The following is a 60948-nucleotide window of genomic DNA, read 5'->3' on the forward strand; positions in this document are numbered from 1 at the left end:
CCACTTTTACGATTGTTGGGTTGTCATTTTGGCGAGTTACACAATGTGCTGCTTTGCAGAGCTGCTTCACCGAGCATGCAGAGACATCAGTTATATTGGTCAGTGGTTTAATAGACTGGTCCATTAGTTTTTAAAAGAACTTCAAATTGAGTCTTGTGATCCACTCATTTCCAACAGATAGAGTCCTTACGAAAATGCGGAAAAACCACAAGTCTCTGAACACACGTGTTGTCAAAATCCAAAATTCAAAACCTGGGCTCTGTACATTTTTGCACAGAACGTTGTTGTTTTATTCCTGATTTTCAATGATATTCAATCAAAATGGCATTGAATTTGATCTTTGACTTGGTGCAAAAAATCCTCCTCAGAATGTAAAGACCCATTTGGTGTCGTCGTTCGATCACACATCATTATCAAAATATCACATAAAATGATATGTTACACAATTTTAACATGAGGTTAGAGACTGGTAACTTTTGCGGACACTTATGAGGAATCTATCCAGCATGGAAAATGGATGCATCACAAAACTTAATTTGACCTTACAGCTCTTTTTTTAGTCGTTCCAGACAGTTATTTACATAAAACATACACTGCATGACATAGGCTGAAATAAGAGAACTTGTCTACCATTTAACAGTGCATAATAGTTACATACACTAGCCATTTCACATTCTTTACTGAAGTTAGAAATACATAAAAGGTCACTCAACTAAACCTATGGTATGTACAGTTTTTAAAGGGAAAGTATTTCTTTGGTTTTTGGAACTGTTTGATTGTTTTTATCTCTTGGATAATGAATCTAACCTGTGAAAAGCTCATTTCAAAAGGTGGCTGCGTTTTTTGAGATATCACCTTAGAAGCTGGAGCAGGAAGAATAATCCACAAATGCAAAGAACAATCTGAGAGAATTTACTGTCAGTAAAGCTTCTCTGACTCAAATTTTGGGGCATAAACCTATATATTTTTCCTTAAAGGCAGTGGACACTATTGGTAATTGTCAAAGACTAGCCTTCACAGTTGGTGTATCTCAACATATGCATAAAATAACAAACCTGTGAAAATTTGAGCTCAATCGGTCATCGAATTGCGAGATAATAATGAAAGAAAAAAACACCCTGTCACGGGAAGTTGTGCGCGTTTAGATGGTTGATTTCGAGACCTCAAGTTCTAAATCTGAGGTCTCGAAATCAAATTCATGGAAAATTACAATGTTTTATACCATCAACCTCTCCCCATTACTCGCCACCAAAAAAGGTTTTATGCTAATAATTATCTTGAGTAATTACCAATAGTGTCCACTGCCTTTATCCACGTTACTTCAAAGTGAGATTATTCTCAACCCACTTTATATAATCAACAGCCGCTGTAGATCTAACCAAGAAACTTTTTTAAAGCTATTGATTTCCAGAGTAATTACCAAACATACTTTCCCTTTAACAGAAATCACTTGATGGTACCATTTACAGGAGCTGCTGGGTGTGGGTGAAATAAGGGTGGAGCAAATCACTTCCAGGGGCTAGGCTCAAGGTAAAATGTCTGGGTCAAAATCCTGAACGATAACTGTACACCAACTGGACCAACTTTCATAGAAAATATTGCTTGACAATTGTCTGCTAAGCAGGAGTGGGCAGGATAGGATACCGGTCGCAAATTGTACACGAGAGATATTTGTGTGGCTAGTAACCATATTCAGGTAAGTATGATGTTGTTGTGCTTAGCTACTTTTTGTGCTTAGGGAAACTCTAGATGGGCACAATTTCATTAAGCCCGTACGCACCAAAAAATACCTAAGCACAACAACCTATGCTTATAAAAAATATGTAGGTTTACCAGCCAAAAATACCATACAGTTACCATTGCTGTGACTTGTACCATTGTCATTTCTTGCAAATTATAAATTGAGCCCTGGTCTTTGAAGGAAGGTATGTCCGCAAAGTATGTGCACTGCCTCAGTCATGAGTAAACTTGACATCTAGACAAGATTCTCAAGATCTTGTAAACGACAACCTAATGCAGTTTCCTGTTCATGCTTTCATTAATAACTTTGAACTAAATGTTATCTGTCCTTTCCTCCCAATTGCTTCCTAAACAACAAAACATTTAAAGTTTGCACAGCTTTGTATTGTTTCTCAAACATCTCTTTTAAAAATAGTTGCCGTTTCTACTTATTTACAAAAGGTTTTTATTTTTCATTTAAAAATGCACTTTTTTGCTAATGCACCATCAAATTATATTGTGGTGGATTGCTTTTGACATTGTTTTTTATTAATATCCAAGGCAGTGTTCAGGTAGGTTTGTACAATGTAGAAATAAATCGGCAAATACCTTCTTCATTGTGAGTAGGATTTTAAACTTTGCATGGTACTTGGAAGAATAACTAAGAGAGGTTTGCGGTAACGCCATGTAAAAAGTTTTGGTTCTGAAAATAACCGATGGTTAACGACTCAACGTTTTGATCGTCTTCGAGAGAATGCTGCATTATGCTAGAGCAAGTAGAATGCAACTTTTTAGATAACTGTAAATTTAGTTTATTGGTAAAAACAGTGATTTCTCACAAATGGATGAAGAGAAAAACATTGCAAACCTTGTGTAAATGTGTTTCTTCAGAACAAACTTCATACTGTACCATTCTACATGAACTAAACTACATGCATAATACATAAGCATGCCCTTACAATGATACAAGATGGATATTGACAAAATCTTGAAAAAATCTTGACTGAACTGGCTCATCTGAATTGCTCTAATGTCTACTTGTGTAGCTCCATCTACTGCTGGTCTGCATCATTGATTGCTGTTTCATTGTTGTTTTCCTGACTTTTGTACGAGTAGATGAGGAGTGCATCTTCTGTGGATCCGCCCTCTTTCTTTGGTGGAAGCTGAAAATACATGAAAAGCACATACAAATATGAGATTTTTACATTTTATCTAAAAATGCAATCTTTTCAAGCTAGGAAAGTTCAGTTTTAGAAAAAACCTGAAGAGAAGTATTCACGGTAAAACACAAGCAATCAGGTAGGGACTGAAATGCTAGAATCGTGTATTTCTTCAGGAACATTTCAAGGAACACCAGGGTAATATACAGTCTCCATGTTGCTACTGTGGACAGTCAGTCCAGGACCAAATCATAAAGCTCTTCAGCAGGAAATACTGCTCAGCACATTTCTTTGCTAAGCAAAAAAGAAAATTAATGCAGCACCAGTGGAAACATCGTAATCTTGGTTGCATTTTGGCTGGTTACAAACAAGTTTCTGCTGCGCAACTTTTGTATGTGTTTAGTAAATTGGTGGTGCTGGCAAGCTTTGTGAAATTGGGTCTGAAAGTTTTGTGTTTGGGAAAAAAACTTTAGACTGAAGACGTGCCCTTTTTTTGATACTACCAACCCAGTGTTTAAAGACTAGATTCTGACTGGCAGTGGTTCAGTCAGCCTGCATATGACAGATAAAGAGAAGCAGACAACCAGTTATAGTTGGTAACCCACTTCACAGCTCCAGCTGGCGTCTCGGATTGTAACCCACAAACCCACTGCGATGAAATGACTACTCTGTTAAATATTGTCAAGTTGTCTGTGTCAGTCTGAACTCAACACAAAGAATTCCACCTATGGGTTAAAGATTACAATTGACACGAACCTGTGAAATTCAATTCGCAGTTCAAGTATAGGAGAACGGGGACAAACACCCATAGAGAATTAGAATTAGCACATGAACCCCTCTCTGCATGTTAATATTACACCATTCAACCAAGACCTCATAATACGATTTTAATAGTCGACACCTGTCTGCCAAATTATATATTTGGTTTGGATGATTATCATTTAGAAATGTTATATCTGCAGATGTGCAACTTTGGTACTGTAACATAGAGGTGCAACTGGCTCGGATATTGAAACATTTAACACTGGTTTTCTATGGCAGTCAAAAGGACACAGACTCTCCTGTCACACAGGCCTGCAGTCCAGTGTTAATTTCGAGCCCTGCGATATTTGTACAGAATAAAAGAAAAAAGGTTGTTCTCTTTAATTCAAGACCCCAACCTCCTCCAAGCATCTAATAAATGTCTTTTTTTTCTCACAAGAAGAAAAACCAAGGGAAAGCTTTTGTTGATTTATTGGGTTGACTCCATGTATACAGACAGGTGCACAGAGGCTCATAAATTACCATAGGCCTTTTTTGAAATACAGAGTGTGATCCATATTCAGACTGTCAATATAATGCAATATGTGTATTATTTGGAATCTCAAAGGAGCGGGAGAAAAAACTGGGATGGCGTGGCTAGCCACCAGGTGGTATGGAGGTGTTGGTGAATTAGCCAACCTGACATTCCGTCTAGGGCGGTGATTGCTTTTTTCCCCCCATAAATTCACCTCTGCTTGGTTTGGAGGTAATAGAAAATCAGAAGAGAAAAAACCTGTGTGGAGAGTTGAGTGGGGGTCGATTTTTAGAGCAATTTTTGTTGTTGTTGCCGAGTCCTTTTGTTGAAGGAGTAAGCCACTCTCGAATGACTCTAGAGGTAAAGTACAAGTACCGGGTACATCTCAGTTAAATAAATTGTTGATATTTTAACATTTTGCTACAAATCAAAATGTCAGTACAAATGTTCTTCTACAGTTCAAATGTGAAGACCTTCTTTGGGTTTAGCTGCTTTGGAAAACCCTGGTGCCAAACATGTCAATGGGAGAAGCTACCTAAAAGTCTGCAAAAGGACTGTCTCATGATTGCATGCAATCCCATCCGATGAAAAATGTAGCTCTGTTTTTGATTTTGAAAAAGTCATGTTTGACCTCAATTTTTATATGCCCTGTTCTGCTTCGGTCTGATCAAGCAATATACATTATGTGAAAAAAAAAAAAATCCTTCATGTTTCTTAATTCTGAAACATCATCTCTCAACATTTCGTGTTTAGAAAGAGTTAAAATATAAGTTTTGGTCTTTGTAAAAGTCAGGTGTAAAAGTACAAAATAAATTCAGTTGTAAATTAACGTTAAAAACAAAGGGGTTCATGCAATGCAGTGTCCAACCAGGTAAGACCAGTTTAGGATGCAATTTTTGTGTGTATGAGTGATGCCTAATTAGTTCATATTTAGCTGCTGCAACAGAAGGCTGATGACAATGGCCTTGGTTCGGCGCAGTCATTTGTTATGCGAGAGATGAGAGGTACTAGATTATCATTTTATATTTCAGTATTTTACCAGCATCAATAGATTTATCCCCTCTCCACAGTTGCCATTCACAAATAAACACCACGGAAACTCAAATTTTCAGTAAAACCTCAGAAATCTGATTAACAATTCATGGATAAATACATTTTCAGATTCAAATTTTTTCGGGTGAAAACATTATCCAAATTAAATTTTCTTTTAAGAAAATCATTTCTCAAAATATTGTTTTACTATTAACAGCTGCAGTGCCAATTTTTAACAAGTAAATGATCACGGCCACAATTTTGTTAAGTTTAGTATTTATGTATTACCTACCTTTAAACAAATATATGCAGCGTTAAAAAAGTGCAAAGTACAGTAGACAGTCCCCAAAGTGGCCACAAGTGAAAACAAACTTCATGTCATTCTGTTTGGTTCAATTACATGCGAGTTGCCGGAGGCTGAATGTAACAGCTGTACAGCTATAGACAAGCTGTAAGGGCTGCTGAGAATTACACCACGGCACTGACGCAATGTTTTACCAGCCATTGTCTCACTATTTCATGACAAGAAAAACACCTTTGCATATAAAATTATCAGAACAAAGGGTTAACCGATCCGCTTCCTAAATTCAAACGACAATAAATAATGCGTGGATGACAGCTTCTTGCATTGGTACTAATTTATTATAAAACAAAACAAATCCAGCACCAATCAATCTATATGAATACTTGCGCATTTACCATGGCTAACCACAACCATGGCCAATTGGGTCCTGCTACCAAGCCTTTCATGAATAATTACACAAAGTTAAAAATAACTTTAATTTATGCAGTATCTCTGAAGGAAAGGAATGAATATTCATAACACATCCAGGCATTTGCATTTTTCTGTGACAGCATACATCATGTTAAATGTTTTATTGGTTATGTTAATTTGCTAATTACCCTTTGCCAGTACATGTGAAATGGTACATGTAGTTACCTTACACTGGTAAGCATAATTTGTGCAACTTTTTGCATCGCTATGAAATTGGGCTCAGAAAAAGCCTATTGCCACTGTGGCCGTTGGACACTGCTGTAGCCAATGTCGTTTAATTTTCGGACACGACTTGGAATTATGCTTAAGTTCAGATGCAACTCGCTCTTATACGGAATTAACAATACGCAACTCTCTCGCCTTCAACGATTACAGAATATTGCAGCAAGGATGATCACTCACACCAAGAAAACGGAACACATCACACCAGTGCTAGCCGGCTTGCACTGGCTCCCCATCCAACAAAGGGTTAAATATAAACTGTGCCTCATTATTTTCAAGATTTGCAAGGTGATGCCCCAGCATATTTAAGTGATCTTGTGCAGATATACACCCCAGGACATCGTGGCTTACGGTCTACAAAACACAAACTCCTCAAGGAAAAAACAACTAAACATGTATGGGGGGAGAGAAGTTTTCAAAGCGCAGCACCAAAGCTTTGGAACTCCCTCCCGGACACTGTAAACTCTCCAAATCACTCAACACATTCAAGAACAGTTTAAAAACTCATTTTCATAGAGAAGCTTTTCATTAAGTTTATTTTCTTATTTTGTTGTTTGCTACTTTCAGTGCTTGTTGTTCCTTTGTAGAGTAGCGCCATGAGCGCCGCTTGCGGCGAATACCGGCGCTTTATTAAGTGTCCATTATTATTATTATTATTTTATAATGAGCTTTGAAATGATGAAAAAGCGTGAGAAGTTTTAATCAGATGAGTTTGGTGAAATCCCGACTTGACGCTTTGGTTCACCTTGAATGTTCTCCATCTTCGTCGCCAAGACGGTACTGACAAATCTGAATTCAGTGTCTTCTCTAAGATCAGGCCCAGGGCCATCTCATATGTCTTGGCATCCATAACACCACTGCTCCTTTGCTCCATGATTAAACCACAGCGCACTGGACAGATTGATGGAACATGTCAAACAGCAAAACGCTGACAGCAGACATGGCAAGTAATACATCTTCAAAATTAACTCCCAGAAATACTCTGAATGTTTGAGTTATGCAAACCTTTTTTAGTAATATTTTCCACGAGAAAAAAACAGCGTTATATACTTCTGATACTACAGATTCCTGACATGCTAATATCCAAATACTACACATTGTTAACTCCTGAACTTCATTATTAACAGTGCAATCGCTCCTTTTTCCCACTCATTAAATTTGTCCCCCTTATGCGAATCACCAGAACCACCACAACTTAGAACCAGAATCAACACAGAACCACCCAACTCAGAACCAGAATCAACACAGAACCACCCAACTCAGAACCAGAATCAACACAGAACCACCACAACTTAGAACCAGAATCAACACAGAACCACCCAACTCAGAACCAGAATCAACACAGAACCACCCAACTCAGCACCAGAATCAACACAGAACCACCCAACTCAGCACCAGAATCAACACAGAACCACCCAACTCAGAACCAGAACCAACACAGAACCACCCAACTCAGAACCAGAATCAACACAGAACCACCCAACTCAGCACCAGAATCAACACAGAACCACCCAACTCAGAACCAGAACCAACACAGAACCACCCAACTCAGAACCAGAATCAACACAGAACCACCCAACTCAGCACCAGAATCAACACAGAACCACCCAACTCAGAACCAGAACCACCACAACTAAGAATCATATCGAAAACAGAACCACCCAACTCAAAACCATCACAACTCATAACCAGAACCACCAGTGTTGATGCTGTCTCCACACTCCTGATAAAATTATTCCAGAATATAAATTGCTTGCTTAATTTTGACTGTATTAAAAGTAACTAATTATAATAATCTCTGTCAACCCTTCCTAATTCCCACATCCACCGCTCGTCAAAGTAAGCCTTTCCCCTCCACTGAATCTCTCTTTGAGTTTATAATTACCTCAATCCAAATATTGAAAAAATCAACAACCCTTTACAATGCGGATGACTCGTGGGACTTTTTAGAGTTTATGCATGGCTGAAATCACAGATGTAATATTATTGCCCAATTCAAGTGCAGCAGCTGCTGTGAATTCTCCCGTTTCTCTTTCCTTTTTGTGGGATGAATCCACAGTGTATGAAAAGGCCATTGAGGAAAGCTTTGAGGAGAGTCAAAATTGTCAAGCGGGGAGTAGATCCAATAATAAAGCAATGAGAGAAATATTGATCCGTTTATCGCCTCGTGACAACATCTGTGTTAAAAATAAATCCTGGACCACCGCGACTATGGCTACTGTACTTCAAATTAACATTTGACGTTTAAATGCGGAGTTAACTTGATTTTGTGTTGATTATTTTGTTAAAGGGGGGCGGGACAAATCCAATTTTGGTTTCCAAACGAGTATACTAACTGCGATTATAATTTACAAGAGGCATCAGTACCTAAATGTCAGACTGTATCCAAATCTGCCAACTCTGAACAATATTGTAAATAATTTGAAAAGTTTCCTGCCCGACTGGCTGCATGAATATAAGCCCGACAACGAGATAATATATTTTAATATTTTATCCAGTTATATCCGTCTTGCTTGTTGCTCACTAATATTTTGTTGGTGTGTGTAAATATTTTGTTAAAATTCCTAAAATAGATTGTCTTTCTTACCTACTGAAAATCTTTCTTTTTTCAAAAATGTGGAACCCCGTTCAAGCTTTGCATAAAGATCAGTTTTTCTATCCCTACCTTATGGTGATGCTTTCCCCCTTTTTTGAGTTTTCCTCCCACATCGCAAACTAAACATGTCATCTTCTTTTTCTCTACAGTAAATGCTTTTGAAGGTATTACAAAGAAACCACCGAGAAGTGTTTAAACGGCTACCAGAATTATGTCTTAAATTTCCCCTGGCACAATATTGTTAGATCCAAACTGTATGATTTAGAGCAACTTCAGCCCTAAAAAAATTTCTGGTTTTTTCTAACGGGTTCTTTTGTTCACTTTGTAATCCTGATTGACTGTTACACCTTGATTTGACCTCCAATGGGTTTGAGAAGGTTACAAACTTAGTTAAAGGCAAAGTTACCTTTGACATTTTTTGAACTAGTTGATTGTTTAATTTCGTTCCAAAAGGTGGTGTGTTAATGAGATATCACCGAAAATCCAGAGTAAACAATGGCCACACAGGAAGAATAATTCCTAATAGGAATACACACTTCTTAATTTCATTTTTTTTTTTTTTTTTTGGGGGGGGGGGGGGAAATGATATTTTTTTGCATAACCACGTTACTTCAATGTGAAATGTTTCTCAAAATGCTTATCAAAAGCTACTGCAGGCCTCTAAACAACAGTGTTTTATTGCCATTTATTTTAAGAGTCATTACCAGTTGTATACCTTCCCTTTAAAAAGTGTGAATTGAAATAGGAAAAGCATAAACAACATTTTGACACATGTGTGATTGCGGAGACTAAGTCGCTCCCTCCCGAAGGGTACCTGCCACATAACTATGAACTTTGACCTCAGCCTCAAGGTCAGTATGAATAAGCGCATGTAGAGGTTTTGTACCTGGAGCTAGGTGGAGCTATGGCTGAATAAAGCCGTACATTTATATATTATGTAGGCCTCGTATAATAATCTTATCCACTGACTATTGTATTTTGTAAAAAATCATTAAATAGGCCTACAATATTCTGTTGACAGCACAACCATAACACACACCCCAAAAAACGTGTCGATAAAAAGCTATAATTTGGATAGTATACAAAAAAGGAATTCTTTTCCACATGTTTTTTTATATTATAAAACGCCCCAGAAAGACTCCATAGGCCTACATGACGCAGGTCCTTTAGGTTGGTAAGCAGAACTACACACATACTACCCCCTTCTCTTAAAATGGTATTTGACAAGGCTCATAAATGCAGCAGTTATATTTCATTACACCTTGTCCAGCTCATACCAAGTTAACAGAAAATCTACCCAAGATGAATGTCCATATTCTAAAATTTGCATCGACTGCTTTGATCAAAGATGGCATTATGTCACTACACGTTTGAGTGTCCCTATCCAGATTCCAATCAAGCATGCGATCATTATTGTCAACGTTACGGCGTCTGGGCGTAGCGTGTACTCTGTAGATGTTAGCAGCGGTCATGCTGTCTGTCTTGGTCAAGTTGCGGAAAAATAACACGCTACATGCATCATTAATAACTACACCCAATGGCTTTTCTATCACAGTGAATGAGTACGACGCTTTACGAGTTTGTCTGATCTTGTCGGAGACATGGCAGTTTTGAAAGGTTTAAATGAGCATAACTAATAATTTTGCTCTTTGTTGATTAACAAAAAATGTAAATACCTAATAAATTTTAAAAATACCCAAGATAACTTTTTTGAAAATTATTATTCAAAAAGGTACATTTCAGTACTATAAATGTTGAGAAATGGATCAATAATGTCACAATACTTTATAGTTATGGAGAACTTGTAACCAGCCAATTTTGAAAATGCTCAATATACATAAATACCACAAGTTCCCAAGTCAGAGTAAAAACCAATTGTGTGCAAATCTACATCTAGGACAAAGGTGGATAACAAAATATCCACATAAATGCAGGATTTTCTCTAAAGCTGTACAAATAACCAAAGAGTATTGAGGCTACAGGCTACAGGTACAGCCTGGGGTGTGACGTAAATATTGTCAATGCTGCCTGCAGCATAAATAGGTCACGTACACAAATCAAGGGGATCTCGCGCAGACAAATTTATTTGCTTAACGTCAACATGATAAAGGTTGTGATACGTGCTTGGAAACTTTACTTTGTTGTGTCGTGATTTCAATTAAAGTTCCAGAAACTTCTGAGGGTATGGCAGGTGTCACCGGGATGGAATGTCATCTTTGAGAGGGCAAGGCCATGTTTCATTTTTCTGAGGGCACCTCCATTCGAAAATCATGAAGTGGGAAACTTCTGAAGGGGCACCAAGGCCAAGACCAGCGGGCAACAGAGGCCATGGCCTCCGTATAATTTCAGGCCTTGTGTCAAACAAAAACTTTGGTTTGGTCGAGGGTTATATCATACAGGAAGTTCTGTGAATTCAGTATTTTGGTGCAATCTTTGGCAAACTGTGTTTCCTGCTGAAGAGGATTTCATGAAAAATTAACAGGAAGAGATAAACTTGTAGATTACACCACCTTTAGTTATGTTGGTTTCCTTTTCCTGAATACCAAATATTTATTGAATATTCTGCTCTGAAAGAAAGAGATATCTAAGCTATTGGAAGTCCTCGTGCACCCTCTAAATCAGAAAATTATTTCATCAGCCTCAACATCTTTTGGTTGAGCCATTTAAAGTGCACTCCTAGAAGTAGAGTTTGAAGAAACAAGCACTGTATACAACACATTCTTTAAAATTTTATTTTGAGTGTGTGAATGTAACTTCATTTGCTCGTTTATGTGGCTGTGATTGCTAATACCAATTACACATCAGAAAGACTACTAAAACTCCACGGGGCAAGTAAAAATGCACAGTTCACTAGCCTGGTGGGCTACTTTACAGATTGCTAAAGCCCAAGACATGAATATCAGACCTGAAACAAAACCAATGTTTGTTCTTTTCTTCCTTCATGATTTTACCTATAAATTCTAGACATTGTCAATATTTATCCTCCATATAAAGACTCACTAAAGCAAAAGAAAACTTGTTTACTCAAATTATCATCATAGTAAATTCATCCACACAAAATCAAAATAATTACCCAGTGCACAAATCAATTTAACTGCATGCCTACACTCCCAAGATCTACTCATGCAAGAGAGTTGCAATACTTCCTACAGTATTATAAAGGCCACTTCCATTAGAAAAATCAAAATTATCTAGGAAAATTACAAGAGGGCAACGTGGCAATAGATATAGGCATCCAATTTTGCCAGAGTGCTTACCGTGAAATTCAAACCCCCTGTCTACTGACGACGATGACTTTATTAGATCTGGCATCCGAGGGATATACTGTAAGCTGGACCCTGATTTGAAAGTCCATGCATCTGATTTGCTTGCACAGGTGAACTTAAGTAAAGGTTTGCACTGTTCCGTTTTTTCTTTCCTTTCTTACTTTTTGAACTGCGCACATCAATTCCAATCAAGATTTGTTTTTTTTTGTGCAAAATCCTTACCCATGGGAAATTATTGTCTAGTATGGATGCTCATTTGGCAGAGAAAATAGGAGTTTTTCCAATAAGTATTTAAATTCAATGTCTGCGTGGGAATTTAATATCAGTCGTAATTTTTTTCCGGTAGAGACAAAGACAAAACAGAAAGAAAATCAACATAGAACAAGGTGGCTGCCTTGGTTGAGCAATAGTATAACACCAGAGGTTGCAGGTTCAAATCCTGCAACAGTCACTTTTCAAAGTTCACCCCAGAATTTCATTGTTTTAATTTCCCTGTACAATTAATTTACCCCATTAACTTAGTCCTTAAAAAAAACAATTTTTTTGTGAGAACAGCGCCCAATTTCTTGAATCTGCTCAACTTAGAACTCTGCACTTGCATAAGAATAACACATAGATTGCTGAGGTCAAGAACAAGAAATTGGGCCCTGGTCAAGTGTTTCTCAAAAATAAGATAAAAACCTAACAACATACATAAACACTTCAAACAGAAACCACTGTTGCACCGCCTCCCTCTCAAATGCTAATTGAGCTTGAGTAATTTGAGTTTGGCCATTTCTTCTATCCACTTAGTGAATGTGTAGAATGTATCCATGATTACAAGGGGGATATTTACATAATGTTTCAAGTAGGTATACATACAGAAGACCTTGATGTAACATTGATTAAGTGTACCAAGTACTCAAGATGCATGGAATGACATACAAATTAATATTAGTACCTCAAGGCCGTGATACAGTTGAATATCAATTTCCTAGGCTGGATGTATTTAGGTTAAGGTTAGGGGAATACAAGTAATTGGTAACGCAGCGAATGTCGTGCAGAATTATTTATGAGAGGATTTTCGTTGTTGGTACGATATTGCTATTTTTTCTATCGAAGTAATTATCACATGTACAGCCTTTGTTATGTTGTATCATGGAGGTTCCACCTCCATGGATGTATTACATCTCAGGCATTCGTATTATGCCTGGATGACAGAAGGACGTAAAGCAGCTATTAGGTGTAAAATTGTGGTTGGAGAGTTTAATCATTCCAGAGAGTTTAAAATGCCAACTGTTTTCGATACAAGAGCAATTTTTTTCAAAATCTAAAAATGCTGGATAAAATTAATGTTTTTTTTTTTTTTAACAGCAGTTCACACCTTCACCTGTTCTAGGCTCTCAACTAATTTGATGGAAACATTTCAACTGTTAAAAGATATCAGTTTGCCCAGAGTTATACCTGAGGGGCTGAGAGGACCTGGACAGGACACACATCAGATCATCAATGACTGCAGATCTTGTGACTAAACAGCCGCCAGCACAAGCTTCTCCCTTCAGTCTTTGGTTTCAAATGCTACATTTCATAATCCATCTCCTCATCCTGCCCATCGTGACAAGCGTTCAGTTTGATTGCGAAGGTTACTACCCATGCAGACAAACTGGGCCCATTCATAGAGCTGCTAAGCACAAAAATTTGCTTAGCATGACATTTCTGCCTTGATAAAAACAGGTTTTACATTCAAATTTTCATTTGTTACATATGGCTTGCTACTGATTCTTGTTAATTTACCTCGACTTTGTCTCGGTAAAATTATCAAGTCCAGGCCTCGGCGCGGGTTTAAACCACTAGTTGAAAACCTCTTCACCACACATTGATTCCCTTATTGACACATAGAATGGGAATGAATTTATTCTTTACTCCTAAAACCACAGATAAATCTTTAACAATCAATACTTAGTTGATAATGAGGAACTTGAACTAACTCTATTTATGTTAGCAGCAGGTACCGCAATGATTTTAATATATGTTATTATTAATACTATTAATATGGGATGCTTATTTAAACTAGAGGACGATAAACAATTTACTCTTCCGAAAACCAGTGATAAACCTTTAACAAACATTACTTAATTGATCATGATATGCAATCTTGAACTTTGACCATGACTGTATTGAACGATTACACCATAGGAAAGGAATACAGGAATATGGATTTGACGCTGTCATTGACTAGGTAATTTCAGACGTGTGTGAAAGAAATGGCCTTGTGTACAATGTTGTAGCCACATAATCTGTTTAACTGCTAGTTAACTTATTGTATTAAAAGTCAGATTCAATTCACAACAAAATTGTTTCTTTTTTTGGTAGGCCAAACAGAAATATTTTATTCTTTTAAATATTGTATTTAGCCATTGTCCCGGAATGCAAAACTACAGTTAAAATATATTCAACTGCAGTTTGTACCCCCCCCCTCCACCTTAACAAGACTTTGTACTGTTAAATTTCAAATTTGGATAAAACCAAACTTGAAGAAACACAGAGCTCTGATAAGCTAAAAATGTGCATGTAGATAAAACATTAGATTATTAACATAATAGACATTGATAACAATTTTCCCATGTAGATTGGTAGTCTAAATAATAATACAATATTTTAAGTACTAAATTCCTTAGGCCTATTACACAATGTGCTAAATGCACTGGTACAAGAACATCAATTGATAGTCACATACAAAGTGTACATGTAGGCTACCCATCTAGTTTCTCCAAATGAATCAAACATCCTGGTGGGGGAAATATTGAATTGAGTTGTGGGTGGGAGGAGAGAGGCCAGGAGGGTGGCTGGCTGGTGGGGAGGGGAAGGACAGTAACTGTGTTTGGTTGAAAACACCATACTGTCTGTCTGATAATTTTTAGCTGTGTATGCAGGCCTGTATGCTTCGTTTTTGAAAGGGAAAGGGCACCAAGGCATTTTCTCCTTGATAAAGGGCACCCTATGAGAAAAATGTTAACTTCTACTGTCAGTATTTCAAGGGCACCAAGGCAACGTCCAGGGGGCAACTAGTTCAGGCCTGGTGTATGTTACTGTAACTGTTACAGGGTGTCAAACTCTCAAGGACTTGATTCCTCATTGGGAGAAGAAGGTTCCAATCTTGGTAGAGGTATATCCTGATTGGGGTAGTTTTGATCCAAAAGGTTTCCTGATTAGGGACATTGATATCCTCATCGGGGAAAAATGGATTTAACCGTGGGATAGTTCTGATGACAGTGACCCTTTGAGTATTGACATTGCGCCCTCCCCTTTCAGATCAAATAGTAAAAACCTTCCAACATCCAGTTATCCTTTAATGCAGTTAAATGCCCAGGGCCTTGCTGGCACAAACAGGGTGGTTCGTGGACTGTTCGTGGACCGTCTAGAATTGTAAGAAGGTAAATCCGCCCGGTGACTGAAAGGACTTTGCCTTCCAAGGGGCGTCACAATGAGCAGGATATTCAGAAAGCATGAAAGTGCTGGATGGAAATCTTAAAGGGGTGGTAGAACATTTTGTAAGGGTGGTTTTCTAGAAATGTGGGGTCTATACCATTAAATTTAAACTATTTTTGGATTATGGGTAGTAAGTAGTGAGTACTCACTTTAGTTTCATTTCATAGTCTAATTCCATTTATTATTACGGTTGTGATTCCAAGGAATCCCGGAATAAGCAACCTATAGCTTAAGAAACCATGGAGAGAAGACAAGGCAGGAAGTTTAAGTTTTACATGTAGAAGTGGAAGGAAAAACCCAAGCAATCAGGGACTTACTGAAAACCTAATCCACATACCATGGGGATCATTTTAAAGAGATTAGCATATCTAGGATTTACAGTTGTGTTTGGTAAGAGGGGCCGGCCGTTTTAGGCCTGGTCACTGTAAACTGATCCATGAAGATTTTTATATAGTTACTGTTTTATACTGAAGTGAATTTTATGGATGGTGTAGGGTGTACAGCAGGGCTTTGCCTGCTCATCCCAATGTGAGGCAGCATGTCTCGCTACCTTTAGTGACCACCTTACTCATTTTTTTTGCAAATTTTGCCACCCCACTATGAAGAATTATATAATCATGATAAAGGAAATACTAATCAAAAATAATTATTTTATAAACTTATGAGCTCTTTTCTTGACCTCTCATCAAGAACTACAAATTAGAATTGGTGGATGGAACTATATTGAGCGCATATGCACTCAAACACATGATCATCATGATTCATGAAATGTTCAGCAGATAGAAAATACACAAATATCATCCATCCCTTTAAAGGCAGTGGACACTATTGGTAACTGTCAAAGACTAGTCTTCACAGTTGGTGTATCTCAACATATGCATAAAATAACAAACCTGTGAAAATTTGAGCACAATCGGTCATCAAACTTGCGAGATAATAATGAAAGAAAAACCATCCTTGTCACACAAAGTTGTGTGCGTTTAGATGGTTGATTTTGAGACCTCAAGTTCTAAATCTGAGGTCTCGAAATAAAATTTGTGGAAAACTATGGCACTTCAGAGGGAGCCGTTCTTCACAATGTTTTATACCATGAACCTCTCCCCATTACTCGTCACCAAGAAAGGTTTTATGCTAATAAATATTTTGAGTAATTACCAATAGTGTCCACTGCCTTTAAGTCAAGGGTGTGTGCCACCAATTTGAATGGAGTTGGGGCAGAGAATTTCTAAGCCAGTGATCCTATTCAAACATGGAGGACAAACAGCTGAGGACTGGGAGGAAAATGTTCTTCCTCCATGGGTCAACACTCTCCACACGAAACCTTTTAAACAACAAGATTTCACCACAAATACTCTGGTCAGTCTTCCACAACAACCTTTCTTCTTCAGAAGTCTGTTGAGTATGACGGGTTTACAGTGAGTCTCTTAAAACTAATACAATTTACTATGGAAATCAAAGGTATCTGACCTTAGAAAAAGCTCCGGACAGAAAAAGAAATCCCCCACCCACCACTTTATAAATCCACAAACTCAAACACTCCCATGGAATCTGCTTTACAAACTACCTGATTAGAGCCATGCTTGCACTGTACTTAGAAAGACTCGGGTGAGGTCAACAATTTACTGTTGTGTACAATTTACTATGGAAATCAAAGAGATATGACCTTAGAAAAAGCTACGGACAGAAAGAAAAATCCCCCACCCACCACTTAATATAAGTCCACAAACTCAAACACTTCTATGAAATCTGCTGACAAACAACCTGATTAGAGCCATACTCGCACTGTATACTTTTAGAAAGACTCAGGTGAGGTTGTGTACAATTTACAAATGGAAATCCAAGGTATCTGACCTTAGATAAAGCTACGGACTAAGCTTGGGCGATATCACGATATTATCGAATATCGCGATATTAATTTGGAAACGATTTCGATATCGGATGGATTTGGTTTTAATCGAATTATCGATAATCGCGATATATCGCAATATCGATTAAATATCGCGATGTATTTGCTAGCTGAGACATCTTGCACCCCATAGGTTTGGAGTAAAACCAGAAGAATAGGTCATTAGAACACCTCTCTTAAGCTATGACTGTCTCTTCTACAACTTTCACTTGGAGTTTGAAGACTGATGATGTCAAATTTCATTAATCGCGATTATATCGAATATCGCAATATATTGTCGGCGATATATCGTGAATAAAATAAATCGATATCGCCCAAGCTTACTATGAACAGAAAGAAAAATCCCCCACCCACCACTGTAAATCCACAAACTCTGACACTCCAATGAAATCTGCTGACAAACTACCTGATTAGAGCCATACTCGCACTGAATACTCTAGAAAGACTCGGGTGAGGTTGTGTACAATTTACTATTGAAATCAAAGGTATCTGACCTTAGAAAAAGCTACGGACAGAAAGAAAAATCCCCCACCCACCACTATAAATCCACAAACTCTAACACTCCAATGAAATCTGCTTACAAACAACCTGATTAGTGCCATGCTTGCACTGCACTTTTTAAGAAAGACTTGAGGTCAATAGGGTCATTCATTGATTGTTCTTATTGACAATGCAGCTCTTGACCAGATAGCTATGGATTGGATTTAAACTATTGTAAAGATAACAATGGTTGGAATTCCATTCTGGGGTGTTGGGCTTACATACATTTTGTAAAGATGTACAGTTGTTGGAAGGAACTTAAATAACTGTAAGTTTTTGTGTATTCAGTGATTTGTTAAGAGGGGAAGTGAATTATTAATGAACCATGTTATTATGAATAGTCCAATTGGTTATTGATAATAATTTGTTTACTCCATTCATAGTATCTATCCCATATGACAGTAGCTTAATTCTACTCCATGCTTACACTATGCAGTGCATCTGGTTAAATGGCTGATTGGTTGAGTAGTAATGCTGCTGATCAGGTCTTGAAATAAACCACTGATGCTGGGGTGCCATGTGCTTTTGCTGTGGTGCCCTTTGCAAAATTACAATACAATTTAAATTGTCCTTAACAAAAGTAGTTACCAAGTGCCCGTTACCAGAGCAGATTACTGTTTCCCCCATCAAGAGCCAAGTTCAGACCTGGGCCCAATCTTACAGAGCTGGAATAATTAAACAGAAAGTAGCACAGAAAAGTAGCTGCTGATTATAACAAAATTGTGCTTACCCAACAAGAGGTTACCAGCCAAACTGCTGGTACAATTTGTAAATGGTATCCTGCTTATTTCTGCTAAGCAGAAAATTCTTAAGCAATATTTTCAGTTTTAAAAAAGCAGCTCTATGAAATTCAGCCCTGTTGAATTGTTTAATGTAATAGATGAAAGAAAAAATTCAAACTAAAGAAAAAAGATCAGTAGAACTCCCTGAAGCAATTAAACAGACTGGCCAACTTCCATGTAGTCACTCAGTCAATAATGTAATTAATGAAATGCACTGGCCATGTTGGATATTTGTTGAATGTGATTTAATTACGCCCACTTCAATTCATGCCACGCCCACTTCAATTCAGGCATCTTTCTGCTGAAAGTCCCTGTAATGCCTTCCTCCATGCTGTACCTCTTCAAGCAGCAAGGAACACAATGTATGCACAAAATGTCTGGTCATTTGGGGGGGGGGGGCTGTCAGTGGTGTGAGGTTGGGTAGAATGGGGTGATTTGGGGTGAGGGGCGTGGCAAGTGAGAGTTTAATATCATCATGGGGTAGATAGAAAGTATCCATGCTTTGATGATAGGACATGCTGTGAACAAGTGAGGATGATTTTCTCAAGCATATTTTTTATTTGTGTGTTTTTGAATAGGAATTTTTATCATATAAAAAGATGTTCACTGTACTGTAGGCCATAGTATCACATGCAGTGTGCAACACTTGATTGTGTGGTACTTCACAAAAAATGTTACACTACTATTTACTATAGGCCTATTATAAACTTCTACAAGGTTAAAACACTATGGTTAAATTGTGCAATTTATAGCCAGACTTTTTGAAAAGAAAGATAAGACATCCTACAGATAAAGGCCTTGTATAGTTTATGGAAAATCATTAAAGAAACACATAATTGTCCTTTGAATGTTTACATCATTTCAGATCTTTTCCTTACCTTTTCCATTGAGTACTAGCAAGCAAAACCAGTAGCTAACTTGTCATTTCACTAGCCCCTAGCTTTTTCACTTGTCCATACTTCAAAAAATAGGATGTTTTTCATGTCTGGACCAGCTAGCTGGACCACTTGCTGGAGTGAATTTTGACTATCCTCGGGTGTTTTTAACCAGAGGATAGTCAATTTGGCAAGAGGACCCATGTTAGAAGAACGCTGATTGTGACAATATTTGTAACAATTTCCGTATCCTGCCACCACTTTTCACTTGTTTTAACCAAACAGAATATCTCATTTGAGTATATACTAATTTATTTCATAACGAATGAGTGGTGGCAGAATCCGGAAATTTGTCCTGATGTTTTTGTAAAATCTTACCGATATTCTACTGCATCTGAACACTTCCAACTGAGCGGGAATCTGCAGTTTCTCCACTGCCTTGGGGAAAGCCAAAACAGCAGCAATATCAAGCACTTCATCCGGTTCGTCAAACAGGTCAGTGTTCAGAGGTCTGTTGGGTGCTGGGTGTAGCTTCGCTGCAGCCCAACTCACTGGGAGAGCGAGCAAGGGGTGTAGGGTCAGGTAACCCACGTTGAAGACTTCATGGAGCTCAACGACGAAGGACTCTTCCTCTGCAATGTTCTTCTTGGTGAGGATAAGACCCGATTGCTCCATAGAACGCTCCAAGGCCTCGAGGGTGGGTGGGCCGGAGGTCGTCATTATTTCAGCTTGGGATGGCGGTGTCGTTGTTATGGTGATATACATCAACAATTGATTTCACCAACACTAGTGAGTGTAGTGGCTTTAATTTCCAAAAAAAGTCAGACCATTTGCAGAGAACTTTGCACAAAACGAACTACCTCAATTCAGTAAAGGTAAAGGGTAGATTAGAGGTGACATTCACAATCCATAAAAATAATGTGGTCTGTTAATTTCTATGCTGCTGTAAAATGACTAACCTTAATTTGCTCGTCCAGCTTTTTCTTGGACAGGGCGTGGATGGTATGCAGGATGGATTTATTTAGTTCATGTAGTTATAAATTGCTTCAACAGCCCAACCCTTCATCAACGTTAATCAAGGCCAGACCCACACATCAGCACATGTCACAAACAAGTGGTTTTTACATGCGAGTACTGTCAGTGTAGAGACTTTGTGTTTGAAACCTTGACACCGGTGTACGTGTCAATCTCGGAGTGCCGTGGTGTTTACGCGGCCAAACATTCAACGGTACACAGGGCGCATTGTACGGCGGAGGTCGTTGGTGTCAATCCACTCTTGCATTTGCGGACTCCACAAAGAAACTACTGATGGATGTTCGTTGAATATCCCAACAAGTGGTTAAATTATGAAGCGATGGAAAACTGCTGGAATGAATAATATTGCCGTGAATCACTAACCTGAGATCGTGGTATTCTCACCTCGATTTATAGAGCTGCATGTATGAAAATGACTGCCTGTCTACCTACAAATCGAAACACAACACAACTACTACACACAGTCAGCACCACCAACAGTTAGTCGCACAGTGCATGCAGTGTGTGCGTAAACACAGTAATGTAACACACGCACTATGTAAGGAACACCCCTGTACCAAAATGACACAGTCCGCTAGACGTTCTCACCAGCCGTAGCCAGCATATACTATGGGCCGTATCCAGATTTGTGGCTACAGCTATGGCTACGGCTGTTGCTAAATGTGTTGTCAAAGACGTCCTATACTCTAACGCCCGACGACCCAGAAAGCTAGCCGTAGCCGTAGATGTAGCCGCTAATTTGGACACGGCTTAAAGATAAATCCAAGCCACCCTAAAACTAAGTGCGTTCTCCCAGGCACCAGTTAAAGTGGTTGTTCCTGTCTCTGAAACATACCACAAACTCTATGCACTAAACAAATACAAATTTATCGGCTCTACTTAACTTTTCCCCGCACAATTAGACACCTCATTTTTAAAATGTCATCTTCTAAATTCAACATTATATAATTGTTTGAAGCTTTGTATTGTTGGCAAGGATAAAGTTATTATTTTGCCAATTTTATAAACATTGGTAAGAATAAAAAATACAAGAACGAATCCTTTTGTGTCCTTTATATGGTAAAAATCTGTAGCAAAATACTTACCAATCAAAAGGACCTTGACGTGCTTTATGAAACTTAGCAAGGAAGAAGTTTTCTTTATCAGAGTGTTTCAGCTATTCACAAAATGGACCAATAGAGGGCAGTGTACAAAATCATTGGGTTTTTGATTGAGTAGGGCAATTCAATGGGTTGGGAAAATTGTTTCATTGCTGAACTGTTTTAATAATAAATTTATCATAAATATGTTTTCTTGCCCATTGGCAGCTTGGTGTTTTGTTGCTCCGTGGGGTTCAAACAGCTCAAAGAATTATTATAATAGTTCTGTTGACTATAATTGTTGATAACAATTCAATTTTCATAAAATAAGATCACAATAAATTTAAGTAATGTTGTACTCTGAAAACTGTTTAATTTGTTTCAGTTGCAGTAAACAAATTTAACCCTACACCAATGTGTGATGATGGGCACTGTGTTACATTTTCACAAATCCTAGGAAGGGTAATTAAATTCACAACCAAACTTTGGGTAGGATTCGAACCCTTCCTTTGCATAATGCATTGTGAGAAACACAAACACCAACACACTTTTAGAGACCAATGAACAGAAGAATAACATGTACATGTGTGTAACTATTATATTTATTTAAAATATCTTGTATTTTTATCTACAAAACTATAATGATTAATACAAATCTATGTGTTTATATATATTCAGTGGAAACTAAACTATACATTATCTTAAAACTATACTGATGGTCTACTATATACTATAAAGTATCATTAAATCTATAGGAAGACAAGTTCATTTTAACTAAAACAAATTATTTATAAAATATTACAGTTGGATTTGTTATAAACTGCATAATATCATTGAAAAAGTCAACATGAAATTTTTTTAACCTTATACTTTTGTTTCTTGAATAAAACTCATTTTAATCAGAGGCACATAGTTAGGGGAAAATTAACACTTCTTGGAAAACAATTATTTCTACATTTTACAATCATCTCATCACTTGTCCATTTCGGTGGCTGAAAAGCAATAACTATAATCCCCTATAATTTTATACAAAATAATATATATTTCACTATAGTTGCCTTTAACTTAAAGCATTTTGGGGAACTTGTAAGTGTCATAACAAAGTTCTACGACAGAAACGTTAGGAAATTTAGAGCACATTTAGGAAATTAAATTTGGTTACTTGGAAGCCCTCTGTTCTTAGGGGTAGGTTTTAAGTAGAACTTACACTCAAAAGCATTGAATGGTGTTTACTTCTGTGGAAGGCAGAACTTAATTGTTGGTTTCCTTTATAGGCAGTGGACACTATTGGTAATTGTCAAAGACAAGCCTTCACAGTTGGTGTATCTCAACATATGCATAAAATAACAAACCTGTGAAAATTTGAGCTCAATCGGTCATCGAACTTGCGAGATAATAATGAAAGAAAAAAACACCCTTGTAACACGAAGTTGTGTGCATTCAGATGGTTGATTTCGAGACCTCAAGTTCTAAATCTGAAGTCTCAAAATCAAATTCGTGGAAAATTACTTCTGTCTGGAAAACTATGGCACTTCAGAGGGAGCCGTTTTTCACAATGTTTTATACCATCAACCTCTCCACATTACACGTCACCAAGAAAGGTTTTATGCTAAAAATTATTTTGAGTAACTACCAATGGTGTCCAGTGCTATAAGGAATGAAAACAACTTTTAAACACGATTTGATATTGAATACAATGAACTGTGGAGGAAGGTTTTTTTTAAATGTCTAATTTTACAGTAGCACCATGAATCGTTGATCTGTCAAATTTTCAAGTTTTAAACCCAAAATAAAATAACTAAATCGTCTCAAAAACTTGGGGAAAGGCAAAAACTATCGTCAACTGTCATACATTTCTAAGCAAATAATTGTACAAACCCTGCATTTTAAGTTAACAAATATAAGGTGGGTTTTAAAGGGATAAACTATTTTCTAAATAAATAAATCTTTTAATTATTTTAACAAACTAACTTTGCTGCAGTACCAGTGGGCCATCAGAAGGTTAAAGCCATTGGAAACTTTCTGAACAGAACAAAAATTAAAAGCTCACAGATTTACAAATAACTTACGGGGTTTACAGAAGGTAACGGTGAAAGGCTTCCCTTGAAATAATATTCCATGAAATGCTTTACTTTTTGAGAAAAACATTAAAACAATTATCAATTCTCGATATCGAGAATAACAGATTTATTTTAAACACATGTCATGACACGGCGAAACGTGCAGAAACAAGGGTGGGTTTCATAGCATTTCAGTCAAAAATATTTTTAGGAAATTGTTTCTACAATGATCATCTTTAAATCATGTTAGGTATGTGTATATCTGTAAACAGTTGTACTTTCAATCTTACATACCTCATGTACACCCTTTTAAGTCAAAGTACACATTTAGTTTTTGAACTGTTAAATTGTTTTAATTCTATAAAAATGTAGATTAATATACAATAAAACTAACCTATGTAAATTTCATTTAGAGACAAAATTAATTTTTGTGACTTACTCATTTTTCAAAAACTACAGTAGGCCTAATCTTTTAAGGGAAAATTTCTACCATCATTATTGTCAAATTGTGTGATGTTAATGTAGAACTGTGGACATTGTGTTTTGTGTCCTACAACAGTACCCAGACCATTTTAAAGGTGGAAGCATTTTTTATACATGAACATTTTTTCAAACTAGAACGGTTATGTCCATGTTGGAAGAAAAATTATTTATTGGAATAATACAAAATCTGAGAAACAATTCATGCATGAAACCTTTCTTAGATAGAAATGTTTTTGAATCCCCCACATGTGACATTCCTTTGAAGGGAATTGTTTCGAAACATGTAACACATTATCAAAACCTGCATTGCTTCTTAACCAAGTAGATTTTTATGGTAATTACCCAGGGTATATTCTCCCTCTAAATTGTGTAGGTTACAAACACATGCTTGCTACATTTCAAACGTCTGTACAATAGTTTAAAGACACTAGACACTGTTGGTAATTGTCAAAGACCAGTCTTCTCACTTGCTGTATCTCAACATATGCATAAAATAACAAACCTGTGAAAATTTGAGCTCGATTGGTCGTCGGAATTGCGAGATAACTATGAAAGAAAAAACACCCTTGTCAAACGAAGTTGTGTGCTTTCAGATGCTTGATTTCGAGACCTCAAATTCTAAATCTGAGGTCTCAAAATCAAATTCGTGGAAAATTACTTCTTTCTCAAAAACTACGTCATTTCAGAGGGAGCCGTTTCTCACAATGTTTTACACTATCAACCTCTCCCCGTTTATCTTTACCAAGTGAGGTTTTATGCTAATAATTATTTTGAGTAACAACCAATAGTGTCCACTGCTTTTAATAGGTATTGATCATAACTTAAAATTTAATTCTGATGAGTATTTTTAATACAACTCTGTAACATGTCTTTATTTTTAAAAGTACAATTTTGGGGTGAGAAAAAGCTAAGTGGGGTTACATCTTTTAAAACCGTTGAGACCTGCTCCAATAAAAAGAGGGTAAACATTATTGCATTGTTTAATTCTTATAGGACCGTAATTTGATCTATTTGGTGGAGCCCAATACCCGAGGATGCAAATATCTCAAAAGTTGAGTGAAATTTGAGAAAAGTGCCACATTCCGTTGATAAACTTTGACTTTGTCATTAAAGCAAAGGTAGCTTTTCAGATAACATGTATCGCAGTTACAATCTTTCTCATAGTCCAAACCTTTATTAGCAAAATGAGGCCATTCACAATTTTTGCGCCTAACACAGTTTAGTTTTTTAGGAAGCTGAGCAAAAGATTTCTTTCGCCTTTTTTTAAATTTGTTAGATATTTTGCTTTTTCATTTTCCTACACTACATCACAGACTATACACTTAAAAAGCAGTTAAAAATACATTTTTGGCACGATCCGGTGGGATGTAATAATTGTTTTCACAAGAGACGACTTTGGGATTTTGGAACTGTTTCGAATATAGATCTTTGTCTACTATCAAAACTACCCTAATTGGGATATAATTATTCTCTTATTGGAGCCCCCATCTCCCGATAAGGTTTGTTCTAAATCAAGAAAATTTAAGCTGAATATCATTTTCCTGAATGTGAATCTCCTGTTCAGTTAACACTGATACTATAAGTGATCATTTTCCCCTTATCCCAAGCATAAATCAACTGTTTCCGTGGATTGAATGACATCATAGTGGATTGTGACTGTGAGTTCTCGTAGGGAATATCCGTATCAAGCAAAACTTCCCCTGTGAATAAATTCACTGCAAAGTCCACAGTGGAGTGCCGGTTCTTGGAGCTTTTCGTGGTGTAGAGTATCCCGCATATAATGAAGGCGTCCCCTGCCGAGCTTTGAGGATGCTCGGAAACGATCGTTTCAAAAACCGAAAGATTCTCAAGATTGAGTCTGGACACGACAAGATTCTCATTATGCTCAACTGTCTTGTATATTACCCACAATCCATTGTCGTCGATGGCGAGGTCCAGATAGGTGTAGTCCGAGTCGTACAGGTACCCGACCCCGTTCTGCGGCTGGTAAACGGCGGCTGGGATGGAGTTACGCGCTGTGATGGTCTCGGTGGTGAAATCAAAGCGTACGAGTTCCGCTGAGCCGCCAGTGTGGAAGTATAGGGCGTGGTTGTAGACGACGTGGCCGGTGCCAGCCCAAAAGTAGGAAAGCCGATAGTACCTTGAGTATCTATTTGACTTCATGGAACCCATGTTACTGTACTCTGTGTAAAAACAAAAGAGATATATGGATTTGAAATTAATTTAGCTTTAAGAACTATTAACTACATTGTACACGCTAAAATAAGTTTTGTCTCCTGGGACGAAAATTATTCCTGTGGAATTGTTTCACTTAAAAACTACAGCACCTCAGCAAGTTATCTTCAAACCGTGCAAGTTTAATATAAATCTGTGGACAATATGTTTTGTGTTACAAAAAGTACCCAAACCCTTTAAGATTGAGTGCCTCAGCCATGAGCCTCCTCCCAGGGAACAGAAGCCACCAGAAAAAAAACCCCAGAAAAGAGCTGATGAATGTGGAAGACGTACACAATTATTCCCTTAACAAAAATATTTGCTATTTTTGGGGGGTGATGTCACTACTAGTGCTGTTTGGCACTTTGATGATGCAGTGATAGCACGAAATGTTTGTCTGACAGCCGGATGTTTTGAACAAAGTTGATGTAATTAGTGTGGAACTTTCCCAAAACTAAAATAAGAAAATGAAAAAAGGGGAAATATACCATGAGATGTAAAGAAACAGAATGGTATCCTGTGACAATGCTTACCGTAAACCACATCTCCAACTATGTGTTTAGTGACCCATATCATGTCAGGGTGCGGTGGGTCTGGAGCTGTATCCTGCATCCATGATCCCCAGAATGTGTTGCCATAGTGATGGTCAACAGGATCTCCTATGCTCATGAGTGAACACTCTATCAACAAAATATATTTTTAAAATCTGAGAATTAATATTGTAGCACTCTTTCTAGTCACAACATTTCGGTTAGAGCGACAAAAATTACAGTATTATTTTACTATAAGTAGGGTTTAAAACTTTGCATGCTGGGAGTATAATTATGCGAGGTTCGCGGCATGCAGCACCATTAGCCTAGTAAATCTCTTTTGAGTAGTGTTGGTTTTGAAAAGAACCAGTGGTTGCGACTCTTTTACTTGACTATAAACATTCAAGGGTGGACTGTTTTGTGCAATACCTTTAAGTGAAAGCTTGTAACTTTCTCAAATCTTTAAAAATTGCTATACTTTATAAAATCTAAATCTCACATTTTAGGTCAAATCTATACAAATCTGACATATGGATTAGTTATACATAGCTTACCAGACATTGGTGTTTTTCTGAGAGGAGGTGGTAATTTGGGTGTGTGAACGGGAGGTGGAGCGGTCACCTTTACTGTAAAAGCAAACAAAAATTTGTAAAATAATAAAACATTAATGTTTAGTTTTTTTTATAAATCTTCATGGTTTTATTAGTCCTTATTATATAACACCCAAGCAGATCCTTGCCATTTGATTGGAGGATTGTCCGTCACGTGATAGCAAATAAAAGTACCATTGCACGCTGAGTCACTCACCGTGCTTTTTCATTCCATCCGAAAAGTACCATTGCACGCTGCCAGCGTGCAATGGTACTTTTCGGATGGAACGAAAAAGCTGAGTAAAAACATCACTGCGTGCGCGTTGTCTTCGGTAACGCAGCAAGGCATATTAGTAAAATTACTAGCATTCGTCTTCTACAATTAAAAATTGGAGGCCTACGCTTTGTTTGTTTTGAAAGTTGTATCTTTCAATCAAAATGACAAAGATCTACTTGGATGTTATATAAAACAAATAATGAATGTTTTTCATTCGTGCAATGGTGCGAATATGTTCATTCGTTGAAAGCTGGAATGTTCCATTCAACTCGGCTCCGCCTCGTTGAATAGAACATTCCATCTTTCAACTCATGAACATATTTGCACCATTGCACTCATAAACATTCATTATGTGTATACCAGTACATTTTTAAAGCCTTTAAAGTCATAACTCTTGTGGTTTTTTATGGTTAGTAAGCTGGATATAAACTAGATTAAACAAAATATATTGTAATCAAAGAGAGTTACATGATTACAAAAATTACGCGTCAGGATAAGCCAAATTTAAGAAGGTTAGCTAAAAAAGCAAATGAGTCAAAAATAGTCAAAATCAATTTTGAATTACAATGTTAAAGAAAACTGTATGAATCATTGGTTAGAAAGACTTTAATGTGAACACAATTGTAGTTTTCCGTAACCTGAAGAAAATATTTAAATGGGTTTCAATAAAATTTTATGGTATCCTAACTTGAAATACTCTCTTTTTAAAATACGTTTTCAATTCTAACCTTGTTTTTCAAGCTCTCCATCATTTCCAAGTTGAATCATGCCTTGAGAAACAGAAGACAAACAAATCACTTGAGTTTTCTAACAAGATCAAACAATTGTTTTGGTCCTTTTTACAAATGTAAACGGAACCAATGTATCTACAAAATTGTCTTTAACAGCCACATGCCGAACAACAATAATTTACACAAAAAAAGGGAAACAAAACAATTTTTTTTAAAGATTTCTATAAGAGAAATCCTGAATTTTGTTTTAAAATCAACCAACTTAGTAACTCAGCACAGCTCCAAATTAAATTTGAGAAACTAGATATGTTTTCCTTTGTAGAACACAATCAAATTAATCAATTATATTTTAATTTGCTTTATTTTAGAAGTATAACTCATCTCTATTTTTGAAATCATACTATCAAGAGATTCAGATCCAACTTCTTTTGACTTTTTTACTTGTGAGAAAACAAGATTACTGTTTCAGACTAATCACCAACCAATAAGTTGTTAATGGCCTGACGTTTGGACCTTATAATGCGGAGTCATTCTCAAGTTTCTACAGTTATGTTGTTTCCTTTTGATATGTTGTTCACAAGATAAACACAACACATTAAAAGTTCATTAACTCGTCCAATAATCCAGTTTAACATCAGACAATGTTCAAACACTTTCAGTTTCTGATACACAAAACTGAAGCAGCTGCAGTACATAAGATGTTTACATTCTTCAAACTTTCCACTTACCCGAAGCGATTCCTTGGTGACCCTTCTCCCCCTTGGTTCCTGAATGACCCCTGGACCCGTCCCTTCCTGGTGGGCCAACGGGGCCCATTTTACCTAAAGAGAAAAGAAAAACAAAATCATTTTGCTTGCCGATTCTTCCTTAAAAAGAAAATTGTCCTCTTCCTTTGGAACTTCTTTTCACTATGAGGTAGAAGATTTTCTGAGTTGCTGAAGATCAAAAATAGAATGAGAAAAATTCAGTACAAAACTGCCAAGATAGTGTGGATACATTTTCTACAAAAATCATATTATTAGAAGGCAGAAGATAGAATGTTTGAAAGAACATCAACAAATCAAGAAAATAGTTTGCTGTCTTACCTTTCAAACAGATAAATGTATTTACCTTTTTTTACCCTAAAAATTATCACAAATTTAAGGGAAAAAAGGGCATGTCAAAAACAAAGTTTCAATAATTTTGATTCCCCCACTTCTTGCCTAAGCCATTTGATAGAATGTTTAAAAGAACATAAGAAAATAAAGACAATAGTTTTTGCTGTCTTACCTTTAAAACAGATGAATGTATTTACCTTTTTTTTTACCCTCAAAATTACCACAAATCCAGGAAGAGAAGGGCACGTCAAAAACAAAGTTTCCAACATTTTTGATTTTTTTTTTCTCCACTTTTTGCCTATGCCATTTGAAGACCACAGCAGTCGCTAGCAAGTGGCCTGCCCCAAAATGCCCATAGTGGGCCAGAGGCCAAAAACAGTCACAAGATTTGACCTTTACTTTAGCAAAAGGTCAAAGAAAAGATAATGTACCCAATTGACATTATCCAATGTTTTTTAGTTCACAAAGAATCTGCAATTCTAAAACAAACCCGTATATTTCTGTTTCATTATCAATTTTCCGAGCCAAAATCTGTAACAGGATACAACTCAATTTTTTTTTAATCATCCTGAGAATACTATCTCTTCTATATTCAGTGATAAAATTCTGTACCATTATCTGAAAGAAACGTGCTTTAAACTCACCCATATCTCCTTTGTCACCCTTTGCTCCAGTAGGTCCCTGGTTCCCATCCACTCCAGGCTCTCCTTGAAGTCCCCGTTCACCGGCTAACCCATCCCCACCCCTCTCACCCTTTTCTCCTTTCACCCCTTGTACCCCATCCAGACCCTTATCACCCTGCTCTCCCTTCCCACCCGGTACCCCATCAATGCCTGGTGGCCCTGGGGCCCCTGCTGGACTCCCATTTATAGTGGTACCATTCGAGCCAGGTGGACCAACTGGACCTGGTAACCCGTCCATACCCCTTTCACCCTTCTCACCCCTTTTACCCTGTTTTCCGGGTAGCCCATCCTCACCCCTGTCCCCCAGTCCCCCTGGTAACCCATCAATGCCCGATGGACCTGGTGACCCTGGATTCCCAGGCAGACCTGGCGGTCCAACTGTACCATTGCTCCCGTTCTCCCCTGGATACCCTAAAGATCCCGCTAGACCCTTGGAACCTGGGGTTCCCCTGGGACCAGTAGGCCCAACTGGACCAGGTGATCCATCACTTCCATGCTCCCCAGGGTCACCCTTTTCACCAGGTGCCCCTGGGGCACCATCTATGCCCGGCTTGCCCTCAGGTCCCCTTATCCCTTGGTACCCTCGAGGCCCAGGAGGTCCATGGAGAGACTGTAGCGTCTTGTTATCCAACTGCAGGATTTCCTTCAGCATTTCACTTGCTGAAAACAAGTAAATAAACTAAATAATTTGTTGACATTTCTTGAGAAAGGTAGTTAGTTTGGTGCCTGCCTCTTTTAAAAAAGAACACACAAAAGAGGATGGTAAGTTAAGAATACTTCTCTAGACAGACATTTTGACTATAATAGTATTTAAACCAGTTTGCCTGGAGTGTGTTCCTTCTTCATTTGTTTGTTTGGTCTTGGACAATTTGGTTGTATGTCTTAGTTAATAAACTTATTTTTTTTTAAACTTAATCATAATTAGGCACTGCTTGACAAGCTTTATTTGCATTCACTAAATTGTTATTACATAAATTATGTAATGGTAATGGTAGCTGATTTGATTAAAAGTTGTCAGATTTAGCTCAATGGGCAAAAGGCAAAAAGACAAGAAAATGGAAATTAATAATTCATGGAATGTAGTCATTGTTAAAAAGACATACACCAGTACACCAGTACAAACAATAAACAGACACTGCTCTAGAATTGCAAGGGTCGTGGGTTCGAATCCCACCTGAGTAACATGCCTGTGATATTTTTTCACAGGACTCGGGAAGTACTGAGTATACAGTGCTAATACACATCGGTGTATGGGTAAAAACCAAAATTAATATTCTTTATCCCCGATGCAAATTTAACATCTATTATAACAATAAACGTATCAATTTCTGTCAAAAAGAAGAGCAAAAGATGAAGTTGTCCAGTAAAGTGAGAAAATTATAGCCAATCAAAGTTGTATTTAAAAAAACCACGATACACCTTAAAATTTTAAATGTTGCTGTGTTGATTGTTCTGGTAGAAGTAGGACCTCCTGCCTGCTGGAATATAGGTTACTACCACAGAGTAGATTACAGAATGATGTGTTCCACTAAGTCCGTAATATTTACAAAGTCCCTGCCCTACCATTACAGAAGTTCAAGATCAAGGCATTACCTACACATGCGTCACCCTATCTCTTACCCTTGGAGTGCTCTGTCAAGTAAATGCACACATTACTCTAATCAAATACAAAACATACTATGTCTGCAAAAAGACTTTATCCAGTGAGTTGTCTGTGGAATGTACCAAATGGAATATCCAGACTCAAGTGTTTTTTTTTTGCTGTAAAACTTAGTTCGCTGTCGGGAAAATGTTGGCTGTAAAAATTTTAGCACTGTTTTAGCACTGTTTTTATGGAAAGTGTCAATGAAATCAATGCTGTCAATCTGTTTTGAAGGGGGAAATTATTTCAAGTGTGTAATCATTTTATTGCTAACAATCAAAGTGAAATTACTTTATTGGTTTGAAAATAACAAGTTGCCAGAAAAAAATATTTAGAAACTTTGACTTGAGTAAAATGTGTAAGGATCCAAAACTAGTTTAAAATGTACCCACTTAGTTTTCTTTGTGGTTTATCACTTGAAAAAGTAAATTAACACTTTTTTCTAAAGAAAGTAATAGATTATAAAGTCTGTTTTAACAGGGAAATTCTATGACTTTATATAAACACAAAATAAAATAGTGAATAATATTAAATTAATTTGCAGTATATGATTGCATGCCCCACTTTTTTTCTAAAGAAAGTAATAGATAATAAAGTCTGTTTTAACAGGGAAATTCTATGACTTTATATAAACACAAAATAAAATAGTGAATATTAAATTAATTTGCAGTATATGATTGCATGCCCCAATGGCAGGAATACAATGGGTAAAACAAAATATAAATACATCTATATGTTTTTCAAACACAAATTAAAACCCTAAATGGCTGAATTGACTTCTGTGAAATACATTGCAAACTCCCTTAAAAAAAGATTGCTTGTACACAATTGCCTTTACACAATCATGCTTTTCAACTTAAAGGAACATGTTGCCTTGGATTGGACGAGTTGGTCGTTGAAAAGCATTTGAAACCATAAAAATTCATAAGGTTAGATAGATAATTCAAAAGTAGAATATAATGATCCACACAAATTTGCCACGAAATTGCATGGTTTTCCTTTTACTTTGCAAAATAACATGGTTGGCCATCTATGAGAGTCAAAAATTTGACTCCCATAAGTGGATGACCGTGTTAGTCGACAAGGTAAAAGGAAAACCACGCAATTTCAAGGCATGTTTGTGTAGATCATCGTATTCTACTTTAACATCTTTCTAACCATATACATTTTATATCAAACGGTTACAAGCGCTTTTTATAGACCAACTCGTCCGATCCAAGGCAACATGTTCCTTTAAGCGTTGCTTCTTAAACCTCAATTGCATAAGTCCCTACTTCTGAGCTTCCTTGTGCCGTATCAAAATAAATTCTCTTTGCAAAATCTCTTAAACCCCTTTCACAATTGAGCTTAGTCCAAGTGCAAATAATAGTCTAAGATTCATGGAGAGTTTTCAAAGGAAATGTTTGCTCGCTCCAAATCATCGTAGACATTTAATGTTGAATGTGCCTCGGGGTATAGTGCTACTTAAATAAAGATTGAGTAGTTTTGAAAGTGATGTAGACTTTCTACATTTGATTCTATTCTTGGCAAGGTTTAAGCCAGGATTCGGTAAGGGTGTCAAAAATTGCTAGAAATTTCAAAACTGGGTGTCCACATTGTTCACTTTCAATACATTTACATGTACAAAAAACACAGATAGAACAGGGTATCCAAAAGACACAGTGACACCCCTCTGGCTATCACTAAATGCTATTTGGGTATATCTAAGAAGGTGAAAGTTACTTCAAACTGTGGTACATCATTGGCTAAAAGTGTTTAAAAAAACATTAATTATTTTTTATAAATTGTCTTGAAATCAGGTATGATATGTTGGCCTATGGAAAAAGTGGGAAAATTGTATTGAGTACAAGAGCTGACCTACATGTACATGTGGATTTGAAAAAGGCTTTTCAGACTTTTCAGGCTATTTAAAGCCAGGGTATACTTTTGGTAATTGACAAAGACCATTATCCTCACTGTATCCCAACCTATGCATGAAATAGGCTTAAAAAAACTGTGAACATTTATAAACACAATTGGTCATCCAAAATGCAAGAAAACAATGAAAGAAAAAAACCACGAGATCAGGGCCCAATTTCCTAAAGCTTGTAAGCACAAAACTTCTGCTTAGCACAACAAACTTTTGTTTAGCCAAAATACCATACAGTTACCATTGCTGCGACTTGTACCCGCGGTAATTTATTACTTAGCCAATGAATTTGCTGAACAGCATTTTCTTCTTAACAGCTTCATCATGAAACTTGGCCCCCGTTGATTAGGAATTATACAACTTTGTTTAACACTTACCATTACAAGACGGCCCCATGTCACCTTTTAATCCCGGAAGTCGGACGAGGACGGGTAGCTCACTGTCTCCTTCAACACCTTCAAGATTAATGATCATAGATCAAAGATACACACATTAAAGGTGTTCACTCTATGGGTTTTTAAAATTATTTGCCTACACCACAAGACCACTGAGATGGCTAATTCAGCGTGAGGGCTACACTTAATTGATTAGTGCTGCCCACCCGAATCGAACTGCCACCAGGGGCTCGTTGATACCTACTCCTGGAGCTGAAATAAGGTTGCAACCTTCACAGTCCTTAAAGATGTAGGCATGGGTATCATCTGGCTGGTAGACCAGGGTTCACTGCCTGACAAATCATGGACCTTAAAGACAATTATTATCAGAAATAGGGTTGATTTACTCTGGGTCCGCCTAACACTTATCTTTTTGTATTTTATTCCGTGTAATATGATTGTTTGTAATGCATTGTTTTTACTAAATTTTTGCTACTTTTTTAACTGTTGTGTATTTTTAAAAAACCATAATGCTATTTTGTTTTGCTCATGTTTGTTAATCCTGCATTTTAATGTTTTTCTTGACTGTACAGCGCTTTGAAACAGTGTTAAAGCGCTTTACAAATGCATTTAAGTTAAGTTAAGTTAAGCTCTTACTCACCCAGTTCGCCATCAGCACCCGGTGGTCCCTGTGGGCCCAAGTCACCCCTGCGACCCCTCTCACCCTTCTGACCTTTCATCCCAGTGCCATTTACTCCTGGAGGCCCTTGGAGGCCATCATCACCCTTCGGCCCTATCTCCCCATCTTGACCCTTGGGACCTACTGGACCTGGGGGTCCAGGTTGTCCAATAAAGACCACCTGCCTCTCAGAAGCAGCACCGTTTGCTTGGCGCAAATCTTCTTCTGTCTGAATATCGCCTACAAATCATAGTAAACACAACATTGTTGATTGTTTGTATATCCCAGGATGTTACTCCCTCCACATGAGACTAATTAATGAATAACTGTCAGGCCTGATACTTCACTAAGACAACAAAGGCGTTCCGAGTGCCTCCATGCCTCTTCGTCAATGCCTTTGTGCCCTTGAAATGCTGCAGTAAAAATTTACAATTGTGCTCATGGTGCCCTTCACCAAGTGCCTTGTGCCCGTGTCCTTTCGAAAACAAAGCATACATGCCTTTAGTGAAAGATAACAACAAAATAAATGGAATGATAAAAAAAAAGATTTTATTAGACAAGTTACCCGAGCATAATCAAGAAAATACGGAATTTAGAAGATTTACCTTGTTTGACACAGAGGCAACCATTCTGCTGACCCGATCCAACTTCATCGAAACCTCCTACATTTCCCATGTCACCTCTGACCCTTGATGGACTCCATGAGCCTACTTCACCTCTCTGACCTTTATCTCCCTTTGTCCCGGCCTTGCCATGCCGACCATGCTGGCCTTCAGGTCCAGTCTCACCAAGGTCACCCTTCTGACCTTTCGGGCCAAACGATCCCTGGATTCCTTGAGGACCCATATCACCATCGTCACCCTTTTGACCCACTGGTCCAGTCTCTCCCTGCTGACCCTCTGGACCGACGTCTCCTGTGTCACCCTTTTCTCCCGGTGGACCCTCTGGTCCTGGATCACCACTCTGACCCTTAGCTCCCGGTTCACCATCCTGACCTGGTTCACCAGATTCCCCTTGAAGGCCAGGGTCACCAGACTGACCTTTGGGGCCTGGCAGGCCTGGCAGGCCTGGAGGACCACTCTGGGCAGATAGCTTAGCTGTACTGACCAGAAGCATTTCTATCTGGTTCTCCAAATCTGAGTAAACAAATAATAAAAATAAAAAAAAAAAACGAAAATATTATCAAGAGCAAGTTTGTCTGTTTCAGCTGTTGAGATCTCCTTTCCATATTCATTCACACCATACACCTTGAACGGGTTAAGAAAAGAAACACAACTGTACCACTTTGCTACCATCAGTCCAGCAGTTTTATAGTTGTATTTGTAAGTACCTTAAACTATACAAAAAGTGACTCAACATGTGAAGTGTTATTCAGTGCAAAAAATGCAAGAAAAAAAAGAAGAAAAAAAAACAACAACAAATAGTTGGTTAGAATAAGGCTTATAAGGTAGAGATTACCAGCCAAAAGGGCCAAGTGATTTTTCCAAGTGTCTGGTTCACCATTTATTTTCCAGCTTAGCGTAGAATAAATCAGGCCCTGGTAAGTTGCAGTCATAAGTCCCATTTCTATTTCACTCACCCTTATCCACACACGTGCAGTTTTTTCCGTCATCATTCCTCGCCGTTCCCTCAGGACCACGTTTCCCATTTGGACCCGAGGGTCCGATTTTACCGGGTCTTCCAGTGGCCCCTTGTGGACCAGGTGGACCTGTGAGGTTTGAAACCACAAGATTAAAAATCTAAAGTAATTTTTTTAATACTTCATTAAGTTGTTGCTCTTTAATTTAGGCCCCTCTTACCTCCATGATGTTGGTCTGAGTTCCAACCAAGTCACTGGGTTAAATTTCATAAAAACTTGCCAAGCACAGACACATCTTGCTTAACAGAAACTGGCTACCTGTCAATATTCCATTAAGTTTACATACACTCATATTAATCTTAGCAAAGAAATATGCTCAGCAGTATTTTCTGCTTAACAGCTTTATGAAATTGGATCCTGTTGTTTTTTAAATAAAACTAAGGTGAGTAACAGCAGCCAATCCAAAGCATCCCTGATATTTCAAACAATGGTGAAATATTGCCAGAGACGTTGGTTAGTCAGGCAGTTTGAGATAGGTTGATGAAAACAGGCACAGTTCAGACTCCCACTCCAAAACATCACCAAATTTGTTTCTTCTTCAAATAAGAAGATTCCACACCCTCTTGAATGTAGATCAGTGGCCTACATTTTCAACGTTTTGAAACTATACACTTGTAACTCAAACCTTAATATATCATCTTCTAACAACAAATATCCTGTCAATATGAAGACATTTGGGGTTTTTTTTCACAGGGGAAATGTCACAGCAAATGACAAAAGGTAGTAAATTTATTTTTGGTGTCATGAATGTAAATGTCACTTGCTGTGTATTTAGTGTACGTGCGAGGAGGAGAGATTTCAAAGAAAGGGTTATAGATTGGTAACTTCTCCAACAATAAGCAACCGTAAAAACTTACTTTGTGAGAAGCACTGCATCTGCTGATAGCATGATGCTAATTGGAGAAAGAATTCCCTTCAAATAATATGGTAAGAAGCAAAGTATGATGTCGCAATACAATCTTAAGATGAAATCTTAGTGCTTTTTGAAAAATCCATCCCAGATACCAAGATAATTTAAAGTGTTTACCTGCAGGACATTTGCTTGATGTGTTGTTACAAAATGCTATCACAGAGTCGAGCTGTGGGAATACAAAAAGTTAGTAAAATCAAAAGAACATTTTCATCTCGTGGGCTTTTAAGACATCTGTTCTACAATGTGCAGGTTGTGGTTTCACCTGCAGTATTCAGAAAGCAATGAGTTGACAAATACACACATCAGTGAGGACCCCCCCCCCCCACATTATTTAAAGGAACGTTACAGAATTGGTATGAAACAAAAATCGTGAAGATCACAGATTTACATAAAATTAACACGGTCTAATGATGATGATAGTTGAAAACATCCCTAAAAATATTTCTGTCTGCAATTGTATATTTGATGAGAAAAATATAATCTAACTTCACATTTGGAGTTTATCGCTCAGTGAGCGTTTTATTCATTTTTATTTTGGCATTGATGCAATGCAAAATTTGTAATCTTTTTTTATTACTATTCTCTCATGACCCAAATGGCCGATCGATCTCAAACTTCTACAGGCTGGTCAGTTTAAAAATACAGAAATTTAACTGCCACTCCTCCAATGTGTACTGTTCATGTTCCTTGGTCACGTTTGCTCATAATGCTGTTTTTACCCTGTTCTAAAAAAAAACATGCAATGACAGATGCACAATCAATTGGAAAAAAGTGAACACCACTTCCCTTCAATCACAAAATAGGAACATAACTTTCAGGAGTGTAGAAATTTTTCAGGTCAATAAATATTCCACTAATGATAACAACAACTCTTCATAAATTGCTTAGACTCTGTTTGGCGAGGTCAAAACAGACAACGGGTCAAGAATTCACAGTTCATTTGTAGAAAAGGTTGCCTTCCATTTCATTCATTGAATTGTCCATACGGTGTTGACATTTCTTCACTTTAGTCTAGTTAAAGCCTTTGTGGAGTTCAGAATAAATCGCCAGATTTACATGTGCTTATTGTGGAGCCGAACATGTCGAGTGAATGTAAATAGGGCTATCAATGGGTACAAGGTTGAAGTTGTGTAACCCTTGGAATTGTAGGAGGGCATGAGTTGTCTGCTCAGAGAGCTGAGAGCTGTCTACTGCTCGCTCAATTTATCCTTGCTCCAATTGTAGTTCATTCAATTAAGTAGTGTGTATATCTGCCTCAAGTGACTTTATATTGTGTTTATTGCCGAACACTTTTGAAGTTCCTTCTTTTTGAAAAAGTTGTTGCAAACTGCTACCAACTGAAATGACCTGTGGCATAAATAAAGAAGGCTTTGCGTTCTGACCCCAGTAGAGTCTTTCTTACATGCTTTCGAGAAAGACTCTGCCTAATGTTGAGACCAGTGTAACATTATTTTTAATACAGTTTTTTTTAAAGGTGTGATAGTGATAAGTTACCGCACAGTCTATTGTATTCTCCACCTTGCAAACTTTCAAATCCTACTCATGTAGCCTACATACACGGTGTTACCACACACCTTACTAAATTGTATCTCTACCATGAACAGTTTCAAATCTTGGTGTTACTGCAAACCTTACTAGTACTATACTAGATTGAATCTCTGCCTTATAAAGTTATCCTATCTGTCAAAAATTTAAACCATTACCACTCAAGTGATTTAGTTCAATAATATCTGCTTAGTTTTCTGCTTTGCATAACAGAGTCCCACTAACACACTCAACAAAACAATCTCAAAAAGTAAGAAAGAACTTAGTTATTATAAACTTGTCCCTAGTTCTACATACATTTATACCTGTTTTGACAAGACAAAAATGTCTTTGTTCTGACAGACCGATTGGGACATGATAAACTGTATGATGATGTCATCAGTCATCTAAAGATCAACAGCAAACGTCAATGAAAATACATAGAACCACACAATGTTTACAAATCTTGGCTCAAAATATTCCTTTTGTGTGGTCCCGGAGTGTGTAGGCGTGTGTGTACAAACTCCATCCTCACCCAAACAATACGTGCCTATAGATAGCATCAAAACATGATTGATAAATTGCAGACTTTATAAAAACCTTGTAATAAATAGCACATGGTTCAGTCTGGAATTTTCTCACATTTGTTTTTGATTGTAATTCTTTGATAGGAAATGCCATTATTTGAAGGAATCGTACATTCCTGTCCAATAGTTTCAAAATGAAAAAACCAATCCAACAATGCTTAGACCACTTTCAACCAACTTGACCTAAGAAATAGATGCAAAAGAGGTTTAATGGCCTCACGTTTTGCTACTAACAGGGCCTTTTTTAGCCTTTGAGTAAGACTCAAACACAACCCGCACTGAGGTTGAAAGGTGAGGTATAATTTCCCCTTTCTTGCACAACAACATTTTGTAAACATTTCCTTGCAGGCAAGTTTAAAAAGAAAAAGAATAAAAAAAGAAGAGGTTAATGGATGAATTCTTGCCACACTTGTCTTTATATGTATTTGAAAGTTGCAAAAAAATAAATAATTTTTGTTTAGTATTTGAGTTGGTGTAGATTTTCTCACAGTATTTCAGAAGGAAACATTTCTCAATGATGATTGGTGCTGGTATCAACAGATGTAAAATCTGCATCAAGGATAAATAATTCGTTTTCTGAAATGCGTGTCACATTCTAACAACAAACCCCATTTGGCCCCCATCGCTGATGAAACATGCTTGCGTGAAAGGCTACCATTGGCCGAGAGTCGTGCGTATCACGTACACAAATATTTGTCACTGTTTGTCATCAAAGATGGCGCAAATTTACGCCATGTGCATTCCATCTATAGATAGAGCTACCAGTAACCCATCTTGCGTCTTTGTCGATCGTAACATAAATATACTGGCATCAAGCTTTAATAAAGTTTTCAATGCCCCTTATTTTTGACCGCGCGAGGGCGCTATAAATAGTATTTTGATCACTTCCGGGGGTACACGCGAATCGCCCTGCACAAATTAATAGGCGTTCTGTCACTTTTGTTGCGCCGTAGTTTCAATTTGCTTTAGAGGTGGATTATAACGGCTCCTTTAAAAGTCTTATTGTCTGTGATGGATTAGATGTCTGTGGTTATAATGTGTTCCAATCTTTAAAAACTGTTTTGCGTATGAATGAATATACCCCCGGAAGTGATTGAGAGCGCCCTCACGCGGTCAAAAATATGGCCCATTATCACTACCTTAATGTCAGAGCGATGACCTGAAGCCATGCCAAAAATAACACTACTCATTAGGCCTATCAAGTATCAGTAATTGGACAGTTGCCCTTCTAGAAGAATTTTGAATTTACGATGGAAGAGACAATAAAGGGGTATATGCACCATCAGCAACAACTAGAAGAGGTCACTTTTAAAGAGACATTTCTTCCTTGGATGTAATTAAAAATTGAGAAAGAAACGATAATTGATTTGTCCTTCAGATGGGACAATAAGCCATAATGTGCTGTGTACTGGGATTAGTAGTGCACACGCCCAGAATACTTATTGTGGAAGAGAAGGGGACAACATGATATTTCTGTTTCACCAGCAAGCACCCATTATGCCTAGTTTCCTCAGGCTTGCGAGCTACTGTGATTAAAGCCATTATACACTTTCGGAACAGAAAAAGAAAAAAAAAAATATCACAGATTTACAAATTACTTACAGGGTTTACAGAAGGTAATGGTGAAAGACTTCTCTTGAAATATTTATCCATGAAATGCTTTACTTTTTGAGAAAACATAAAAACAATTATCAATTCTCGTTGTCGAGAATTTCAGATTTTGTTTGAACACATGTCATTACACGGTGAAACGTGCGGAAACAAGGGTGTTTTTTTCCATTATTTTCTCCCGACTGCGATGACCGACTGAGCCTAAATTTTCACAGGTTTGGTATTTTCCATATAAGTTGTGATACACGAAGTGTGGGCCTTTGGACAATACTGTTTACCGAAAGTGTCCAATGGCTTTAAGTTCACTTTTATGGAGGCATCCTTGGTTTCATTATACCAGAAATATCTCATGGTAAAAAAGGTCAGATTTGTTGATATCCTGATGTTATGAAGCACCTTTTGCACTTTGATATTACATGGGAAATCAATCAAGTCATGCATTAACAGTAACCAAAATTATATCCACACAATCAAGCGGAAAATATTAAGACAGGCGCGGTTTTAATACAGGACACAATTACATCATAACAGGAATGCAGTTTTAAAACTCCAGTCTCTCTGCACGTACAACATTTTGGCATATCAGAGGAAAGTTTTTCATAGTTTGGCAAAACACCTGCATATGTGATCAATGAAAATTCTATATTAGTCCGGTCAGGCAAATAGGGAAGCATCAATGTAGGTTAACTCAAGCAGAATCATCCTGTGCATAAAAAAAACACAATCCTCAATGTCGACTTTAGCGCTGTGGTGGGAAAAGCCCCGTGGGTTGTTTCCCCCCTTGTGGTTTTTTGAGGGGTTTTCTTTGAAACAAACTGCCGATGTTTATAGTTGATATTTATACTGCCACTCTTGGGATATACATACTTCCTCAAAAAATAAAAATAATAAAAAATCCTTTTAGACTCTTGGAAGACTTGAGGGGGTAATGCCGGTCAAAGTCACCTGAAGTAAAAAACCTGATTTTCATTTTTCAAACACTGGGTAAAATGCTTCTGGTCTTAAGTTAGCCTTATCTAACTTTAGACCTTGCAAAGGGAGTATATTTTTGTTCCCCCAGAGTTGGCTTAGAAATATAAAAATAACATCTTAAGAGGGGGCTGCTTTAATAAAACATACTGTAGGGTCCCTCTACTTTTGTTCACAAATAAGTGAAGCATAAACAATTTGGGAAAAGTTTGAGAAGCATTGCCGGGGGGGTGGAGCTGCTTCACCTCCCCTTTACCTGGTTATACCTAGCTGCATTATGGCAAACTGAAAAGTGCAAAGTGTTGTTAAAGAAAGGAATATCAGTGTGACAGAAAAAAAATTATTTGGCTGTGGCTGCAGCTACATTGCCACTTCCATACTACAGTGTTGCTGTTAAAGGCACTATATACACCTTTGGTAATTGTCAAAGACCAGTATCCCCACTATGTGTATCCCCAACATATGCATAAAATAAACAAATCTGTGAAAATTTGGGCTCAATTGGTAATCAAGGTTACAAGAGAATAATGAAAGAAGAAAAAAAACCCTCGTTGCACAAATTTTGTGTGCTTTCAGATGCCTAATAAATGGCATTAGGCCTGAAGGCATTTAATTTTGAGTGATAAATATACAGACTTCAGAGGAAGCTGTTTCTCACAATGTTTTATACTATATACAGCTCTCAATTGTTTGTTACCAAGTAAGATTTTGTCACTGCTAACAATTATTTTAAGAAATTACCAATAGTCCAAAAGACACCAGCTATATAGCCACTAGCAGAAGTCCTTTAAAGAATTATTCAAGGTATAATTGTAACAGTCCAATACTTTTAGCTTGTATCATCTCTTTAAATCTATGTTTAGAAGTAAAAAAAACCCAAAGATTCCCAGCTGCTATAATTGTTTCCAGATGCTACCTGACTAGACCAATTTAAGATCCAAGTACCAGCCAGGACTCGTAAATATTATGGTTTGACAGATCTTAAACATTTCCTTCTTATGGTACATTTTAAATCCTCAAACCCTGTAGTAATGTGTGACTTTAGCAGCCAATACCTATGATATAGCCTTTAACCACCATGCATCTATTTTTCTCCCATTCATGTTGATGTACTCAAATCGAGGCTGGAAGGTAAAAATGATCGGGGGTGGATGGATTTCACAAAGAGTGAAGACATAGTCTTATCTCAAGTTTAACTTAGGACTAGCCTTAATTTTTTTTTTACTAACTCCGTACTATTAAAGAGTTCAAGGATCCACATAGCCCCAAGTTAGGACTTTTTATACCTTTGTGAAATTTACCCCAGGGCCCGATTTTAAAAGGCCTGTAAGCACACAAAGAAAGATGTGCTAACAATAGAAACATCTTGCTTAGCAAAACTGATGGGTACCAGCCAAAATTCCACAAAGTTTTCAAACACTCTGCAAGTGGTGCCCCACTCACTTTTTGCTCAGCCAAGAAATTGCTAAGCGCTGCGGTATTTTCTGCTTCTGCTTAGCAGCTTTATGAAATTGGACCCAGTCCCCTGTTCTGTGTAATTTAGAAAGGATGTTACAAGACTCTTGAGCAGAGACGCTGTCGACAACAGCAAGATGAAGCAAAGAGCCCTGCCTGAAGCTAGAGATCTAGGAACTAAGATTTCCAACACTTATTGAATCTTGAACAAATAACTGCAAAGAACTTCAATTTATTTCAAAAACCTAATTTCCAACTGCATTAAAAGCGAATCCAGAGATAATTTGAAAAGGACAAATTACTCTTTGATACGGGATAAACTTCTCCATCAACATGGGACTGCTGATGCTAAATTGAAACATGTGTTCTTGTCACGTTGTATCGAACTTAAATAAAAAGAGAATGGAATAATTCCTTTCACTCACCGATATAGTGATGGGAAGTCTTGCGTAGGCCTCGATGGAGCCGCCCTGAAAATTGAAGTCTTTTCCCCCGGGGCTGTCCTTGCGCACCCTTCTAAATCCCGGCAAATCATCGGGTCCGTTCTGATTATCATTTCGTGCCGTCAAACCCAACTCCGCCCGTACTCCTCCGTTGCTGGTGGTGTTGGCCCGGTTCCTGTGCCCTGATGCACGGCTGGCCCTGGGGCTACCAGAGGGGTCTTCGTCGTCTTCGGAACTCGGTGGGGAAACTGTGATAGCAAAGAGCATTTCTCCGTCCGGACAGGAACATTTTTGGCTCAGATCGTCTCTGAGCTGTGCCAGAAAGATAAAAGTGACCACGAAGCAACTGATGGAGAACACAGCAAGGATGGCACAAGTGAAATAAAGGATTTTTATGTGGTGCCTATGGACGCAAACAAGATCCTTCTCTCGCGCCATGTTCTGTTTATGCACTCTGATTGTAATGCATCAACGTGTAGGGACGGGTTTTGTCCTCAAACCAACCCCTCGATGCAATGTGTCAACGACACGAGCACGTGTTACTGCCAGCAGTGCGTGACCTCGCGTAAACTTTAGACCAATGGGAGAAAATGACCCAATTAATTATGTCGCGAGAAACAAGTGCAGTACACTTGTCTGCTTTGTTTTGCCACCAGGAAATAGCTTTCTGGCCCCAAACTCTTAGATAATTGGCTCTCAAAATGTGAGCTGTTCACAGAGAACCTATTATGTTCAATGGTAGTTTTAAGATGGACAGTATAGTGACAGCGTAAACCAGAAATTGGAGCCAGTGCATAAAATAGCAGCAAGATAATTTTTCCCACACAACACGGTGGCAAACGCAAGACATGCAAAGCGAACGTAATAAGTTGGTGTGTAGTTTCCGCACACAGAATAGCTAATAAATCTATTTTAAAAAATACAGCTACTTATGAACACTGTAGATTTTTAAAACTGTGTAAAAATACATTTATTTAGATTGATTGGCATTTTTGCAAACGAGTATGCTGAATACCAAGATATTAAAAAAAATACTTTTCATCAAAATCTCCAATACATTGGATTTGAGAGAAACTGGATACACAGCATGTGATCTTGTTAATCCAGATACCAAACCATTCGGAAGAAACGCGAGCCTTTTACGAAGAAAACTTTTTATTTGTGCAAACTATTTGCGTGTATTTGAGTGCCATTTAATCCCCCAGACCCAACTTCCGCGAGCACAACATGTGGTCCTTGCATGACGCTGGGCAAGCCTTGATTTCAGGCACTTTTATCCCCCCAACAATGGCCTTAAAGGTAGAACTTTCTGACCCGTAGTGTGGGAGCTCAAAGCTGGTTCACTTTGTGCGCAGTGGTAAAGGCGGCTTAGTTCGACTAAGCGTAACGTATACACAATGGACCATACTGTACTTGGGGTGTGAAAGTGCTCACGACCGGAACAAGTTGGCTTAAACTTGAACTTGGTAGTGTTTCAACCTCTTAAAAAGGCACCCTTGTAAATATGTCTCAACCATCGTCAGGTTGTTTTCATTTGGGTAAACCCTATTAATATTAAGTAGGATTTGAAACTTTGCAAGGTGGAAATAAGATATAGAAGAGTTTGCGGTAACACCATGTAATAACTATCTCTAAATGAGTTGGGGTGGTTCTGAAAAGAACCGTTGGATTGACTCACATTTCGACCAGTATGCTCTGATCGTCATTAATATTCCTTGTACCGCTCCATCTTCTGCCAGTCTCGTTCATGTTTTCAACAATTAAACAAAATTGTATCCTTGTAAAATTGCCACCCTTTCCCCCCTATACTCACTATTTGTTTTTTGTGTTTACAGTACATTATTAAAATGTGGCGCAACCAGGTTCCATTCTGAGAAAGCTGTTATAAGCAGAAAAAAACTGTTAAGCAAATTTCTTTGCAAAGCAAACAATTAGTGGGCCACTAGTCACACCAATGTAAACTTCATGGAACTCCAGCTGCTAAGCAAGCTTTTTCTTTGCTGAGCAAGTTTTTATGCTTACAGGCTTTATGATATTGGGCCTAGACATTTTCTTCGAGGAGGGCAAGTGAGTGCAAAGACCTTTTTCTGGGAGGGGGGGGGGCTGTTGGTAACTATTGAATATATTGAACCTCTCTTTTGTGCATTTTTTAAAACTGGGCCCTGGGGTAAAAAAAATACACCTCTGTAAAGTATAATTGTCAGTTTTTAATTTTTTATTTCAACTTTTGGCTTGAATTCTTATCACTTTTCTACATATACACAACAAAATATTGTTAAAAATACCGTTCTATTTCCTTGAGTGCATCAACCACTGTTTTGGGATACAAGATCACAAATTAAAAAACAAATTTTACAACAAAACTTTATAGTTCTTAGTTACATAAGAGTCGGATGTGTATGTCACAATAGTACCAGGGTTTGCTCATTCTGAAGGTTGCTATACAAATGATTGCCCCTAATCATGTGGCGTAGCAACTGTCTCGATAGTCTGAGGAATTCAATTGTAAGCGGTGCATTGTAATTAAGCAATTCATTGCACCAGACATTATTCAAGTCTAACTCGCAAATGGCTTATTGCACACTGCTCCAAATTATGACAGAGCTATAGTCGTAGCCGTAGACACAGCCAAGGCTTGGAAAATGATAAAGATTGAAAGTTGCCAGGGGAAATACTGGTACTGGTAATTGTCTGCATTTTTCTCATTAATGACAACAATTTCTTGAATGTGAATGTTTTGCAGATGCAAACAAATTAATCGTCCTAAAATAAGGTTGGACCATAGAGAAAGGACGGTTGGACCTAGGTAGTGTCAAGCAATTTGTCGAATCTGACCATCCTAAGGGCCAACTACTGCAAACCATGAGCTTCTGAACTCTGCATCAAAAATCTACGTCCCCAAATGAACTTTCTAACCTCTCAAGATTCACAAAAAACACCTTTATTTAGATAGAAAGAATTCCCTGAGGCCATTTCAAGCTAAACAGTACCCCCTAAAGAGGAAAAGTACACTAAATTCATTTAACTGTTTAATCCCATCAGCTCATTGCGACTGATCAAACAAATACCATTGTATGTGTACACAGGAACCAAAATGGGTGGCGAAAAATTGCTTCAGTACAATTCTCACATGAGGGGAGCTAGAGATGCAAACAAATAGCAGGGTCCTATGTGTCACTCAGAGGGACCGGGCATTGAGAAGTTGACAGGCAAGACAAATAAAAACTTCCTATTGGTTCAACAAAATCAGCATGAGAGCCGTTCCTGATTTGTGGGCCAGGTTTTGGCTCCAGGAAAGTTATCTTTCTCCTTTCAGGTATTGTCAAAGTTTTGTTAACATGTCTCCTAAAACCCCTGAATGCACAGTAGCAATATGAGGGCACGGAGGAACTCTGCACTATGTTGGCAACCACAGCTGTGGTTTAAGAAATCTTTACTTTTGGAGAAAATCTTTTCCAATTCAATACATCTTTACAAAAGATCTATCGTGGACCACTTTACCAATTGCAGTGACATTTCTTGACATTATTTACCAATTACAGTCACATTTTAATCACGACACTGTTTACCAATCACAGTGACATTTCATGAAACTATTTACCAATCACAGTGACATTTCATGACATTAATAATCCTCATCGGTTCACAATGTGTCACTGCTACACGTTCAAGGTCTTTATTTTTGAGTGTTTTCAGAAGGTCCTGTGATGGCTGCTTTTAGTAAATGCGCCTAAGCTTTTTGTCAGGGAGCACACTGAGCTATAGTAAACTGTTTGTTTTATTACTTGCGCCCTGGAAAATTAAATAGCCCACATTTTACAAATGATTTCATAAATGTATAAAAATCCGTTATTTATTTGTTACTTCCATGCACTATCCTCGCACGCAGCCACTGATTTTTGAAATTCAAATTGCACAAAAAAATAAGGCAAGGGTGTTAATGACACGTCGCCTAAAAAAGGTGACACTGATACCTAAAACAATGCAACCAAATTTTTTTTGATCACGTCACCTGAACCCAGGTAAACACAAAAACGTGCTAAGCACAGAAAAGTATTGCTTAACAGAAATTAGCTACCAGCCAAAATTACATTAATTAAGTATACATTGTTGTGACTAGTTCCACACTCAATTTTTGCTTAGAAAAGAAATTCTTCCAGCAGGGTTTTTTGCTCAACAGCTTTAAGAAATTGGGCCTGAGGTGAATTAAATTGAACAAATTGAAAATTAATAATAATACCAACACTTATACAGCGTCTTAATCATGTTGACATGCTCTAGGGTGCTGAACATGGCATTAGTAATGGACAAATCAACAAATAAGAAACAGAATTATAACATTAGGAGTAAAAACATTCTTAAAAACATTAAGAAACAAACAATAGTTTTTCTTAAAGCAAATATCAACAATCTTTAGTTTGAGTTGAGAGACACTATTTTTGAACCAACTGATGTTGGATTTAGCTTCGGCTACAGCTTCAAGCAGTTGATTGAGTTTTTACTTGGCATGTCCAAATAAGCGGATATGGCTATGGCTGAACAGTCACCATTTTGGTAAGCAAATGTTTGATGTCATTAATAACAATCAACAATCTTCATACTTCTACATGTACACTGATCTATTTTTTTATCAGAAGAGTTGTTCACCGAATGTTTCCAGAGTCCGAGGAACTCATATTCGGGGGCAACCTCCAGATCAGCAAATCCTGGACCCAGGAACCATTGTGCCAAACACATCCATTAAGTTTTTTTTTATCGGTGTTTCCCGCCTCTATTCTAACTATGCAGAAGCTGACTCCGACATGTGTGATGTAGCAAATTTCTCAATAGTCTCAGGAATTTAAGAGCAAGTTCAAGTGCGCACATTTAGTCCATCAGTGGTCGACCACAGACTAGCAACGCACATGTGCAATGACGTACTCACCCGAACGACTCGAAGCAAGTCTAGTCAACCTTCCACCTTTTCTCTTAAAGTGTCACTGGTTCCCCTCTGCGCTTAACACATGTTAGAATGGAACATGCTGTTGGGACCAGTGAAGAAACCATGGTCTCGAGGCTGGTTCCAAATGGTCGACCACAGTAGTCAACCAATGGTCGACCAGCCTGGGTTCGAGTCAAAATGGTCAACCTTTAGTTAACCATTGTGCACACTCGAACTTGCTCAAAATTGAAGCGGTAGATTGTGAATGAGATCAAGCAATTTACCAGACCTTATTCAAATTTAACTTGCTTATGGCTCATTCATACATGCTGCTTCTGGAGCCAAACCCATAACCATAGCCAAAAGCCAAAGCCAAAAGCCATAGCCATAAAGCCATAACCACGAGATTTAATAGACTGATAATTTTGAAAAATGGAGCAAACATCAACTTTTCTCTGGTTTACTCTTAGGAAGGTACTCTAAGCCATTCTCTCTTAGGTGCTCCTTGCTATGGTGGACAGCGGCACCATGGTCCAGCTGAAATTTACACAGCGCCCTCAGGGGTCGAAGCAGAGTCTAAAAAGAAGTCACAAAATTAAACCACACTTCCATATCAGAAGTTAGGACACTAGAATCAAGCATGTTCCCAATCACCGGATAGCGCCCTGTTTTTACTCAATACTGGGTGCGTTCGTTTAGCTTCCCTGGGTCTACCCCGGTGTGTGGCGTTTTTTTTTCCAGGACGAACGTGGGTAATTATCTGCACACGTTCGTCCTGGGAAAAAAAAAAGCCACACACCAGGGTCGACCCGGGGAAGCTAAACGAACGCACCCAATGTCAGGTCATGTATACCCCACGTTTAAACATGGCCATGTGATCTCCTCTTGACCAATCAGAATGGATAAACTTTATTTGTCAAGGCATATTCCAACATGGGTTTAAAACAAATTTGTTCAATGAAGCTTACCTCTTGTATTTCAGGATTTTTGTCCAGGATGGAGACAGAAATGGCGACTGATTCCACTGTGGATAGAGATGCATTTGTAGGCTGTGTTCGAATGACATACTCACTCAAATTGCTGTTAGATAGTTGCACCTGTGGTTAAAAAAAGAGAGACAAATACGACTTAAAGCCAAGTTTTTCCTTTTTTTGACATTAGTGAGACTTGGTATATATTTAACAAATTACAAAGACAAGTGGATTGGATCCTGGCGTCGTTGTCAAGTTCCCTCGCCAAAGTTTCAGGAAGATAACTTACAAAGTACCCAAGTATCACAGTTAAGAACAGGTTCCATGTTTTGTTTGTGAGGCCATCTTTGTTGCTCACAGAATGATCAAAGTGTTTAAACAAAATATTTATTGTTAGGCAGCCTGACAGACATATTTTGCAACCTACTTTTGGTAATTGACCCATAGTTTGTGATATCTGGGTTGTACTAGACCTCTCAATGAAAAAACAAAACCTCAAATAGATAGACTGTTGTGGCGTGTCATGGTTGAACGGTCTAATGCACCACACTCAAGTTCTTGTCATCAGTGTGTTTGTTTGAATCCTGTGAAAAAAAAAAAAAAATCAACTACAATGTATACTTGCCAGGGGTAAATGGTTACCTGTGAGGGCAGAGATGGTTCTTGTGTTTGTGTCTACAAATTTGGCAGCACAGGCTGTATACTCCCCAGGGAGCTGACAGTTGAGATGATTTTGGGAAATAAATTAATGGCCCACAAAAATGATAACTAGGATTTGAAACTTTGCATAGTTGTAGTCTGAAAAGTGACTAAGTAGCATCATTTGTAAATCTCTTTGAGTAGTCACGTGGTGGTTCCGAAAAAGAACCGGTGGTTGACAACTCAACGTTTCGATCAGTATGCTCCGATTGTCTTCAGGAGAATGCTGGACTCTGTTGCTAGATAATAGTGTAGAGACACGGGAAGGAGAGCCAGTGTAAACCTTTTGCAAGTTGAACAATGAGGGCGCACTTAGGATCCCTACAATTGTGATTGAATGCCATGAACAACAACAAATGATGGATTTGATCGCTATATACGAAGCCACTTATATTCTTACCTGTCTTGGTCGATGAAAGATGACATTGCTTTTGTACATACTCTTGGCCTGATGCCAAGTCCCGTCAATCACAACCAGATTGTAATATGATTGGCTGTCGGGAGGAAGGGGCGGGACTTCAGAGACGTCCACTGCCTCTGGTCCCGGGAATAAGACCAGGGTGTTGGGATCTTTGCATACTTCACATAGATCTGGATGACTGAGGATAAACAGAAAAAGTGCAAAGGAAGATTCAAAATCAGTTCCTCGAACACAAACTCATCAAATATCTAATTTCATTTCATTCCTTTAGATCAAGAATTGCAGTTGTAATAATGAACAACTGGAATTTTACATGCGGCTTTTTTCAGGCATAGACCTATCTACCACCATCATATCAGAATTTAAAGGCCTGGGTTTTGAGATGAACTTATGGGTTTTTGTGAGAGTGAGGACAAATCTTACAAAGTGAACAAGAGCTGGTTTGACGAACCTGTAAATCTGTAAAACAAATCTGTACCTGGTTTCTGAAAAGCGTCGACCACGAATGACACAGCACTTTCCATCCTGCAAACAGTTGAAGAGTATGGGTACAGTCCTCAAAGACCGGTTCTCTTCATTTGGGTGTTGAATCACATAGACCGATGTGGAGACTTTCAACTTGGTGTTTGGGAAGTATGGACAAAGGCACACTGTAGCTGGACGACTGAGAAGAAAGTCAATCAAAACAATTTTAGAATTATCACTGTACACCTTAAAGCCATTGGACCCTTTCGGTACAGAAACAAACAAAAAAGTTCACAGATTTACAAATAATTTACAGGGTTTACAGAAGGTGAAAGACTTCTCTTGAAATATTAGCCCATGAAATGCTTTACTTTTTGAGAAAACGGCAAAATAATATAAATTCTAGTTAGCGAGAATTACAGATTTTTTTTAAACACATGTCTTGACACTGCGAAACGTGCGGAAACAAGAGTGGGTTTTCTCCCGAATCCGATGACCGATTGAGCCTAAATTTTCACAGGTTTGTTGTTTTATATATAAGTTGTGATACACGAAGCGTGGGACTTGGACAATACTGTTTACCGAAAGTGTATAATGGCTTTAAGAAACGAAGTGGTAGATATGCTGAATGTGCAAGGATCAATAAATGGTAAAAAAAAAAAAAACAGCTGTAGGAGTTTATATTAGGCCTACATCAATTTAGATTACAAGAACCATGTACAATCTTTCACTTTGGGACATTTGTGATAATTATTGTACGAAAATGCATTTATGTAATTTAAAAAAAAAATTAGTTCAGACTCAGAGCTCTAGTTTCTTGGTCTAACAATGGCAATGCTATAAATACATTACAAGTGTTACATAGCCGATGTATCGTAATTAAAGTCTAATATAGTTGCAGGGTTAATTAATATAATGGGTTAATTAACCACACTGCTGATTGGCCCATGGAAAGGAAGTCACAATTTACACATAATACTTGCCACTGTGAAGTCCCCTAAAAATTGCCCGTAAAATAAACAGCCACTGCGTTTCAGAGATTCTGTCCCCCCTGCCCCGCCCCCCTTTGCCTATGGAAAATTAACACTGGCTCCAGAAGGAGGATGTTTCAAAAGAGGGCGCTATCACCGATAGTTTGAACACGGTTCTGAATCTGATCTGATCAAAATGGGGATGGTGGCAGGAGATTCTGTCCCCCCTGAGTCTGAGATTTGCACCGGTCCCCCAATATGACAACTGTGTACAAACTTTTTCTGAATCCTCCTCCTCAGTCCTTGTCTTATCTTAGAGAAATAATTAAGAAGGGACAAGATACTTACCCACACCGTTCGCACATCTTTCGTTTACTGGGTGGATCGGCTGGAGTTGCCGTCATGAAATCACTGCTAAAAACATTATTTTCCACACTTTCTTCTGCATTTTCAGGCAACACCTCAACTGAAGGGTTTGTTGGACATTTCCCATGAATTGTTGACGCATGTATCTTGTCCATTTTATTTCCAAAATACCTCAAAAGAGTCAAACGATTAACAAATATATGTAGCCGACACATGAATTTCTCTGAATTTGTTTTAACAAAAATATTGTTTTTCTTTTAGACTTCTCAAATGTTGTACAAGTTAAAAAGAGTCCACACGTAAAGGGCACAGACTACTAAAAAATCTTTATAATCTACCGCCCTCAAGAGTTGGTAAGGTCGTATCCGAATTGGCAGATACGGCTACGGCTAAGAACGTCCTGTACCTCAACGCTTGATGACCCGGAAATCTAGCCATAGCCGTTAATTAAGGCAGAAGTACTATAACAGTTAACAATGGTCATAGCCGTAGCCGAAAATTGTTATGGCTACGACTGTTGCTAACTCAGTTGAACTGTCTAAGTACGTCCTATACTTCAATGCATAATGATCCTGATAACTAGCCCTAGCCATAGCCGGTAATTTGGACCAGTGGATTTTGGAAACTGACTGAAATATCCCAATACCTTTAACAATGGTCGTAGCCGTAGCTAGCGGTAGTCGCAAACTGTTACAGCTTCGACTGTTGCTAACTGTGTTGCTAAGTTAGTCCTATACTTCAATGCATAATGAGTGACGCTGATAACTAGCCGTAGCCATAGCCGGTAATTTGGACCAGTGGATTTTGGAAACTGGGTGAACTATCCCAATACCCATTTCGACCCGGGAAATTAAATATTGAACAGTTTGTATTCTATCAAGGGCATATAATTATAAATTTCAGCCATACATGCATTTGACAACTAGTTGCATTTAGTGACAATTTAATGGTTACCAGTTTCTGCTAAGCAATATTTCGTCTGTTCTTGGCAAGTTTTCGTGCCTACAGGCTTAACTGTAGTCAAAACCAATCCCTCCTGAACCCTGTATAGCACGATACTCAAACCATTTAAATAAAAAGTTTGAATGCGAACAAAAATCCACTTAGTACTTTTCTTTTCAAGACGTACCATTTTTGGCAATTCGTTAAAGGGTTGCTTTTCACAACTTTGAAAGGGAGACTGGAGAAAAATACTTCATTTAGACACCCATATCTGTCAGTATCATTCAGTGGTCAATAAAGATGCTATCTTTTTGCACTATAGCTTTTGACAAGAGGCATCTTTTGAAGGAATTCAACAAAAAAATGTGTCTCATCCTTCATATAAAGTGTTGGAAGAGCATAAAAACTTAAACAATATGCCATTCACTAGCAAATGCTTGCGGTCAACATTATTCGAGGCCTGATAATAATCTGATACTGCATCACACAAAGTGCATGAAATCATTTTCTGAATTAGTCAAGGCTTGCGTTCATGAGGCGTTATTACGGGAGTTGTTTCTGTGCTGTTTATTACCGTGAAATGCACTACGAGTCACAGATTTGAGGTCTGAATTTAGCTAGCTCAACGGGTCACAAACATTTACTGTATTGTTTAACTAGTTATTAGGTTAATTAAAATCTTGCAATACTAACACTGGATAAATAACACAAAGTCTGCACACATATTTGCTCATCTGTAATTTAGCTTATGATCTTTTATTAACAACACGTTTCCCGACTGACCGTTGCATTCCTCTGTTAGAGAGATTCCCTTATCTGTCTGTTTGTTTCCCCTCCCCCTCGATTGATGGATCTATTCCCGACCCATCATCTTCTGGCGAGCCATCTTCTTCTTGGAGACTTTCTTGGTCTTCTTCTCGACCTCGTCGGGCTTGGGGACAATCTGCTCACGCTCGGACAGGATGACCTCAACGTGGCAGGGGGAGCTCATGTACGCTAGAGAGAAGAAAATTGATAATAAAATTATTTTATTTTAGGGTGGACAAAGACAGATTGACTGGAGAGGGTTTGAACCTTTGACTCACACAGGGTGAGAGTCATTACTAACGAAAAAGTTTGAAACTTGGATACAAATTCAAAAGTATGTTGAAATGATGCCATTTCTACTGTTTGGTATTCATCTCGGGTTATAGATTTCAAGGAGCTTTTGGAAACAGTATCCAAAGCACTAGAGAAGTAGACCAATGAGCAAGATTTCTTTATTTGTGGGAAAAAGTATTTTTCTGCTTTTCTTCACCAGGCCGACATAAAAGGACTGAATTCAGCCAAAGGTCTGAACAATCTCATCCGTGCTTACAGTTTCAATGCTACCAATTGAGCAATCTAGCCCTACTGTTGGTGGTCTTCCTAATTGTCAATAACTATGTTTGTATTGGGGGAAGGGGTTATTATTTGTTATATTAACAATACTTGAGGCCAAGAGGAGCGAAGACATTCCCCCCCGAAAAAAAAAATTTGTCACATCAACAATACCAAGTAAAGCTGACCTTACTTAAAAAAGTTTGAAGCCTCAGTTTCCCAATACTAGTTTTGCAACAGTGGATATTTGTTGGCAAACACCCTTCTTCAAGTTATTATTAACAACCTCACGCCAGTCCATAGTCCGTACATTTGAGCACAATGGCGTCAGTGCACTATCAACATAATGGAACTTCACTTGAGATTTGGGTTTAACAATTTGAAATCAGAATTTACAAAAGGCTCAACTTACGATTGATGCGACCATGAGCACGGTAGGTCCTACGTCTCATCTTGGGGGCAGCATTGACCTGAATGTGGTCAATCACTAACGAGTCCACATCAAGACCCTGAAGGCAAAGAGTGAGAAATGGTACAATAGTTTCATAAAAAATTTAAACAAATCTTTTAGTTCATTTAGTTATAGAGAGCAACTCAGATGGTCAAATCGTTATGCCATCAACTATTCGACGCGCAAATCTTTAGGAACAGATGTATGTACCTATTAGTAATATCTGAACCTGATAATGTAGTTTTTTTTTGCAGGAACAATCCACTACCATTGCACCAGGATAGGGGGATTTCTGATAGCTATAGTTTCAAAAAAATGATGTGGATATCGACATCCCATCTTCACATTGAAGTGAACTTTTCATTACTTTACGTTATATTTTTATATATATATTTATATCAGATTTCAATGTGTTGGAAAGTGAGAATTAAACTAGTTTACAAGTAATAATCTTTTTTTTTCAAAGCAGAGGTGAACAGCATACTGTTTGTCTTTGTAATCTCCTCAAAAACAAACTGAACACTCAGTTGCAACACATAGATTCTGGTTCTTCTCAGACGACCATTTCCTTCAAGAGTCTTGCAAGATTGTATCCAATCAACTAGTTTATACCTTAAGCTATCAAAAAGGAAAGGTGAGAGACCTAGCAACTTCAACACTGCCTAGTAAAAAATCCCCATTATAAAGACAACTGTTATAAAGAGGAACTGCTTCACAAATAGTACATTCTTAAGCCCTGAATCTTATTTCTGCTCTGTTTCGCTGTCTTCTTATAATAGTGTTCCTGTCATAAAGAGGTAATTTGGCCAGTCCCAGCGATTTTAGTCAAATGTAAGAACATTTTGGCATGCAAACTTAAGAATCTTACCTTGAACTCTGCATTGCTCTCAGCGTTCTTGAGAAGCTGCAGGAGGAAGTCAGCGCTCTTCTTGGGCCAACGTCCCTGGGTATGGTTCCATGCCTTTGCCTATCGATGGAAAATAAAGACCAAGGTAATCATTCACGAACATAATATTGACATAGAGAACATACTGCCATAAACCTGGTACATTGTTAAGTGAAAACAACTTTTGGCTTTAACATTTACTATACTTTTGCTTACACTCTGTTTATTTATATTTTTTTATTTCAAGAAATTTGCCAAACACAAGAACAGAAGGTCACTCAAGATGAGTACTACAAGGAAAGCAAAGAAAGGGTATAGGGAGATGAGTACTACAAGGAAAGCAAAAAAAGGGTATAGGGCATCAAGATAGTCAACCCTGTTATAAAAAGAGCTATTATAAAGTAATTGGAATTCACAATCCGAGAAACAATTCTGACGGTGAACGTTTATCATACTCATATTTTGGGGGATAAAAACTTAAATCTTTTTCCAAAACCACAACAACGTTACTTGGAAGTGAACCGATTCTCAAAATTACCTCTAACCAAGCAAGTTTTTATTGTTAGTAATTTTAAGGAGTGAATACCAAACATGTACCTTCCTCTTAACTGTTTCGATGACTAGCCATCAGCCACCAGATAGCTAGTCTCTTCACAAGCTCATAGCTTTTTTTCAATAAGGGTGGGTGATGTTTTAAGGGACAAGTTGCCTTGGATCGGTCGAGCTGGTCAATGAAAAGCGTTTGAAGCAGTTTGTTAAGAAATCAATATGGTTAGAAAGATGTTTTAAAAGAAGAAGATAATGTTCCACACAAACATGCCTCGAAATTGCACGCTTTACCATTTACCTTCCAAACTAAAACAGTCAGCCATTTTATGGAGTCAAAAACTTGACTCCACATAATGGCGTGCCATGTAAGTTTTTGTCGGATAAGGAAAATCATGCAATTTTTGAGGCGTGCTTGTGTGGATCATTATATTCTACTTTTAAAGTGACTCCCTTATCATACGCATTTTACAACAAAAGGTTTCAAATGCTTTTCATGGACCAACTCGCCCGATCCTAGGCAACGTGTCCCTTTAAGGTAAAGATACAATCAAGCTTTGGTGGTTACCGTACCTGTGCCTTGCGACCGACTCCACCATTAAACCTCCTGAAGGGTACACACTGCTTCTTCTTGATCACGTCATTCAGGAAGCGTGTTGCTTTGCGCAGATGCATGTGCTTAATGACTGCAGCTGTCTCCCGCGTGTTCTGAAATGCAAATAACATAATACATTAGAAGCTTTTACGACTAACTGATTTCAGCTTCGAACCACAAAATAACACTATTATGGACAGCAATGTGGACAGTAACAATATTATTATATATATCTGGTATTGAAACTAAATATGCCTCATAAGTGAACTTAATCACAGTAGCTGGCAACCTTGAGTTCTGTTAACTAAAGGGTGCTTGCTATGTGAACCAGAAACACAGGGGATAACCCTGTAAAATGAGAAGGTCCCTCTTTGGATCTTACTGTTCTGTTTACATACCTTGAAGTGAACACGAAGGTAGGAGCCACGTGCCTTGCATGCTGGAAAAAAGAAGGAGAGATATCACAATTATTATATCCTTTTTGAGGTGATTCGTAAGATTCCAAATGAAATCGTTCCTGGAGCAACTCTGTCTTAGAGTCAGAGAAAAAAAATGAAAACAAATTGACACCTTATTGACTGGAAATACAAAGCATTTATGGCCCAGTAAAAAATTGAGTAACAACAAGCCCCTGGATCAAGCCAATGGTATTTCCCCCCCCCCAAAAAAAAATTAACTGGCTTTTGTTTAGTGGACAACTTTTTTTTCTTCTTTTCTTTTTTTAGGGGGGGGGGGGGGAGAATGTCGAAGTACTTGAATAAAACTTACACTTTGTGGCATTATCAGGCTCCTGCGAGTAACGCGTCATATTGTCAGCACCTGTTCAAGAAAAACCCACAAATATAATTATTGACAAATTTTGCAATTTATAATTAGAAAGCGAAGCAAACATGTCGTTATCAGAAGAGAATTCCTCATTGGCTGAAGAGCTAATTGGCTGCACTCTTTACGACATAATAAAACAAAAATCAATGATTGACAACAAACACCTCTAAATTAGTGTATTTTTTTCTGGTGCATAGAATATGTACCCGAAAAAGCTGACTTTCAAATTCATTTTGAGACTTCATAATAAAGCAGCAGGAGAGGAGAGTGAAGATTGTCCAAATCAAAAATATGAAAGTTTTTTTCAAAAGCCTTTTGAACAAGTCAAGCAACAGAGTTGTCAACGTATTTTAACGGATTTACACAATCACAAGTTGCACTGCTTGTTTGTACTGTAGCATCGACATTCCATTCACGAATGCGCAGTCATTCTGTAAAGTTTTCCTCAACCTGTGATTATGCAAATCAATAAAATGCCTAGCCCCACTTGTCCACACCATTTCCTCTTGCAGCTAAAAAATAACCAAAAATTAAAAAATTCTGGCGCCTCCCCTACAGGCCCACAGCTCAGCAGGCCAATGACGTCATGCTGATTGGCATATTCCAAGATGGCTGCGCCGAGTACGAATCGAGGAAATAAGAGTCGGAGAAAGGTAGCAAAGTTATTGTTAAAATTTTGATCTGTTTCACTATTCAATACACACAAAGCAAGCTAAGAGTTAGGTGAACACATTCAGCCGGTTTATACTGCCGGGTGGCTCGTATGGGGAGGCGCCAGCATTTTTGGTTATTTCTTAGCTGCATAAGGAAATGGTATGGATGGATGTGTCATTGTGTGGCTAAGGATTCAGCTAGCCTTGGCCACACAAGTGGGGCTATTATTAAATGCCCTCAATGAACCAACATGGCATCGAGTCTGCAAGCATATATTGGCTTTTTTTTTTACGCCCATTCCCCATTCGTCAAGATGTACGCGAGGGGTGTTCCAATCCACACGGTTTTCAAGGAAACTTCGATTCACAATTGATTATTGAATTTTGTGCAGACAAAAATGATCACAAGCGAGATCAATTCAAGACCCTCCATTCTCAATCCCACGACATGTTGAGTTGAGGGCGAATTGCACAGAGGGAAGGCACAATGAAAAAACCCAAAAGGAAACAACAAAATAAGCCGTGAAACATTGGGAATGACTGAAATAATGCTTCATGCACCTAACATTCAATATTGTAACAACAATCTTACAGTAACTCGCCCTGCCTATGCATGTTTACGTGGGCCAACGTTGAATACGCTAACGTTAAATAGTGACAATGTTCAACAGTCAAAATAAGTAACAAAACCCAAATATTCTACGGACAAATTTGTATCAAACTAACTAGTGAACATTGATTTTACATTCACATTCAAAGAAAATAGATTAGAGGTTCGGAATTTATTGGATGAAATGGATTTTAATTTACTAGATATCAACGTTTCCGTACCTTTACAGGTAGACACTGTGTAAGAGACCGATCAACCTCGTTTATAGGTTGAGCCACGATATTTCGTTCATCCCCGCGATTCGATATTATGAACGTGTGAGCCATCGCGTGTATTTATTTGGGTACAAGTTTATCTTTTAGCTTTCCACCATCAATAGGGGGCGCAAAAAAAAATCGAAAAAAGGAACTGAGGGCGCACTTTGTTCATGTACATTTCTTGGTCAATGAAAATTTGTACCAATCTTATTTGCCAAAAATACTTAAGTTCTTACAATAATATCAAATTACCTATGACTGATCAAATCCAGTGTATAATACCAAGCAAAAGTTGCACAAGTAGTTCATGAAGGAATTATTATTGTTTGTTTGTTCGTTTGTTTGTTTGTAAATAAAGGACAAATCTTTACCCTATAGTTATTCAATATGAGTGCCCAATAAACCAAACTCAATAAATGAACGCAAATTTTGAGAAGAACATTTTGAGCCCCCCCCCCCCCAAAAACCCCCCCCCCCAAAAAAAAAAACAAAAAAAAACAACGGAAATCAAAGGACACACAAAACCCCAGAACCGGACCAAGGCAATTTTTGTAAAAAGGAGAGTACAATTGATTCCTACAATTTAATTTATTATCTGAGGTAAAGTTTCAAACCCTGCTTATTATTTTGGGACAAAATGATAACCGGGGCACTTCAGAATTTAATAATGACAATTTGGAAGACTTCCTTTTAGTAGAAGGTATAGTCGTTGCACTCAATATTCTGTCCTCACGTGAGTGATTTGACGGACAGAGTGGAAGACTTAATAAATATTGTGAAATGTCGCGAATAAAAACCCCCCTTCTATCAGTTATATGCACGCTGCGTGGTTTAGACCATTAAAGTTGGGACAAGAGTAGTCTGACCCT

The 60948-nt window shown here is 37.9% G+C and overlaps 4 protein-coding genes across 4 annotated transcripts; all 4 read right to left on the bottom strand.

Annotated features, from left to right (window-relative positions):
• Positions 1-1257: 1257 nt before the first annotated feature.
• Positions 1258-21150, bottom strand: LOC117296011. The gene is made up of 2 exons (XM_033778847.1): positions 19996-21150; positions 1258-2882 (listed from the first exon to the last, which is right to left on the bottom strand). The coding sequence occupies exons 1-2, from the start codon at positions 20380-20382 to the stop codon at positions 2772-2774; spliced, it is 498 nt and encodes a 165-aa protein (XP_033634738.1). The 5' UTR covers positions 20383-21150; the 3' UTR covers positions 1258-2771.
• A 3887-nt stretch (positions 21151-25037) lies between these two features.
• On the bottom strand, positions 25038-44579 carry LOC117295956 (collagen alpha-1(I) chain-like). The gene is made up of 12 exons (XM_033778768.1): positions 44124-44579; positions 37667-37718; positions 36580-36708; positions 35606-36136; positions 34983-35240; positions 34325-34402; positions 30358-31056; positions 29345-29437; positions 28614-28655; positions 27573-27644; positions 27022-27168; positions 25038-26457 (listed from the first exon to the last, which is right to left on the bottom strand). Exons 1-12 carry the CDS (start codon positions 44577-44579, stop codon positions 25835-25837), a joined length of 3180 nt encoding a protein of 1059 aa, XP_033634659.1. The 3' UTR covers positions 25038-25834.
• Positions 44580-49240: 4661 nt separating this feature from the next.
• Positions 49241-54518, bottom strand: LOC117295933 (DTW domain-containing protein 2-like). Its single transcript, XM_033778735.1, has 5 exons — positions 52938-54518; positions 51632-51817; positions 51133-51331; positions 50031-50159; positions 49241-49638 (listed from the first exon to the last, which is right to left on the bottom strand). Exons 1-5 carry the CDS (start codon positions 53168-53170, stop codon positions 49507-49509), a joined length of 879 nt encoding a protein of 292 aa, XP_033634626.1. The 5' UTR covers positions 53171-54518; the 3' UTR covers positions 49241-49506.
• A 109-nt stretch (positions 54519-54627) lies between these two features.
• Positions 54628-60092, bottom strand: LOC117295934 (60S ribosomal protein L17-like). Its single transcript, XM_033778736.1, has 7 exons — positions 60044-60092; positions 58503-58553; positions 58133-58173; positions 57713-57847; positions 56576-56674; positions 55669-55765; positions 54628-54893 (listed from the first exon to the last, which is right to left on the bottom strand). The coding sequence occupies exons 2-7, from the start codon at positions 58540-58542 to the stop codon at positions 54751-54753; spliced, it is 555 nt and encodes a 184-aa protein (XP_033634627.1). The 5' UTR covers positions 58543-58553; positions 60044-60092; the 3' UTR covers positions 54628-54750.
• Between the last annotated feature and the right edge of the window lie 856 nt (positions 60093-60948).

The sequence above is a fragment of the Asterias rubens genome, chromosome 10 (genome assembly GCF_902459465.1).
Source record: "Asterias rubens chromosome 10, eAstRub1.3, whole genome shotgun sequence".
Taxonomy (NCBI): Eukaryota; Metazoa; Echinodermata; class Asteroidea; order Forcipulatida; family Asteriidae; genus Asterias; species Asterias rubens.

Excerpts from the sequence above, each read along its gene's own strand:
- LOC117296011 (XM_033778847.1), bottom strand. The coding sequence starts at position 20,382 with ATGTATATCACCATAACAACGACACCGCCATCCCAAGCTGAAATAATG. Across the intron at positions 2,883-19,995 it reads TCAGATGCAGTAGAATATCG|CTTCCACCAAAGAAAGAGGG; the intron begins GTAAGATTTTAC and ends ATGTATTTTCAG.
- LOC117295956 (XM_033778768.1), bottom strand. The coding sequence starts at position 44,579 with ATGGCGCGAGAGAAGGATCTTGTTTGCGTCCATAGGCACCACATAAAA. Across the intron at positions 37,719-44,123 it reads GACTTCCCATCACTATATCG|CTCGACTCTGTGATAGCATT; the intron begins GTGAGTGAAAGG and ends GTATTCCCACAG. Across the intron at positions 29,438-30,357 it reads GGGTGACAAAGGAGATATGG|GTAAAATGGGCCCCGTTGGC; the intron begins GTGAGTTTAAAG and ends TTTTCTCTTTAG.
- LOC117295933 (XM_033778735.1), bottom strand. The coding sequence starts at position 53,170 with ATGTGTCGGCTACATATATTTGTTAATCGTTTGACTCTTTTGAGGTAT. Across the intron at positions 51,332-51,631 it reads CGACGCTTTTCAGAAACCAG|TCATCCAGATCTATGTGAAG; the intron begins GTACAGATTTGT and ends GTTTATCCTCAG. Across the intron at positions 50,160-51,132 it reads TCTTTCATCGACCAAGACAG|GTGCAACTATCTAACAGCAA; the intron begins GTAAGAATATAA and ends TTTTAACCACAG.
- LOC117295934 (XM_033778736.1), bottom strand. The coding sequence starts at position 58,542 with ATGACGCGTTACTCGCAGGAGCCTGATAATGCCACAAAGT. Across the intron at positions 58,174-58,502 it reads GCCTGATAATGCCACAAAGT|CATGCAAGGCACGTGGCTCC; the intron begins GTAAGTTTTATT and ends TCTTTTTTCCAG. Across the intron at positions 56,675-57,712 it reads GAGTCGGTCGCAAGGCACAG|GCAAAGGCATGGAACCATAC; the intron begins GTACGGTAACCA and ends TTCCATCGATAG.